Raw genomic sequence first — 71876 nt, 5'->3', positions numbered from 1 at the left:
TTAGTCCTCACATCTGAGGCACATTCCTGCTCTGTCTTCTGCATCTTTGCTTCTGTCACTGGTCAAAACCAACACTAGGCTTCCTTGCTACTTCTCTGTAAACATAAGGAAACTTATTCTGACCCTTCTTTCTCCACTTTAGTGGCTTTCTTGTTTGTTCTTAAGAAATCAATTTTCAAACTCCAAAATGGCCAGCTTTATTTGATATACTGTCAAAATCACTGAAATCAAAAGTCTTGGGGATCCAGAGTTCAGTCCTTTGTCCACCAGGCCACAGGCAAATGACAAGGTGCACACAGCTTCCTCCTCCTCACTTGCTGAACAAGGAGACTGTAAAGACACTTTCAGGTCCTCTGAGCCATGGAAGGCTGTGATTCTGAATGCTCCTTGCCACCTAGGAATGCAAGGCTGACACACTGGAGGCTCCAAGTTTGTGGGTGGCTCTCTACTCCTGGGGTCGCTTTCTTCCTTTGGATTCAGGGACGGAAGTTTATTTCTAAAGTCTCTTACTCCTGTTCTGATTGCTTGGTAAATCTCTCCCACCTCATCAGGGCTGCCTCTCTTCACTTTCCGTATTTCCTTCAGGGATTGGATCCACCCCATGACTTCAGCCTCCATTCCCACAAGCCAGTGCTCTCCTCCTGGAGGCTCTTCATGGACTTCCTGTCTACGGTAAGTCCAGCTCTTCGCCCACAGACTGTCCCCGCTGCACTCTTTGTGAGAATCTTCTCATCCTGAACTCTTCCTTCTCCCTCACACTCTTTCGTGCAGTTGCTGTTGTGATGGACCGAGTGTGTGTGCCCTCCAGAGTTGCTATGCTGAAGCCCTAACCACTCATTTGGAGACGTGGCCTTTGAAGAAGTAATGACAGTTAAATGAGGGGACAGCCGTGGGCCCTGGTTGGACGAGATTAGTGTCTTTGTAAGGAGAGAGGAGGGGTACGTGAAGGAACAGCTAGAAGGTGGCTGTAATTACACACCTATAATCCCGGAATTCTGGAGGCTGAGACAGAAGGGTGGAGAATTGGGGGCTGAGCTACACAGTAATACCTTGCTTAAAAAAGAAGAAAAAAGGCCAGGACACCCCTCAAAGCCCCCAAACAAAACAAAAACACAAGTGGACAAAAGAGAAGACACAAACAAATAAACCAAGAACACCTTCATTAGAAGCCAGTCTTGACAGCATCCTGGCCTTGGGCATCAGCCTCCACAGCTGTGAGAGCCATGTCTCTGCTGTTTAAGCCCCTGTCTGGAATTCGTCATGGCTAACCAGCCAATTAACTGTCACCTTCCCTCCATCTTCTACCCCTGCCCTAGAGCCGCCCACAGTAACTCCTTTCTCACTAGCCCATCACTGAGTTAGCGTAAAAGGGAGAACTAGGTTCTTGAGCTGCCAATGACTGGGAAACTTCAGCAAGCTGTTCCACCTCGGTCAGTAGGTTCCCTGTCAAGCAAGGCCAGCAACAGTAGGATTGTTTCAGCAAGGTAAAGTGTTTACAATAGTGTCTGGCCACTAGATGTATTTGATGAAGGTTAGCTGTTACTATCTTTAACTTTTTTTTTTTGAGATTTTATTTTTATGTGTAAGGGTATTTTTGCCTGCATGTATGTCTGTCTACTACAAATATGCAAAGTGTGAGGCCAGAAGATGATGTCAGAACCTCTGGAACTGGAGTTACAGATCATTGTGAACCACCATGGGAATGCTGGGAATTGAACCTTGGTCCTCTGGAAGAGCAGCCAGTACTCTTAACTGCTGAGCTAGTTCTCCAGCCCAGCTCTTTCTATCTGTTACATTATCAGAATAAGCTTAGAATGTTGCAAGGAGGAGGCTGCTTGTTTATCCTGGCTGCCCAGAACCAAAATAATCACACAGAAACTATATTAATTAAAACACTGCTTGGCCCATTAGCTCTAACTTCTTATTGGCTAACTCTTAAATCTTAGTTTAACCCATTTCTATTCATCTGTGTATCCTCTCATGGCAGTGGCTTACCGGCTAAATTTCGGGAGCATGTCTTACTCTGGTGGCGGATCCACGGTGTCTCCCCAACTCTGCTTTCTTCTTCCCAGAATTCAGTTTCCAGCTTCTCCACCTACCCAAGGTCTGCCCTATCAGGCCAAGGCAGTTTCTTTATTCATTAACCAATACAAGCAACACAAGGAAAGAAGGACCTCCTACACCGCTAGACCACTAAGCTGCTCATGCCATTCCCATGCTGAATACCCAAATGATCTCTCCACCATCAAAGGACAAACCCTTAGTATGACCTGGAGGCTCCATATGTACTGCAAACTGCACTACCGAACTCGGTGAACTCCCCACTTCCACACCAGTGTCCCTCCCCACTGCTCCCAATTCCCAGGCTTGCCTTCTATTTTAGTGTCCTTGCCTTCTGCTGCAGCCAGCTAACTGCTGCTTGTTCTCCCAGGATCCACTCGTGTATTCCCTTCCAAGGGGCTCTTTCTGATCCTCTTGGTTTGGGTTCATTGCTCTTTTCCTGCTGTGTGCAAACCTGGTTAACTCCGCCCACTACACTGCTTCTCTACTCCCACTAGACAGAGGCTTCTCAAGATCAAGATCCCATTCTTCGTTTGGTTTTGTTTTTCGAGACAGGGTCTCTCCATGGAACAGCTCTAGTTGTCCTGGAACTTGCTTTGTAGACCAGGCTGGCTTTGAACACACAGAAATACACCTGCCTCTGCCTCCCAAGTGCAGGGATTACAGGTGTGCACCACCACTGCCCAGTTCTTTTCTTTTTCTTTGGTCAGTATAAATCCAGTAAATATCAGAAAATGCATGTGAGATAGAATGGTCCTGAACTCTTGATATGGCTTGAATACGTATTGTCCACAAGCTCATATATTTACAACATGGAGCCTCACTGTAGGAGACTGCCGATGGGCCAGTAGGATGCAGTGTGGGTGGGCCTGCTTCTGGTCCGGTTCCCTTTTCTTGGTTGGTCAATCTGTGAGCAGGCTTGTCCATGCACAGAATCATGCCAGCCACTCTGTCTTCCCTGCCTGGTGATGCTCAGTTCTGTCTCCAACGTGTGTCAGTACAAACCTCCCCTCCCGGGAGCTGCTTTGTCTGCTATTCTCTCATAGTAACAAGAGAAGAAACCACCACAACTCTAGTACCTAGAGCATCTTCTCACTCCCCTCACTGGGTCTTACTTCCCGCAGGAAGCAATGCAAAGAATCTCCTGTCTCTAATCACCCTTTAATCAGCTGATGGAGGATGCCAGCTACATGACTTAGTGGATAAAGGCATCGCTGCTAAGGCTTAGATTTTGATTCCTGGGACTCACGTGGTGGAGGGAGAGAATCAACTCCCGTAAATTGTCTCTGATTTCCATATACATGCATGTGTACATGAGCATGGGTGTGCGTGCACATGCGCGTGTGCACGTGTGCACGCACACACAATTTAAAACATTAAAGAGCTGTCAGATCATCTTCCTAAAGCTGTTCCATCTTACACACCATTTAGGCTTTTCACTACCTAAGAAAGTTCATCCTGGGCCAAGGGAACTGTGTTATGAGTCTGATTTCTCCATATGTCCCTAAACTCTGGCCACACTTTTCAGTTTTTTGCTTCTCTGTATAGAGTTCCTTCTGCCAGGAATGCCTTCTCTCTTACCCTGAAAATTCTCATTCACTGTATATGACCCAGTTCCTGAGTCCCTCTGCTACCAAGCCCTTCTAGGTCATGCTCTGGGAGAACAATCTGCTTGCTCCTTTCTGCTGGCACACACTGTTTATTCCGACAGCACAGTGCCTACTAAAAGTTATTATCTTCTGTCTTACCGGTTTGAGTCCAAAAGCAAGGGCTGACTCTTTCTTAGCTTTGGGTCTAGTGAAACCGAGAACTATATGCAGGATTTAATAAGAACTCAATACTTCTGTACTTTTAAAATCAATTATATAGCCTACAAGGATGGCTGGAAAAAGAGAAAATAATCTGACTGTGTAGCACACTGCTATACTTAGAATACAAACCGAGTAGAATTAAATTTCTATACTCCCATCTATATGTCATGATCCATTGTTATTTTAAAAGAAGAACAAGAAAAAACACCAGAGGGCACAGTTTTTGTTTAAGTCACATATATGTGTGCACGTGTGTGCTTGGTTGAAATGTGAAATACATTACTCAGTATACTGTATGGGTTGGAAAATACAGCATATGTCATTTGTAGGTTGCTGTGGGATAATGTTCTTATACACTGTAAAGATCTGTCACTCATATTGGTTTAGTAAAATGCTGATTGGTCAGTAGCCAGGCAGGAAGTATAGGTGGGGAAACCAGACTAAGATAATTCTGGGAAGAGGAAAGGCAGAGTCAGTCACCAGCCAGACGCAGAGGAAGCAAGATGAGAATGCCTCACTGAGAAAAGGTACCAAGCCACGTGACTAAACATAGGCAACAATTATGGGTTAATTTAAGTCGTAAGAGCTAGTTAATAATAAATCTGATCTGATAGGCCAAACAGTTTCTTTGGGACTGAATGGCTGCGGGACCGGGCGGGACAGAAACTTCTGCCTACAGTGGGTTAGTTTATTACAGTTTATTAGTAGGGTCTTGATGTGTAGCCAGGCTTGTCTCCAGCTCTCCATCCTTTTGCCTCAGCTTTTCAAGTACTGGCTTAACAGGAATATGTACCTGCCTAAAATTAATAGTTATTTATAGTCACGTTAGTCTGGTACAAAAAAATGGAAGGAATCCACTGTAAAGAAGGAAAAAAAATCTTAAGTGAGAATGCCACCAAGTATACAATGAAAGAAATAAGACATCACTCTAGCTATTTGTTTCTCCAACAGAGATCATGTTTCTGATGTAAAGGCAGGGCCTTCCACAAAGAAATTCCTTCATTTCTCTTACTTTTTTTTTTTTAATTTTGAAAATAAAGAAGTACCATTTAAAAGTTTCCCATGGGAGAAGTCCTGTTCAGGGTTGCTGGACGCTTAGTAGGGCTCATAAAGGAAAAGGAGTCCTGCATGGTCAGACAGCAAACATCTGTCTGGTTCTAGCCCCCAATCAGCTTTTAGCCCTTTCCCCCTAAACAGATAAAGACATGAGAAAGGACAGTGTATTTCAGTGATCTTGTTAAACTCAATAGACATCACAGATGGTTTGGACTTGGGTTGGACACCAGTTTTGGCTTTTTTTTCTATCAGTTCGTCCACTGATTCATGTTTAACTCCATGAGTGTAATGAGCAAGCAACAGTATGAATTCACTTTAATAGATGATATTTATTTATTCAACATCTTCTACATGGCAGGGATGGGCGCTCTATGGTAGCAGAATTTAATTATTTCCATCAGACTATTCTTTTTCCTAGAATAACATGCTCGGGAGACAATGCTTTATGCACAGGAGACCTTTAATAGATGTGAGCCGGATAAAACTAGAGACTAGAATGGCATCCTGAAGGCAGGGAGCAAGGCTGAGCAGCCGGGAGCACTTCCAGCATGCTGTGCTGACAGGTGGTCTTTACCCATTGCCCGCACTGTCCCACGTGGTTAATCCTGCAGTCACAGAACCAACCCGCCTCTTCCCTGGAGATCACCATAGCACACCCTCAGACTCACCGCCTGGGAAGAAAAGCTTCACTTGTGGGGAGGGCTGGGACACACTTCAGTGGGTACAGCGACTTCCTAGCATTCACAATGCTCTAGGTTTGATGTCTTTTTTATTTTTCTGGTACTAAGAACTGAACTCAGAGCCCTGGGTATGGGAGGCAGGCTCTTTACCATCTGAGACATAGCCCTAGCCCTATGTTTGACCACTGCTCATTTTTTTTTCTTTTTAAACAGACAGAAGGGGGGGGGGAGGGCATCATCAAGGAAGTGGAATCTCATCTTTTACATTATTTTCAGCAACGGGTATATAGTGAATGGCTCCTAAACGCAGCCCACAGACAAGACTTTCCTTAGCCCAGCTTTCTGTGACAACTGAGCAGAATACTGTTCTGCCCCACACAGGGTTCACAAAGGTGAAGCGGTCTTTGCTCTACCAGCTGCTAGTTTTGCAGCCTCTCCAAAAGAAAGCCAGCCCAGACCACTTTCTGCGGCAGATGCGTAGATGCACCTCACACGACACCTGTGGACTAAGCAGCTGTGCCAGAGGCCACATGACTCCAGGGTTGAAAGGATTTCTCATCTGACCTTTTTAGAGAGTGTGCTCTTCGTGGAGAGTAAGACAGCAGTGCTCGGAGCACAGGTGAAATATACATACGAGAGGCGCAGGCCATCAGTGATGGACACTGAGGTTCCCTGGCAGGACCTTTGCTCTGATAGGTCATGGTAATCCAGTGAAGAGGGGGACACCTTCAGGCAAAATCAGGATTTTCTGCAACAAGTTCTTGAGTCCCTGTCAATGTCGTACCAAGTGCTCAGACATTTATATTTCTCTTTCTTGCTTGCTTGCTTGCTTGCTTTTCGTTTTCTTGAGACATGGCTGTACTGTGTAGTCCTGGCTGTCCTGGAACTCACTCTGTAGACCAGGCTGGTCTCGAGCTCACAGAGATCTACCTGCCTCTGTCTTCTGCGGGACTGAAAACTTTCACCACCACCATCTGGCATACATTTAAATTTCTTAATCACTTTCAAAGCCTGTGGGGAAATGAGAGTAAAAAGGTCTAGGACTTGGAGAGAGCAGAAACATAACAGCAATAAGAAAAGAGGACCGCCTCACAAGTAAGCACTCTTTTCTAAACTGGTGTCTCCATGTGCAAGGAGCTGGAGGCTTCAACAGGACATGGGGGAAACCACAGCGTCCAGACTTCACTTTTCTATTCACTGCATTTTACATGACATTAAAATGAAGATCAATTCTGACAAAATTTAGATGAAAAAAAAAAAGCTACCAAGCCTGAGAGATGGCTCCACAGTGAAGATCAGTAGCTACTCTTGCAGAGGACCTGGGTTTGATTCCCAGCATCCACATGGTAACTCACAACGAGATCTAACTCCAGTCCCAGGGCATCTGAAACCCTTTTCAGAACTCCATGGGCACTAGGCATGTTGTGCATATACGTACATGCAGGCTAAAGACCCATACATATTAAATAAAATAGTAAAACTTCTACGACATGGGAAAAAATGATAAAAACTTACTGTTCAAGAAGGATGGGATACGGCTGCTTGAGTCAATGTGTACACATACTCTCTACCACGGCAATGCCTACGGAGGTGCTTGACGTCCATTCCAGTTGAACCTGAGGCCTCCTTCTTTTCCATCCCAGAGTTGACCCTCCAGCATCCCAGCAGCATCGTCTCTTGAATATACGCAGGATCCAGCGGTCCCCGCCGCAGACCCCATTAAGTTCTCTAGCTACTTAACCTGTCTCTTGAGTGTAGGTGCTTCACCCTGAGCCAGCCTTACTGTCCCACGAGTATTCAGACCAATCTCTCTGGGTAGAAACCTAATAATGCTCCACCCTTGATTAAACCCTTCAGTAAATTCTCATCTTGAAAAGGCAAAACCTAAACAAATTCAAGATCCTTCCCCTTAACCACAGGCTTAGGAATAACCTGCCGACATGCTGTGACCTCCTCTTCACACTCGATTCCTGGACCACTGTCTGAGCCACACCGGCCTCTCTACTGTTGCACAGCCCTTTGCCTGGGGCCTTGCCCTTCAACCTTTCTCTAATTTGAACCCATCCAAGGCTGAGGGTCACCCCCAAGGACTTCCAGTGTTCATCCTGGCTTGAGTATACAGTTCATAGGACTTTTCAGTAACAAAAATGGCCTCACTGGGTGCTTGCAGCCTCCCTTTCAGTTCCTACACTGAACATTCCTTGAGGCAGAGCTGTCTGCACTTCTGCATCAGACCTCAGACCTCAGACAGTGCTTGGTGTAGCAGGTACTCAAGGAATGCATTTCCGACTAGTTATGCCATGTTTCAAGTTCCTACGGAATTAAGGATTGACGGTTTACAGGCATTTACTATTTAAATGAAATATTTCTATTTTGAAAAGTGTTTCAGCAATTGGATAGTTTGCAAAAATGTTCTCAGTAGCAACAATTAATAAATGGGAACTCCTGAAATTGAGAAGCTTCTGTAAAGCAAAGGACACGGTCAACAAGACAAAAGGACAGCCTACAGATGGGAAAATATCTTCACCAACCCCACATCAGACAGAGGGTTGATCTCCAAAATATACAAAGAACTCAAGAGACTTGACATCAAAAGAACAAATAATCCAATAAAAAAAAAATGGGGTACAGACCTAAACAGAGAACTCTCAATAGAGGAATCTAAAATGGCTGAAGCCGGGCGGTGGTGGTGCACGCCTTTAATCCCAGCACTTGGGAGGCAGAGGCAGGCGAATCTCTGTGAGTTCAAGGCCAGCCTGGTCTACAAGAGCTGGTTCAGGGACAGGCTTCAAAGCCACAGAGAAACCCTGTCTCGAAAAACCAAAAAAAATAAAAAAATAAATAAAATGGCTGAAAGACACATAAGTAAGTGCTCAACATCCTTAGCCATCAGAGAAAAGCAAATCAAAACAACTCTGAGATTTCATCTTACACCTGTCAGAATGGCCAAGATCAAAAACACTGACGACAGCTTATACTGGAGAGGATGTGAGGTAAAGGGAACACTACACCATTGCTGGTAGAAGTGTAAGCTGGTACAGCCACTTTGGAAAACAGTATGGCGATTTCTCAGAAAATTAGAAAACAACCTACCTCAAGACTCAGCAATACCACTTTTGGGTATATACCCAAAGGATGCTCAATCATACCACAAAGACATGTGCTCATCTATGTTCATAGCAGCATTATTCATAATAGCCAGAACCTGGAAACAACCTAAATGCCACTCAACTGAAGAATGGATAAAGAAAATGAGGTACATTTACACAATGGTGTACTGCACAGCAGAAAAAAACTAATGACGTCTTGAAATTTGTAGGCAAATGGATGGATCTAGAAAAAATCATATTGAGTGATATAACCCAGACCCAGAAAGACAGATATAGTATGTACTCACACACAAGTGGCTTTTAGACATAAAGCAAAGAAAAACCAGTCTACAATTCGCAATCCCAGAGAATCTAGACAACAAAGAGGACCATAAGAGAGCCATACATGGATGTATACAGGAAGGAGAAAAAGACAAGAACTCCTGAGTAAATTGAGAGAGTGTGTGTGGGGGGGCAGTCCATAGGAGAGGACAGAAGGGAAAGGGGGAAGAAAGGAGGAGAGCGGAGAAAAATGCTTAGTTCAATAAAAAAATAAAATAAAGAAAAAATGTTCTCAGTACACAAGTTTCTCTGGCAACATGTATCATTAAACAGAGACCTATCAACTCTTCCCACAAACAAAATGCAATGCATTGTTGGAAGTTTACATCCAGTGTAAAGGGAGGGTCCAGCTGATCCTGTAGCTAAAGTACAAATCTCTCTGTTAGCATCTTAAGCACACATCTCCAGTCTTCTGACTCCTGTTAGCTTTCTCATCTGAATGGGAACATGCCAGAAACTCCAGCCCCAGATGAACACCATCCTGTAGTGTCTCTCCAACCTGCCCACTCCTTCCCTTCCTCTACACAGCCGAGACTCTAGCTGTTGTCTCTTCCCCACCCACTGACCTTCAGAGCCAGCTCCAACCCAATGCCAGCTCTCAGCAACTCCCCACGAACACTGTTTAATGACGCTCAGCAGTGACATCGATGTTGCCAAATCGAGGTGCTATTTCCTGTCAACTCCCCCGGGTCACAGAAGCCATCCCGTGTGCTTGGTGGTTTTCTCCCAGAAATGTGCAACTTTTCAGACCCCCATTCTGCTACTCTCCCCTGTAGCCAGCTCTTCTGTTCCCTTGTGTTGATCTCCATGTGGTAAACAGGAGCTGAGTTCAGTTCCTCCCCATCCAGTAATACCCCTAGGGCAGGAACAGGATGCTCTGCTTGTTTTAAACTAGGGCTGCCCTGTGTGACCCACTTATGATTATTTCTTTGTAAAAACAATAAGCCAAATCAGTATTAGTCTCCAGGAAACCACAGCCCTGTAACCTTGATAATAAAATGATTAACAAGAGATTTTCCAGTCTTACATTATAGTAACATTTTTATCTGGGCCATGGCGCTGAGAGTCAATGTTTAATTGAGTCACTAAGTTCCGACTAAGGACATTAAAGGAAAATGACATGTGACACCTTCACAGTACCTACCCAAATGCACAGGATGGCATTTCCCCCCAAGCCTGTCTCTGTTCTAGTATCTGGAATGCAAATGTCATCATCTTTAGACAGGAGTGTGAGGCTAAGGACAACACAGCAGTAAGGCGGAAAGGTTTGGTTCCCTGACATTACAGGGTACTACCAGGCTTACATCACATCAAAGCCCAGGCTTGTGTGGTCTAAGGAACACATTTCCAGCTTGGTAAACCCATGCAAGTTATGGTTTTCTACCACGTAGAGCTAAATCCATTTCTCTCTCTCTCTCTCTTTTTTTTTTTTTTTTTTTTTTTTTTTTTTTTTTTTTTTGGTTTTTTGAGACAGGGTTTCTCTGTAGTTTTGGTGCCCGTCCCGGAACTAGCTCTTGTAGACCAGGCTGGCCTCGAACTCCCAGACATCCGCCTGCCTCTGCCTCCCGAGTGCTGGGATTAAAGGCATGCGCCACCACCGCCCGGCGAGTTAAATCCATTTCTAAAGAGTACTATCTATCTTCCATGCTCCCCTGTGATAGGCGTGTCAAAGATGCCTAGCAACCATCTCAAAGCAGATACACTTTCTTCATGGGACAAACCACTGCCCAGACAGACAGAGAAACAAGGTCGAGTGGCTCCAACAAGAGAAGAGTGGCTGGCATTTCGATTTTAAATAGTGCCCACGTCATTGTTATCTAGCCTCGACTCTGATTATCTTTTATTTTAAGTGCTGGAAACTGAACACATGAGCTCACAATACGGGCACATCTGTGCTCTTCCACTGAGCTACATCTCCAGTCCACTTTTAGTTGTACTGACCAGAGAGCTACACTCCAACTGGGGTTAAAGCCAAGTCTCTGTATTGCTATATTTCTACTACACACACCACACTGCCTTATACCTCAAGCAATCGCCACCACCTGGCATCACCTCACCCATCCCTCTTTCCTTGTTTTGTTGAAATAGGATACCACGCTATGCTGCACAAGCTGGCCTCCAACTCAGTATGCAACCCAAGGTGTCCTTGAACCCACCTTGCTTCAGCTTCCAGGCCAGCAAGTGGTGGATTACATAAATGTGCCATCACGCCCAGAGCCCTCCTTTTAATCCACACTCCAAGGCAGGGTGGGCAGAGTGTTCTTTTCACTCCTATAGTCCAACATATACCTCTAGACGGACTAAGGTGGCCATTGTTCTAGCCCCAGATAAAAATAACTTTTTTTTTTAACTTAAAATCCTTCTATTTAAGGTCAAGAGTCACAACTGAGAACCTGTTCTATCATTTGTGGCCTGTCAGGTTTCCCCATTTTTAAGATGGGGACACCAGTCTCAGTGTGAGGATTGGGTAAACCAGGGAGACCCATCTGCTTGGTAACAGTGTTTACCTTGCACACAACACAGTGCTTCAGTTAGCTACAAGCTCATCATCCAAGTCAAAATTGTGAATTAGAAACATTCAGCGTGCTGAATTTAATTATTTAATTAACTAATTATGACTGTGGGCACGTGGATGATGTGTGTGTCAGGGCGTGCACGTGCCCTGGCTTGTATGTGGAGATCAGAGAGCAGCTGTGTGGGTTCACTTCTTTTCCTTCTTTGTGTGCGCTCTAGGGATAGAAGTGGGGTCCCCAGGCTTGAGCGAGTACCTCTACCCAATGAGCCAGCCTGCTGGTCAGCCTTCCAATTCCTTGTCCATAGAAGACTGTTGGGATCCTTGAACAAATCCACACTATTCTTAGTCATTTATTAAATCAGTTGGACTTACAGCTCTCAGAATGTTCTTTGAGATGTAGGGATATATCTTTTACATGTCCTAATAGAGTTCATTATAATGTTGATACTAGGAAATGATGCCCGAATGCTATAAGCAGCCAAAAAAAATTTAACTATTTACTCATCTAGGGTTGTTAAAGCATCAGTTCTTACATCACTCTGTCATTATGAACACAATGCAAGGACTTCCTTTTATCTTGAAGAGTCTGGAAAAATACTAACAAAGATATTTCTGAGGAATAAACCGATAATGAGAGCTATCAAGAGCCCAGTACAACAGTCTTCCCAGAAGCACAGGAAGTATGACTAATCTCTCAAAAAGATGAGCGAGAGAATGGGAGGCTAGTCCCAAACCACGCAGAGCAAACAGACCAGCAGAGGATGTCAGTTACAAGCAAACAGAAGGCCACGAAAATCACCATCCTGTGCCATCATGCATGTCTGCCGTTCTAGCCATCATAGACAGTATCTAACAAACAAATGCTTATTAAAGATCTATCGAGTGCTCAGCACTGGCATGAAAAGAGGAAACCTTGCAAAATATCTATTATTACAAAATAATATTAATACAAATTAGAAACTAGAAAGTAAGACATACTTAAAATATACAGCAACACAAAGTATAACTGCATATACACACTCAAGAAAAGGCTTTATAGCTCAGAAATTATGACGGACAGAAAAGCTAGATTCTGAAAGCTAATATAGTCATGTAATTTATTTATCATCGTTGTTGTCATCATCATCATGGTTACTACTGTCTTTTCTTTAAGACAAGATCTCTTTATCACAGTGGCTCACTGCTGCCTAGGGTGACTGCCCAGTGAGCTCCCAGGATCTTCCTGTCTCTGCTTCCAGTACCATTTACAGGGTCACACTGCTATACCCAGTCTTTCTGTGGGTGCCTGGAATATGGGCTCAGATCCTCATTTTCTCAGAGCAAGCACTTTAGTGATGACTGAGTCTTCTCCTTAGCCCTGCACTTACAGCTTTGAAAATTATTGTTCTTTTGTAATTACATGAATGTGACCAATGACACATTAGAAAACCAAGACCTAACAGCACTAAAGCTGTTCAGAGTCACAAAGACGGTAAGGGGAGGGGCCAGAATCCAAAATATTCTTGGGTTCTTTTCATTTGCTTGTTCTTGAGACAGAGTCTCTCTATACAGCCCTGAATGGCCTGGAACTTGCTACGTAGACTAGGCTGGCTGTGAACTCCCAGAAAGCCACAGCCTCTGATTTTTAAGTGCTGGTACTGAAGCTAGCACGCCTTTATTTCTGGATCTTAAGTTTGTCCCATTTCTATTATATTTAGAGTGAAGTAGACGGAACAAAGTATTTAGAAAGTGACAAGAAGTATATTGTCTCAAAGTCTAACATATATCAACCTGTATTTTCACACAGGGCCAATAATGAAATTGCAAGCCAAGGCATTTAACCCAGAAAGTAGGAATGAGTAGGACTGTCTAGAATCAGTGCTTACATTAACCAACACCTGATATTCAAATCTCTAGGAATAAGCTGGTTTTTAAAGAGTAAGAAGGGAGAGAAAGGCATGGGGGATACAGAGAGGCAGCGGACTAAAGGCTCTCAGACAATAAATCTCTTTCCACGGTGATGGACATACTCCCGTGTACACTCCAAGACCTCTTACTACTAGTCACATCTGCCTTCTGAATACTTGAAATGGCTAGTACAACCCAGGGGTGAATGCCAAAGTAATTCTAGGCCCTAAAGGCAGCACAGGAGTGGAGATGGCACTCAGCATGCAGAAAGTCCTGAGTTCAGACACTAGCACAAAACAGAAACCAGGCCTTACTGGGAAGATCACACTAGGCTAGGACTCATGATCCTGCCTCCTCAGGCTTCTGAGTTCTGGGATTATTAGCAGTGGTGGCCCATGCCTTTAATCCCAGCACTTGGGAGGCAGAGACAGAGAGATCTCTGTGAGTTCGAGGCCAGCCTGGTCTATAGAACAAGTTCCAAGATAGCCAGGCTACACAGAGAGACTCTGTCTCAGAAAAGAAGAGAAAAGAAAAGAAACAATAAAAATTTAAACAAGGTTAAATAAATGGGAAGAAGTAAATTATAAACAATTCAGGATCGGGAGATGAAGTTCAGCCTGCTTTGGTTAGGGTGTTTGTGTTCCCCCAAGTTCACTCGCCAGAGGCCAGAGGGCACTGGCCGTCCTTTCTACTGTAGGGTTTGGTGGCATCAGAAGCACAGTGAACTCTCACAAGGCACCGAGTGCTGCTGTTTTGATTTTCCCAGTCTCCCAAACTGAGAGATAAATTTTTGTTGTTCCCAAGACACTGAGTATTTTGTTAGAGCATCTTACATGAACCAGCACAAAGGTGAAGGCAGTCAGCAGCCTGAAGAAGGGACTTCTTTTTGTTTTTAATTTTATTTTATGTGCATTGGTGTTTTGCCTGCCTGTATGTCTGTAAAGGTACCAGATCCCCTGGAATTGTAGTCACAGAGAGGTGTGAGCGGCCATATAAGTGCTGAATTTGAACCCAGGTCCTCTGGAGCAGCCAGGGCTCTTAACCACTGAGCCATCTCTCCAGTCCTGGAAGCAAAACCTCTCACAGAGAAGCTGAATCACACATTACTGCTGATATCTAACCAGGTACCTTAACAGAAGGTAAACTGTCAAAATCAGTTTGAGTGTTCTATCACAGAACTACTTTTATTGGAATACGCGTATTCTTTTTCTTTGTCAAGACAGAGTTTCTCTGTGTAGCCCCGGGCTGTCCTGAAACTCACAGAGACCTGCCTGTCTCTGTCTCCTTTGGATTAAAGGTATGGGCCACCATTACCCAGCTAGAATACATACATACGTATACACACACATACATACATTTTTTAAAAAAAAATAGTTCTCTTTGATAAGTATTCAATAAAAGAAAAAAGATTTATATCTAGTAACTTAACAAAACAGATAGTTCCTATTTTTGAATAAATTTATGATTCTTTTTAAACGCCTTTCAGGTACGTTAGTGCCTTTCAAAGTCGTATTTCTGAAAACATAAAAGCAGAGCTTCATACAGAACCTGCCTAGCATGTATAAAGCTCTGGGATAAATCTATAACACTGTTTTTTTTTTTTTTTAAATCAAAGCTGGCTTGGTTGTGTGCTGTATTTAAACTTAATTACTGTATTAAAAGAATAGCACATACCTTTAACCCCAACATTTAGAGGACAGAGGCAGGTGGGTCTCTGTGAGTTTGAGGCCACCTGGTACACATAGCAAGTTCCAGGCCCGGCAGGGCTACAGAGTGAGACCCTATGAAAATAAAAATTGAAAAGTAAAGAAAATAAAAGTAAAATATACAACATAAGATTTAGACAGGTAAATACTACATTTTCCTTATTCTTGTATTGAGAATGCCATGAAACTTACCAATCTTTCCAGGTAATACAATTTAACTTGAAGAACAATTAAATAGCACAACCATACTTATTTAGCAAAGCTACGTTTACAAGAACACTCAGTTTTTAGCAGTATGCTACTCAGCATATTATTTTAACTCCAGACTTAAATTTCAGCATTTTCAGTAGCCAATGATATTTCCCAATGGGAATCACGAAGTGACTGAGGATGCCTAAGGCCCTGCAGAATGGAAGAGTCTGGAATAAACCACATCACCACAGTATCACAAGTGCTAGACGGCAGGAGAGATGGCTCAGACCTTACGAGCTCTCGCTTCCTCTGCAGAGAACCTAGATTTGGTTCCCAGCACCCACACGGTAGCTTTATAACCATCTGTAACTCACTTCTCGGAGATCTAACACTCACTTTTGGCTCTGTGGGCACAGACTTGTGCCTATTGTATACTACATAAGTGCAGGCAAAACTCATTCACATAAAATAAACCAGTCTTCAAATTGAGCTTCTCTTTAAAAAGTTGCCTGGCACTCAGAGTAATTTTTTCTAGACCAGAGAGATGGCTCAGGGTCTGTAACCAAGCCTGACAACTTGAGTTTGATTCCCCAGGACCCATTTGGTGGAAGGAGAGGATCAACTCCTGCAAGCTGTCCTCTGACCTCTACACATGCACACACAAAATAAATCAAGATGTAAAATTTAAAACTGTTTCCCATTTTAAAACAATATTAACACATTCATCCACAATACTGTTGGGAAAGATGAATAAATAAATAGACAAACTCAAACTCAGTGTTGCTATTTTTCTTTAAAAAGTGAATCCCTGAGGCAGATCATACAGTACAAAACAACTTCAAAAGCTCAAAAATTGAAGAACTTTAAGAACTCCGTCTTATCATACCATCTCTGAAAAGGATTCCATACTAAAAAGTACTCAGTGTGGTTTAGTCATTTTTAATGCACCAGAACAGGGAAATGCCAAGTCCACATTTTCTTACAGATGGATGTTCCTCTTATAGCAACCACAGGGACAGCCTTCTCTGGCTGGAAAGGCATTTAGGCCATTTCCCCGGCAGCAGCGACAGCCATGCCCAGTGGGAGCGCCTGTTCTCCGTGCAGCCACCCTGATTGTCATTTAATGTGTACTGTGGAAGACAGAGTCTCTTATATTCTCCTCTGTATTCCCAGTGCCACCTCAGTGCTGGCACCTCAGTGCTGGGCAGATAATAAGAACTTAATAATGTTTGCTGAATACATTCAGCAGAAGTTGGAAGAAAACCTGCTGTTTTCTCAGAAAGGTACCAATGGATCCCTGGGAAGCAGAGTTCACAATGAAGCTAAATAAAACCACGTAAGGTCACTTAAAGGCCAAGATTTTTTTTGAATTTCTTTTTAAATTCAGGTGCTGAATCAAATGTCTATAATAACTATAAAGACTGAAAAAATCATTGCATTCTAAATATTTTCGTGGAAGTTGATCTACTGCACATTTTTATTTCCTATTTCAATTTCTACTAATTCTCTCAACTTTATGTGACCTGAATTTCATCTAAATTGTTCTTTAGGATAACATATTATTTTCACATTTTTAGATCATTTAGAAGAGTTTTTTTTTTCTCTCTCTTTTCAATTTTATTGACTTTTATTGAGCTCTACATTTTTCTCTGCTCCTCTGCTCTCCCAACCTCTCCCCTCCCCTTCAACCCTCTCCCAAGGTCCCCATGCTCCCAATTTACTCAGGAGATCTTGTCTTTTTCTACTTCCCATGTAGATTAGATCCATGTATGTCTCTCTTAGGGTCCTCATTGCTGTCTAGGTTCTCTGCGATTGTGATTTGTAAGCTGGTTTTCTTTGCTTTATCTTTAAAAACCACTTATGAGTGAGTACATGTGACAATTGTCTTTCTGGGTCTGGGTTACCTCACTCAATATGATATTTTCTGGCTCCACCCATTTGTCTGAAAAATTCAAAATGTCGTTATTTTTTTCTGCTGTGTAGTATTCTATTGTGTAAATGTACCACATTTTCCTTATCCATTTTTCAGTCAAAGGGCATTTAGGTTGTTTCCAGGTTCTGGCTATGACAAGCAAAGCTGCTATGAACATAGTTGAGTGCATGTCCTTGTGGCACAATAGAGCATTCTTTGGATATATACCCAAAAGTGGTATTACTGGGTCTTGAGGAAGGTTGTTTCCTAATTTTCTGAGAAATCGTAAAAGAGTTTTTTACTATACAATTCTAATCTAATCGCAAGGAAACCAACCCAAATTCTACTTAAGAGGGGTGGGGAAGAAGTATGTCCTTGTCCTTCTACAAAGAGAACATCAATGGGAGACACAGAGAGGTCCTGGACATAGAGAAGTGTGGGTAAGTGACCCCAAGCAGAGTCCGTGTGGTGGGGGAGGTCCTTCTGTCTGTGTTGCTTTTATTGGTAAATGAATAAAGAAACTCCTTGGCCTATAGCATGGGAGGAGGAAAGCGGAGTCAGAGAGACGCCATGGAGCTGCCACTGAAGGTTGACATGCTGAAACTTTGCTGGCAGGCCACAACCTCGTGGTGATATACAGATTAATAGAAATGGGTTAAATTAATATGTAAGAGTTAGCCAATAAGAAGCTGGAGCTAATGGGCCAAGCAGTGTTTTAAATAATACAGTTTCTGTGTTGTTATTTTGGTTCTGGGCAGCTGGGATGAACAAGCGGCCTCCATGCAACATCTGTGCTAGAAGGAAGACGGCACAAAGATCATTCTTGGATTTACTGGTAAAGTTGGATAACAAACAGTAAAGGTTTAATATTAAACACTGAAGTTTTCAAGCATAACTCATCTGAGTATTTGGAGGTACGATGGTATAATATATTGAAATGATGCTCAAATGACTTAGAAGAAGTCCTATATATGAACATGTATTTGCAAGCACACACGCGTGCACTGAAGGAGCAAGCAAGTGGCACGTGTACTCCCAAGCCTGAGTCATAAGGCATCTAGCACGGAATGTGAATGACTGGTGAGTCTCGGTAGAAGGCATACAGGGGTTCTTTTGAGTGTTCTTTCAAACGTCAAAGTTTTAAATAATATCTAAGTAAAACACAAAAGCAAGTAAAACTTGTTCAGTTTTTCCTGGTTCTACTTTACATCTTTGTTAAGACTAGTATAAATTTTTGTTTTACTTACATACTTCAAATATTCAAAATTATTTTTAATGGAACTCACTAAAACTACTGAGTTTCCTGGTTCTTGTAGTTGTGGCTGAAGGAACTAAGTTCTCTGGCCTCTATATGCGTGCGCAGCCATACACACACCAGAACATCTTAGGCTGTATGCGTCATATGAAGTCTTTTTATGGATGCTGCCATAGTTCTTTAAAAACACAAAGGGAGTCATGGAATTGTCCTGGCATAGAGACCTTCGGAGGCCTGCCTCACGTAGCTTTGTCAGATTAGAGTCCATGGTTCCTGGGGCACTGTGGGCCTTCCAGTTCCTGAAAGACTGGGGCACTCCCTCAGGCACTGAGGCATTCAAACTGAGTTGTGTTTCTTCTCTGTATGTTTCCTTGGAAGTTAAGGAAGCATGGAATCTTGAGAGGACAGTTAGTCTTGGACTTTAATCTCATGTGCCCTGTACAGCTTACAAACCTCATTACATCCTGGCAACTACAACTGTATTGATCCTGGTAATTGCCATTATATTCTGCTTCTAATAAAAGTATAAAAAGTCTGTTTGCTCTCAAAATAAAATAAAATAAAATAAAAACACAAAAGCCATTTGTAGTCCAAGGGACACATGAACACAGGCCTCCCTCCACATGTGACTCAGGGCGGACCCCTTGCTTGGTGGTTAACTAGCCCTCAGGCTCTTTCCTCAGCTTTCCAATCCAAGGTACTAACCTAAACAGGCTCTTAAAGGCCAGTCTAGCACCAGTCTCTAAGCCGCCTCCCCAGTTTTCCTTTAGACAGCTCCACTGAGAGGCATGTCTATGCAAATAACTCTCAGGAGCCCTAGCACCCCGTGCTGCTCCTAGACCTACTCCAACAGCCTTGCTTCTTTCATATCTCACAGGGTGATTAGCATCTAGAGATTTACTGCATCTACCAGGCACTGTTGCTCTAAATGGCAGGGCCCTGGCCAGACACAAAACTAAGGCAAGGCTGCAAGCCTGAGGGACCTGCTTTGTACAGAATCACCGTGAGGTTTACAGGAGTAACTATCATAACACAGTACAGCAGAACACAGCAGAGCTGGTGTGTCTCCACTCGATCCTAGGAGGTCTTGTAGCTTTTACCTTAGCCTTCCTGTAACATTCCTTCCTGCTGCCACATCTCAAAATCCTGGGGGTAGGGAGGCTGCGAATTTGGCCCAGAGGTAGAATGTCTGCCTGGCGCATGCATGAGGCCTTAGGTTTATTTTTGAGCACCACAGATACAACAGAGAACAAAACCCCACCCAGCCCAGGAAAGCGTGAATGAAGAGAATGCCTGGGAGGGGCAGAGCGAGGAGACCTGATGATGACACCCTTTGCCACAACCTCAGATGTGTCACTCTGGCTGGGGGGGCGGACGACTGGCTGAGACATGCCACAGCAGACAAGCTGCCAGTCTCCCGCAGGGTTGTGACAAAGCATTTTAGCCACAGAATTTTGGGGTGGTTTGTAGCACTACAGATGGCTCCTGCAGTCAGTTCATCCACACACAAGCCAAATGAAGAGCAAAGAATTAGGGAAAACACTTCCTAACCCTAAAGTTTTTCTCCAAGGACCACCAATTGTGAAAACTAATTTTTCTACAGCATAAAACCTAAAACAGTCATAGGACATAGCTGCGTAGCCATAGCCAGCAGCTTCATTTGTTGGGTATATTCAACAATCTAATAATCCCCAAGGAAGAACTGTTACTTAGCTTAAAACAGAAACTAGCATAATGAAGTCCTAAAGTACAGGTGACCGAGTGACTTCAGATCTTGTGATCTCTCTTTCTCTCTGTCTTTTAATTTTGTTTTTATCTTATGTGTACAAGTGTATTGCCTACATGTATGTATATGTGTGCCTGGTGCCCATGAAGGAGAGAAATGGGCATTGGATCCCCTGGAACTGGAGTTATACATGGTTGTGGGCCACCATGTAGGTACTGGGAAATGAACCCAGATAGACTGCAAGAGCAAGTGGTGATCCAAACTGCTGCGCCACCTCTCCAGGCCTCTTGTGATTTCTTGTCCTAGAGAAACATACCACCAGGTTCCCATCTTAAATTTTCTATATACTTCTCTCTTGTACCTGCTTAACAGATGGAATCTCAAGGCTTTTCTTTCAGTTCTGACATGCAGAGTGTTCTCTTATTTCTGCTTCTTAAATGGCTATTCTCAGATCTGTATTTGCTGTCCAGACGCCTGTCTCTCATAGCAACCCAACAGGAGACTTCCCTCTAGGACTCTCCAGTGAGTTCCAAATCTAACATCTGCTCTTCTCTGCCCTGTCTCTCCTTTCACGCTATCAGACTAATTGTGGCCAGGCATCCTTTCCTCTGGGAGATTCCTACAGAATTTCAGAGATGGGTGCTAAGCCTTTCTTGATGTTCTACACTGGGTTCAGAATCACCGTAAGTCACTTAGAAACTACATGTATCACCACGACTGTACTTCTCACCTCAACATTCAGTAACACTGTTCAACCTGAGAAGTGCGGAAAGATATACAGGGAGAGAAATAAAGCCCAGGATGGCTGGGCAGTGTCCACCTAGCGGGAGGGGATTTGCACAAAAATACAAGGCTGCTCTCTGACATGTGTGTGTGTTGTGCTGCATTTGTAGGCAGTATAGATTGATCCTAATGAGCTGTTAAGTCACAGGAATGTTCCAGACCTGCTTTGTTTTGCATGACGCACCCACTGCTGGACTACAAATGAAGGAAAGTACCACAGAGGCCATGAGGAGAGCGCTGTTTATAACTCAGCAGCTTGCCTTCAAAGAACACGTCGGCAGTGTCATAACTGTGGGGGTGAGCTGCCCCTTGCACCTAGTGGGTACTACTCAACATACTACCACACACTACACAGGACACGGCCTGCCCACACTGCTGGCCCCAATGCCAGCGCTGAAGCTGAAAATTTCTGCTCTAATCTGTGATGGCGTAGGCGGGACTAACAGCGGTGAGCCGGAGGACATGGCTACAGCTCAGAGGATGAGCTTGCCTAGCAGGAACAAGGCCCTGGCTGGGTTCAAGCTTCAGCAAAGGAAGAGGAGAAGGAAAGGCAAGAGGAGGGAGCTGTGATGACAGGGCAGATGTGTTTTGCTTTGGGATGTATTGTTAAAGGGCAAAGCACACTTGCTGAGGGGATGTCACGTGAGCAACAAGGCAGACAGAGGAGTCAAAGCTGCCCCAGAGGTTTTTCACTTGAGCAATTAGGAGAAAGAAGTCCATCATAACGGAGAGTACAGGAGCACTGGATAGGGAACAGGTGACTCGCTTGATGTGTATTTCAGACACATTAATTTTGAAATGTCAACTTAGCATTGAGTGAGACTGTCAGGCAGGTAGACAGATAAGAGAGTCTGAAGGCTATCAGTGGAGATATGAACTTGAGTCTTAGCATCTACATTTTTAAATTTTATTTATTATATTATTGTTTTGCTTTTCAAGACAGGGTTTCTCTCTGTATCCCTGGTTGTCCTGGAAGTCAATCTGTAGTCCAGGTTGGCCTCGAACTCAGAGATCCTGAGTCTCTGCCTCCCAAGTGCTGGACCACAGGCGTGTGCCACCCTGCCCAGGCCAATATATATTTAAAGCTTTAGGATAGGATAAGATTCTTCCTGGAAGCTCAGAATCCATCTCAGCCTGAGGCACGCCAATGTTTAAGAAGGACCAGCAAAAGACAGAAAGGAGAAGCTGAGTAGAAGGGGGTACACGAGGAATGGTCAGTTATGCTCAAGCTGCTCAGAGGCCAAGGGAGACGAGGGCAGAAACCACCACCAGACCTAACAAAGGGAGGCCAAGGCTGATGTGGAAATGGTTGTCTTGGCAAGGAGGCAGTGCTAAAAGCCTAGCTGAACGGATCCAAAACACATGACAGCAGAAGGGAAACACAGTGACCTAAGCAATGGCATATTTTCTTGAGGCTTTTCTTGTAAAGCCACAAAACAAGGCTATCTGTTGTCTCCCGTATTTTTAATCAATTCAATCATACAGAAAAGCTGAAAGAACAGCCTAACTGCCCTGGCATAGTCCAGGGTTTAAGGTCTAAGCCATACTGTCGTAGCTGTCTGCGCTTAGGCTCGTGTGTGCACTGTGGAACGTGTCCTTCCCTCAGGCACATTCTGGACATCCTCAATCTAGTCCCCTGCTACCCAACCGTCACTGGTACATCTAGGAAAGTTAAAACTGTATTCTGTGTTCTATCCCGTAACTGGGCATATTCAAGTTTTCCTAACATGTCTTGCAAGGGTATAATCAAAGTCCCCACAGTGCATTTGTCTGTTACGTTTCTTTCTTTGGTCTCTTTCTTCTAGAATGGAATTTGACTGATTCTTTGTTACACAGCTGAACTTATTCTACTCTGGAGGAGAGTTTTTGAAAACATTGAACAGATTTACTGTTTTCGGCACAATATTCTTTGTTTTCCCCCTTTTGGAAAAAGTCTTTTTCAGACAGAGTTTTTCTGTGTAACAGTCCTGGCTGTTCTGGAACTAGCTTGTAGCCCAGGCTGGCCTCAAACTCACAGAGACCCACCTGCCCCTGCCTCCTGGGTGCTGGGATTAAAGGACATGGGCACCACAGTTCAGCTACTGGTACAATATTCTGAAGTTACAATTCTCCAACTTTTCTGTATCAATTCACCCTTTCGTTTTCAGAAAACCTTAACTTACTCTGTTCTCTTTCTAAATTGTTTTTGTTTTTTAAAACACAGCCACTACCGAGTAGCTCAAAAGGCTACAGCGAGAAAATCCCAGAGCTCACATGCGCTGCAGTCACAAAACACGCGTTACTGCCTCACGCTCACGGTAAGAACTGGGATGTCATCTTAAAGCCAATCAGCACGAAACCAAGCACCAGGTTATTGATTAATCACATCAAGTCACACTTAGAAAGTAAAATGAATTGCCCCAAATTTCTTTTCTGATTAGCAAACTAGTCCCTCCTAATACTTGAGGGTGAACGCTGCTGTCAGAACTGCCTACGTGCTTGGAAATTACCATAACCGAATGGGCTATGACTGTGCTGCCATGCTCTGTGCGCTCGTGCGGCGAGCAGACTGCGTCCAGATGAAAACACGGACTACATCAATATCTGAGTTTCTCTATCGGCTCCTTCGCAGTCTTGGCCTTCAAGCCAAGCCTTGGTCTGGTGGTGCTCTGCTCAATCTGCAGAGTGCTGGGAGCAGGCCGGCACTCAGCCTCTGAAAGCAATTAAAAATGCCAACGGAATCAGCAATGCTATGGTCACTAGAACATTATGCCACTGTCAGTTGCTCTTAGGCTGGGAAAACGGAGGGTAAATAAGTGTTTCAAGTTTTCTCTCATGTTATAATTAGTTTTTTCGCTTTATTACAAACCTAAAAATTACTTAGTGTGCTATATGAAAGGAAGTTATATTCTTATCTATTTTATTTCATTTACTTGGACTTCTTTAATGGTCTGGCGTTTGTATTTTAATCAAACCACTGACCCTTCAAGAGATTGCTTCCAATTCCTTTGAGCCTAATGACACTTTGAATAAGGTAAAGGACCTCCATTAGTTAGTGAAATTCACCCACCTCATCCTTATCACTACTGAAAAAACAAAACAACAAAAAGACCCTCACCAGAATAAAGCAGAGCACAGAACTCAAACTTTATAAGGAACTTCTTAGGGGGACCAGAATTATTAATTTGCACTCAAATAAATATTGTAGTTATCCTCACCTTATAATAAGCCTGCCTACAGATCACCTGAATTTTCACACTTGTCTGGAAGACCATGCAGACTGAGTAGACCTTGACTGTGTATATGCTACAGGTTTAGACACAAAGCTAGACAGGAAGGGGGATGTCCTGTAGACAGCCACTGTCAACGTACTTCTCAGCTAGATTACTACATGCAATTATTTCAGGAAACTTCCTAATATTTTAATAACCTTATAAGGAGATATTAAGCAGTATTGAATTACTTGCTCTGTCAAGTACAAAACATGCAATATAATTGTGGCTACCAGACCACAGTGAATCCTGCCTCCTGGTAGTCCTACTTTTTCGGGGTCCTTTCACACTCTAGCAGGGGAGGGTGGTGCAACCTACAGAATACAGCAGGGGATGATATGCCATCTCTGAAGCGAGGTAGGCGACAGAAGGAGCTGTGGCTTCTGCCTGGCTCTCTAGAGGGAATCAAGGTGTCATGTTGAACAGACACAAAAGTAGCCTTCTGATGTCTAGACCCACATGAGACTGAACCAGAACCATCCAGCTAAACTACTTCCAGATGCCTAACTATCAGAAACTATGTAAATTAATCAATGTTTGTTTTAGGCTGAGAGGAAGTAATTCGCTACACGGCAGAGGATAATACTGTAATATGTTTCACTTAACTCAAGTCGTATAACTTAAACATTTTTTTTCTTTATGGATATGGGTGTTTTGTCTACATACATATCTGTGCATCATTTGCATGTAGTACCTGCAGAGACCTAGAAAAGGGTGTCGGATGCCCTGGAACTGGAGCTACAGGTGGTTGTGAGCAGTCACAAGTGCTGAGAACCGAATCCAGGTCCTCTGCAAGATCAGCTACTGCCCTTAACTACTGACACCAGCCCCAACTTGCTAACTTTTAATGTAGTAATGCCTTAAAAACAACAACAAACCACCTTCCCAGGAACAGTGAGGAGGGAGGCACGATTTCTCATGCTGTTTAGGATAACTATGACAAGTGAATATTGTAAAGGTTAGCAGGAAGGATGCTCAGAGTATGTCTGAGGTAACAGTTACGAGCTGCCTTAGTCTGATCTCTACATGTATTAGAAGGGGACACTGTACTGTGTAGATACACGCTGCCGAGGGCAGGAGAAGCCTTTCCTGCCGCACATGGCAATATTCCCGCTGACCTGACCTTTCTCACTAACTCCTTCCAGTGTAGAAGGGGAACTATATGATAGTCTGGGAGAAGGAATCAGACACTCAGCTCTTCACTATTTTTCTTGGATTTGGAAGACTAAGTGGTTTCATGACCAAGGCCTCTTGAAAGGTTGCCGTAAATACCCTCAAAAACTTACTTCACTCAACTGCTGACTGAGATGAACCTAGCACACAGGATACACCATAAAAGACCTGATTAACAGTGCCCCCATATAGCACAAAACAATTTGGAGAGAAAAAACTGTGCCCATATTCCCAAATATTGTTTATAAATGTTCTTTTACATTTAAAGGGAGATATGATAGAATTTACATTGGTATGCATCTTGGTTTATTGATATAAATTTAAGGTCAATCTTGTTTTATGTATATGTCTGCTCTTGATTGACGTGTTGTGATGCTGCAGTTCATTTAAAAATTAATGTATAATTAATAATGTAGGTTAATAATCTCTATAATAGTCAGGTTTTTAGTCATGTTAGATTTTCTAGATGTACAGAAGTATTTCAGATGAATAGGGATTCTTCAAATCTTTCAGAAACCTTCAGAATATGGCATTTAAATGTTTCAAAAATTTAGGACTTTCATGACAGTGAGACATATCTGCTCCTGGCAGCACCAAGCTAATTTGAGAGGAAGATGGGCATCAAAGAGGCTCCTTAACCATTTGGGCAAGAAACTGCTCTTGCCTGGACTGCTTCACTGGACATGCAGAACCCGCAGAGAGATGACTGCTAAACTTGTCTAAAGGTGAGATGATCCTTCGGGGTTCCTGCTTCATAAAAGAGTCTGCAAGCAGGGCGGTGGTGGCGCACACCTTTAATCCCAGCACTTGGGAGGCAGGCGGATCTCTGGGAGTTCGAGGCCAGCCTGGTCTACAAGAGCTAGTTCCAGGACAGGAACCAAAACCACAGAGAAACCCTGTCTCGAAAAACAAAAAGGAAAAAAAAAAAAAAAAAGAGTCTGCAAGATGTTATACAGGACACAGAAAAAAGTGACTAACGGTCTTTGAAATTTCCAGGCTTCATTGAAAAGTCTGCTGGAGACTATGGGCCTGTAGGCTGAAGATGGATGTCCCAACAGTACAGAAGAACTTTGGGTAAATATACAGGCAGCAAGATGTCTCTGTCAATTCTAGAGTTTTGGAAGTTGTTTATAATGCACTTCCTGTTTACTTAGGTAATATTATATCCTTCTGGAGTCTTTGATGGAGTTAAAGAATAGTTATAGTTTTCCTTAGTTATGATAAAATATAAAGTAGATATAAATATTGTAACTGTAATTCTTGCTTGATATCTGTTATATGTAATTTTACTATGTTAAAGCCTTCCTTTTTGTTTAAAAAGAAAAGGGGAAATGGTGCAGGAGGTCCTTCTGTTTATGTGTTGCTTTCATTGGTTAATGAATAAAGAAACTGCCTCGACCTTTTGATAGGGCAGAACTTAGGTAGGTGCAGGGGTGGGGAACAGAACTAAATGCTGGGAAGAAAAAGAGCAGAGTGAGAGAAGCCATAGATCTTCCGCAGGAGATGAACGCTGCCGGTTAGAATCTCTGGTAAGACACTGCCACGTGGCAATACATAGATTAATAGAAATGGGCTAAATCAAGATTGAAGTGTTAGCCAATAAGAAGTTAGAGCTAATAAGCCAGGCAGTGTTTAAATGAATACAGTTTCTGTGTGGTTATTTCGGGTGTAAGCTAGCCGGGCTTCCGGGACAAAGAAGGGGCCCACTCCTACAGCAACTAAGGGAGTCATTTGCTGAGGGCTGCTCCTAGCACCTGTAACTGTAGGGGATAAGCCATGTTCTTGGAACCCTCTTGAGAATGCCTGGATCCGCCTGTTTCTGAAGTGTGGTGCCAATCAACTCAGTGCTGCTACATTTTCCAAACGTTTTTTTCCCTGTGAGTGTGTGTGTGGGGTTTGGGGGTGTCGACTTACATTTCAGACTTCATCTTATCTAACACAATTGGATTCAAATGTATGCAGAGGAAGAAAGATGGGAAGTAGTCTTACCAGTTTCTAAATAAGCATTTTGTGCCCAATGGAGTTTCCAATATCTTTGAGGTAAGACTTAGAACACCTGAAGGGCTATACCATGAGAACCACACAACCAGCTGTAGGAACACATGTTTATTAACAGATAGGTGGGAGGCCATGGCTATTAGCAAGCATTAGAAAATGTGAGGAGGAAAAAATACAGATGCTCAGACCCCATCCAAACCCTGAGGTCAGGAGAGGACCATGCGATTAGTTTTCACAGGTCCCCAGTTACTTGAGGACCCATTCATTGTTCCTGGGCAAGTGCATCCACATGAGCAGAAGCCCGAGGAGACCTGGCAGAGGCCAGCAATGATGGAACTAGAGAAACTGGTACCTTAAAGGGCCATCAGGATGTGGAGGACAGGGCAAGACTGCCCTGTGCCCTGAGAGCTTACTGACTGCCAGACGCTAGTTTACGTATTACCTTATTTAAGACAGTTTTATTTCTTATAATGGGAAACTTGGGCTCAGAGATGTGAAATAATTTTTCTGAGGTCACAAAACTAGCTAAATGACAGAACTGGGATTAGCAGATATTTTCATTTTCTAGATGAAATTGAGCCTTGGAGAAGTTAAATATTTGAAATCAGGGCTGAGTCTGGAGCGTATGCATCCCTGGCTCGCTCTTATTCTAAGAGTGGGAGGAGGTCTCCATTGCTTAGGAGAACAGAGGTGTTACAGCACAAGTAAAGAAACTGGAGTGCACCACGGAATAGCCCTCCAGAGACAGGGTCTCTCTGTGTAGCCCTGGCTGCCCTAGAACTCTGTCTGCCTCATGAGTGCTGGGATTAAAGGTGTGTGCCAACACTGCGTGGCTAGCAGGCCAGATTTAACACTTAGATTTCTTTTTTTTGCCATCTTTCCAGTCACCAGAGTCCAGATTTTGACTTGTGATACAGTTCAGAGAATCACACAGTAAACATTACCAATGACTTAAAATTACCAATGCTTTCTAAGAAAACAAAAACAATTTCTTTCATTCCAGTTTTAATTCATTTATTAGATAATTACTAGGCAATTTTGCTACTTGTCTATTACCAACCTAGATAAAACAGTGAGTTTTAATTCTATTTATTCATTTACTTTCACTTATTTACTATTATTATTTGATGATTTCCTGTTTTAAATAACCCGGCTAAACCAAATGACATCATGAACTATTAGGAAGTAAAACTATCTACTTCTAAATAGGCCTAAATTCAGTCCAGTCCTCCTGACTGATAAATTCATCTTGAAGTGACAACTACGTCCCAATTAGGAAAGTGTTTCTCTATATGAGTTTAATTTTTTTTTTTAATGTGGAGGACTCTTGATTGCTAATCAGCGTGCTGCGTGATTACTTTCAGTAAGTGCTTGGAGAACGCTGTTTGTCGCTCACGTGTGCACAGCTCGTTGCTGAACCCCGGCCACTCTGGGCTAGGAAGAGCAGCGCTAGCTATCTACACTGGACGGCGTGCTCAGTCCAGCTATGGGGGTGGATAGTAGGCTGGAAAAGGCTGACAAAAAGCCCTGGATTAGAAATTAGAAGATGCAGGCAGTCTAATGCACAAGCTTGGGTAAACGGTTTCCCTTTTCTGGGCTTGAAGCGGGACGGCTCAGGAGAGGTGGTTCAACAGCTAAGAGCATGTACTGCTCTGGCTGAGGACAACAGTTTCAGTTCCTAGTACCCACATGAACTGGCTTACAGTCTCCTTTAACTCCTGCTCCCTGGAATCCAAACCCTTAAACCGCAGGCATCTGCACTCTCAGGCACCATGCCCCCCCCACCACCACATACACACAACACACATAATTTTAAAAACTAATAACAGATCCCAGCACTCGGGAGGCAGAGGCAGGCGGATCTCTGTGAGTTCAAGACCAGCCTGGTCTACAAGAGCTAGTTCCAGGACAGGCTCCAAAGCCACAGAAAAACCCTGTCTCGAAAAACCAAAAAAAAAAAAAAAAACTAATAACAGTAAATCTTTGTAGCGAGCTGCGTGAAGCCACACCTGATGGCAATGTAGAGAGCTGCGTGGAGTCGCACATGATAGTGCTGGCTCCCGCCCTCCGCAATCCCGAAAGCGAGTGCTCTCTGTGATAATCAACTCCTATAGCTAAGGCCTGACTTATGCTATTATCACGCAATGATTGTCAGCTGCTTGCATATGCATGGACCTATGGGCAGTGCCCACCTGGCAATCCGGGGTTGGTTGCCCATGCCTACTTAAGGGCTGGGAGAGGTTTGCCCTGGAAGAGAGGAAAAGAGAGAGAGGAAGAGAGTGAGTGAGTGAATGAAGGAGAGAGAGAGAGATATTTTACAATTGTCAAAAGGTCCTGAATAAAACTGCAGTGAGAAGAGCTCCGGTGGTCGCGTCACCCTTGCTGGACGAGGGGGGCCGCGACAGTTGGTGGCCCGTACAGGGAGGGTAACAGGGCTGCGACTATAGCAGACGGATCAAAGTGAGAGCCACGACCAAAGTGGACGGTTTAAAATGAAAATAAAAGAATGGGATTTTAGAATGGGCGCTTCAACATCACACCTGATTTTTCTGGCTCTTAAGGAGCTGTTAAGGAGCACATTGGAAAAGTTTTTGACTGAATGACACAATTGCTCCTTGGTTTGCCATCTCTGGCAATCTTAATGTGTCATCCTGGGACAAGCTTGGTAGAGATCTGAATTTTGCCGCTGAACAAGGTAGCTAAGGAAGGGAGTTAGATTCATGTGGTTTGAATTACCGAGACCTCCTGAGTTTGCAGTGGAGTGAGCAGCTGCGGCTCCAAGGCCAAGCAGCGCTGAGGGTCTGCGAAGCTGCAAACACCCAGGACCTGCCTTGAGGACCAACAAGGCCAGAACGCTAGGCCACTCCCAGCGTGTGCCTCAGGGCATAGAAGTGCAGCCCAACCAGGGCTGCGCTGCCACGCCTCCACCTTCCAGCACGGTGGGGAGGTAGAGTCTCCACCTCTCCCCAGTCGCTGCTGTGACCTGCATCCGAGCGCAGCTGAAAATGGCAGTAAGAATGCAACGTCTCCGCTCAGCAGGAAGTAGCCAGACAGATTGACAACGCCCAAATTTCCTAAAACGTGTAAGTGGGGACCCTTCAATGGTTGCAGAGCAGCAAGCCTGCTTTCCTGGGTTCTGCTCCACCCTTCAGTGGTTGCGGAGCAGCAAGCCTGCTTTCCTGAGTTCTGCTCCACTCTGTGCACCAGTCTGGACCCAGAACGAATGCAGCTGGGGCTAGAAGGCAGCTGGAGCAGAGCTTTGCTAGGTGGCTGTGGTGGAAGGCACATTGCCTCAGCAGTCGGTGCCTAGCCTGGCGGATGCCACAGCAGTGCTAAGAGTATCGGCAAACGCAACAAGTTCTGGAGCTGAGACAAGCTGGAGCACAGACCCCACAGGGCTGCCGAGAACGCAGCGTAGCTGCAGGGCAAAGAAAAGGCAATGGCAGTTTCAGGCTCTGCACACCGCTGAAGAGTCTGCAACAGAGCGAATTTAAATCAAGAGACTGCCTTATTGTAGGAGCAGGTACCTGTGTGTACTGTTTTAGCCAAAGGGTTGGTAGAATACCATAGCCCAAATGGGAGGTTGGGTCTAATGGTGATTAGGAACCCTACTGCTGGCAATCTCCACCTGTTGTCATGGGCATTTATCTTTAAATCCTGTGTAAGATCAGACAACCCATGAGAATGCAGCATATGGTCACTTAGCAGAAGCAGGATCAGCTGAGCTGCTAGGGAAGCCAAAGAGGTGCACGAGGGAGAAGGTGTCTTCCATGCACTCAGCTGACAATGAATGCCACAGGGGGTATGGCAGCTGGGGTATGTTAAGAGAGGCAAGTCCATACCCTAGTCTGTCAGACATTTCTATCCATCCAGGGCTGTGTGACCAGCATTCAGTATGAAAGATTAACCCATGCAGCTAATCTGTCTAAAGAATTGTCTAGATATCTTTTAGGTAATTGGTCTGGTGAATTCGAAAACAACTGGAAAAGCTTCGGATGACGATTGTGACTGTGAACTCCACACGCATGGATACCAGCCTGGCAGAAGGACTATCCTCCTGGATCACTCCATGGATCATCTGAAGGAGTGGGCGGGAGTAGGAGCCCTAGCAGGCTTAATGGTGCTTGCCTCCCTGGTATGCCTGTGGTGCGTCTGTCACATAAGGGTTTCACAGCATTGCAATGCAGTTATGATCATTCAGGCCTTCACGGCCATTGAAGCAGGACAGTCTCCCCAAGTTTGGCTATCTATCTTAAAAGAGAGAAGCGAGCACAGAATGCGAGGCTTGCGCACTGCCCTTGAGGTAAGCATACATCAACCTCAAGAAGAGCAAGTCTGATTGCATGCGGGTTGGTGTCTAGCTCCCACCTCTGTAAAAAGACACCGGACAGGTCTAGTGTTCTCTGGGTGGATGACACCTGGACGGACACTAGCACATGTTCCATTTTTAAAAGATCAGACCTCTACTCTTGCCTGCAGCTTTACAAAAAAGGGGGAACTGTAGCGAGCTGCGTGAAGCCACACCTGATGGCAATGTAGAGAGCACGTGGAGTCGCACCTGATGGTGCTGGCTCCCACCCTCCGTGATCCCGAAAGCGAGTGCTCTCTGTGATAATCAACTCCTATGGCTAAAGCCTGACTTATGCTATTATCACGCAATGACTGTCAGCTGCTTGCATATGTGTGAACCTATGGGCAGTGCCCACCTGGCAATCTGAGGTTGGCGGCCCAGGCCTACTTAAGGGCTGGGAGAGGTTTGCCCGGAGAGAGGGAGAGGGAGAGAGAGAGATTTTACAATTGTCAAAAGGTCCTGAATAAAACTGCAGTGAGAAGAGCTCCGGTGGTCGCGTCATCCTTGCTGGACGAGAGTGCCGCGACAAATCTTTAATGAAGTGGTAATACACAGAAGTTGCATTTTAAATCCAAATGCATATATGGAGCAAAACTGTTAAAAAGAAAAACTTAAGCATAACTAGGATTTGGTGTGCATAAGCACGAGTTTGAAAGCTGGTCTGCTGCTCACTCACAGGCCTCGCTGTCAGTCCTGCCATGCTGTGTGACTGCTTAAAGACAGGGAAGTCTGTCTGGTGGATCAAGGCCCCTAACCAGTCTACCCCTTTTTTTTCCACTAGTTTCAAATGAAGAAGTCACTCAGATGATGTGATTAATCTATTTTGTTCACTTTAGAATCAGGCAGGATGTTAGCACCACTAGCCAATCCCGTGACCCCAGCACAGATGCAAAAGCCAAAGCAGACAGAAGTCAGTTGTGCTACTATTTAGGGCAGAGATAGATTCACACATATGGAAGATGCTGACTATATGATAAAATTACAAGGCTTTAAAATTTTATCCCATTTTAATTTATTTAGTGTGTGTATACACGCAACAACAGCACATGGTGGAGGTCAGAGGGCAACTTTTGAGAGACAGTTTTCTCTTTCCACCATGTGGGTCCTATGAACTGAACTCAGGTCATCAGGATTGGCAGCAAGTGCCTTTACTCGATGAGCCATCTTGCTGACCCTACGCAGGAATGCCAACTTAATGAGACTTAAAATAGCTCTCTACTCCTTGACTACGCAGCCAATGTGACCTACAACTTCAAGTTCCTGCTGCAGTGGCTTCCCCACTAGCTACTAGCCTGAAACTGCGAGCCAAAATAAACCCTTTCTTCCTTAAGTTGCTATTATCAGGGCATTTTATTACAGCAACAAGAAAAGCAACCAAAACAGGATCTCAAAGAAACCTAAATATCCCAAAACAGAAGAGGTAGACACAATAGGAAACTACCTCTAAGACAAATAAACACATAAACAGGGGCATATTATGCAACGCATATATAGGGGGAGTGTTAAACATACCTTAATAGTTCTTGTTTATTTACATGTGCATACTACAGCCCCCCATAGCTTTTACTGATCCTAGGCAGGGAACTGGGTGACTGACAGCCAGATGTAGCATGAAGACTTTCACTGTATGACGTCTGAGCTGTGTACTAATTTAAACAATGAACTCTGAACCAGCAAAACAGCAGTGTGATATGAGACGGATGATGTCCTTCGTGGAAAACATTTTAAAACGTAGGTGGTAGTCCCAAGAGTAAGTATCTGCGGGTAATGCTTAGAACTGTAAGGGAATTTCCTTAAGCTATTTATCTGCTCCAAACTTCTCACTGTGTAAACTCAGGGCACCAAAATTAAACCACTTGCATGAAGTCCACAGCAAAGAAGACAGAGCTCAACATCAGATACTCCAGAACCTCCTCTGTGACTATTATCTGCTCATTTGGGGAAAGGAGAACCACGTGTGTGGACACATGAGCTATCACAGTCTACCTAAAAGTTTTAAGAGTATAAAGCAACACCTTGGGACAACTAACGCAATGACTGCACCATATATGACTACCCTGACAAAAGTTTTCCACATCCCAGAAACTGTACATGCCTCATTTTTTGAGACAGGGTACTCTAACTGAATCTGGTGCTCACAGATTCAGCTCAGCCGAATGGCCAGTCTGTCCCTTCCCAGCCTGGCCAAGCTTTTTACATAAGTGCTGGGGATCCAATTCAGGACCTCATTGTGGTAAGTCAAGTAATTTATTGGAGTCATTTCTCCAACTCAGTGATTTTTTTAATGAGACCAGAATAAACAATCACAGCAGGTAAGATTTTGCGTTTGATTTTAAGACAGGGTCTCAAATCTATTATGGGACTCATTTGTTAATATAGTCCAAGCTGGCCTCCAATCCAAGATTGTCCTGCCTTCATCTCCTGAGTGCTGGGATTACAGAGGTATTCACCCCATACCTGGCTCTGAGGTAGCATTTATATCCCAGGTTGGGGCTAAAGGTTTAAGAAATACAACATAGAAGAGTCCAGAGCCCACAAAATGATATATAGGGCACAAAAGCTTCCTTTTAGCAAATGTGAGTTTCTAAGTGGAAGTAGATAAACTTCCGGCCTTAACCTACTGGAGATGTAACTACACTCCCTTTGGGGCCAGTCTACGTAAAAATGGACACTCTAAATACACTGGGAAGAACTAGCATGGTATCTTCTCAGCTAGGGTCTACAAGCCTCTGGCATAAAGGGGATTTTCTTTTTAATCTCCACTTCCCACCTCCATTTCGTTGGTCACTGTTCTTTTTTCTAAATAACAACAAAAAAATTAAATAAAATTTACATTAATGACTGCAATCATCAATTTTTATTTGAATTATGATTATAATCACTAGGGGGATGTTGCTTTACATCTCAAAAGCTGAGTTACATTTTAACTGAACCAATTAGATTGTTCAATTTATAAGGTGACATTCAGCAAGTGTTTATGGAGTGTACCCCACTCTAAAAATGGAAATAAACATGATAAACAAGAAATATTTCTATTAATCTTGACTGCTATTTCATTAACAAATATTTCCTCAAAATTTCATAATCCATACAAAAAGAAATCTTGCTAGTTCGTTCTTAGAACAAATACACCGGTACCTTAATTATATAGTGAAACGCAAAAAAAAAAAAAAAAAAAAAAAAAAGCAAAACCTAACCACTTTATTTTTGTCTTGAGGGAGGGGGGAAAAAAAAACCTAACCCTAACAAAGTCTGTTGGGCCGCTCAGCGATCTGCATTCCTAAGTACAAGGTGAAATTCTTTTATTGGCTAATTTCTTCCTACAGCGGACTCGTTTCTCTCCACACAGCACGCTACCAAAGCCATCAGCACTCCGCCAGATCGCAGTCGTTTAAGGCAGCCTAGGCAACCCCACAGCACCGCAGTCCACAATGCCAGGCATGACTCCCAAGTGTTCGTCCCAGGCCACGGAAACACTCGACCCAGAGAACGCAGTCAGGCACGACGTCCTAAGCACCACATGACCTCCCTACGAAGGCAGTTCGGAAAACTTGGCCACTCGAGAACGGCCCTCCTCGGAAGTCGGAGGCAGGGCTGCCGAGCTGCGCGGGTCGAGGCTCACCACGTCCCTGGGCTTGTCTCTCGCTACTCCCCTTACCGTGAGCAGATCTGAGAGGGAAGAAAGGAAAAGCCCCTGGCCTCCAAGGAGGGGTTTAGGGAAGGGAGGGACAGCTCCGTGTGTAGTGACCCTTTGTGAACACGTACGGCGGCGCCCCGGCCGGGAGGAAGCACTGGGGAAGCCACGGTCCCCGCTCACGCCGGCCGCCATGATGGCCAGGCCGGGGAAGACCACACGCAGGTCACTAGGCCTGCGCGTCGCGGCCGCTTCTTCGGCCGCGTAATCCCTCCGCGCACTAATTTTAATCAGGCCCCTCCCTCTGGCCGCTGGCGTCACCTCCGTCGCTCAAGCGCTTTTCAGCAGCTTCCAGAACCGTCCCCTCCCCCTCATCTCCTCGCAGGCTCTGCAGCTGCGGGCCCCGCCCCTACGGGCGCCGCAGTCCCGAGTGCGCCTGCGCCTGCCGGGAGGCCAAGCCACGCCTCTGCGGAGCCTTGCCGGAAGTGCTCTCGTCTTCCCCTTCCCCCCCGCCGTGCCCCAGGGCTTTCAAACCGGGCGCTCTTCAGGAAGGTGTTGTGGGGGGGGACTCTTTGGCTGCGGACTCCCGAGCGGAAGTTGCTTTCCTAGCGGAGACGGCGGTGGGGGAGGAGCCATCCGAGGGGAACGTGGGTTGAACGTTACGGGTTGATGGTGTGGAGCTCAAGCTGGAACAGGAGTTCGGACCGATTCTACACGAAGAAAGGGTTTGCAACGGGCCGGTAAGGGAGAGAGAGTTAATTTCCTCGGGAAGTAGAAATTGGGACGGCTGCAGTGCCCCGGGTGGGTCGTTGACACGGTGAAAGGATGGGTTGGGAACGAGGTTCTGGTGGGAAATACGGAGATGCGGACTGGGATCAGGGTTCGTTTGGGCTTAAAGAGGTAAACACTGAACAGAAACCAGAGTTTGTATCCGCTCCACGAAGAATGTGGAAAATGGGCAGACGGAACGCCGCACCTCTTGGGCTTCCCTGATTGGCTTTTGAAACTCATCTCGTGTGGCCCTATCCGTCCCAAATTCGGGAAGCTGGGTTGGGTACCAAGCAGAACTGGGTTCCGAAAGTCGACCCCTTGCTTCGGATTTAAGTGTTGGCCCTGCCTTTGACCCCTCATATGCCTAGCTGGGAGGTAAATCACCGACGGGTACAAAGCTCTTAGAAGTTTCTACACGGCACATGCAGTGAATTAAATTTAATTAATCGCGTCCCTCTCGTGATTGTTTGCTAACTGGATTCATTCTAGGCTGATAACTCCCTTTAGGGTCTCTGCAGTGTTTCCCGACATTGACGGGGGCGGGGTGTGAGAGGAAAGTGCTGGGGATGAGGACCGGAGAACTTGGTTGGTCTCCCCCTTGTAACAAGCTCGTGTCATAACCTTTCGGTTGTTCTGCGCTGTTCGGGTGGATTAAGTAGGTGATTGGAAGCTGAGCTGTCATTTTGACAGTGATAGTAATGGAAAGAGAGAATGGGTTCAAAATATTTCCAAAGCTCTGTCCACAACAGATGGCGTTTACGGGGCATGCGTGAAAAGATGAGAGTAAAAGAGTCAGACTTTTCTAGTGTGTTTGCAAGCTCAAAGATGGCAAATTTTAGGCACCGTACAGGGAGGAGCAGGTTACTTTTGGAGAAAAGATAATGAAGCTAGTTGTTACGGGATGAATTGAAATTTAAGAACCACCCCAGAATTTCGTATATAAGACAGAGTGAAAGACCTGGAGAGTCTACTTTTGGTATTTTAAACATGCATGTTCTTTGGGGGAGGGGAGTGTCTTAATATTGTTTGGTGTTTTCTACCACTTTCTTGCTGAGTAGGTCTTCCTCCTTTCCCCCTTCTCCCTTCCTTTCCCCTTCCTTCCATCATTTCTTCCTTTCTTACATTCTTTTTTATTTTAGACAAGGTCTCACTATGTAGACTGCCTAGTCTGGGTGGGATCACAGAGATCCATGCTCTGGAATTAAAGGCTTAAAGGTGTGTACCAACCATGCTTGGATATGCCTTGTCCTCCTATTGAAATAGTGGGTGATACTAGCATCAGGAGAGCAGATTGGAGGATTCTCATTTTTACTTCCACATTGAGAAAGAATCATTCCAGACAGTTTCCTAGATCCTCAGGTAGATAAAAGTTTCATCGATGACTTTACTCAGGAGCCTGCACGTTTCTCTTTGATAGTGAATGCAGACTGACAGAAGGTGCACCATTTCCATCATCGGGAAGTAGCTCGGATGGTAACTGTAACTTAGGTGTTACAGTACGGCTTCATTTACTTTCTGACCCTTCCTTTTCCTTCTCTTTTCTTCCTCATTTCCTTCCTCTCCCTTCCCCTCCTTTCTTTTCTTTTGTCAGGTTCTCATGTAGCCCAGGAAGACTGAATTCATTTATAGCTGAGGCTGGCTTTAGATTTTACATACTTTCTCCTCCCAAGTGCTGTGCTTACAGGTGTGGGCACACCCTATGTATGTATATGTTTTTGTTTTGTTTCTGAGACAAGGTTTCTCTGTGTAACTCTGTGACTATCCTGGAACTTGCTCTGTAGATCAGGCCGGCCACCGTAGGTTTCAGCAAGATTTATGCTTAACAACTCCCTGGCTAAGTACTAGTTTATCTCTGAGACCTAAAAGGACTTTTTGATATGGTTTTGTTGTATTTTAAGTACATACTTAAAGTGTTTTTAGGCACTTTCCCCCTCTTGTATTGAGCCGTGTCTAAGAATTTTCTGTCTCCTAAATCTTCTGAATGGGGTCAGCTCTGTATATACTGAATACCTGCTTATCCCATGTAATTTGTACTATAGACATACTTATGTTTTTGTTCTGATACAGATCATTTACAAAGAGCATACTATTTTGTTGCTAACTTTTTAAATGCAGTGTTCTGCTGGTTTAGGTGCATCCTTTTAATCCCAGCTCTTGGGAGACAGCCGCAAACAGAGTTCAAGGTCTGCCTGGTCCACATTTGTAGCAAGTTCCAGGCCAGGCAGGGCTATTTAGTGAGAACCTGTCTTCAAACATTAAAGTATTCCCAACTGGTGAAGAATTAGTGGTTGAAAACTGTAGGAAGGTATAAAATGTGTTGTTCATTCTGTTATTTTCTTTCTGTGGTAGAACAATCGGCCTAAAAGATTCAGGCAGGTTCTTTATAATGCTGACAGGGTTGCTTCAAACTGCACACACACTGAAAAGCTTAGGGCCTTACACTTAGTTGACTCGCTTGTTTTAACCAGTAGCCATCTCTATGAAAAGTTTTAATTTTCTGTGTGTTAGAAAAATGCATCCTACGCCGGGCGGTGGTGGCGCATGTCTTTAATCCCAGCACTTGGGAAGCAGAGGCAGGCAGATCTCTGTGAGTTCGAGACCAACCTGGTCTACAAGAGCTAGTTCCAGGACAGGTTCCAAAACCACAGAGAAACCCTGTCTCGAAAAACCAAAAAAAAAAAAAAAGAAAGAAAGAAAAAGAAAAAAGAAAAATGCATCCTGTCCGGGCGGTGGTGGCGCACGCCTTTAATCCCAGCACTTGGGAGGCAGAGGCAGGCGGATCTCTGAGTTCGAGACCAGCCTGGTCTACAAGAGCTAGTTCCAGGCTCCAAAAACCACAGAGAAACCCTGTCTCGAAAAACCAAAAAAAAAAAAAAAAAAAAAAAAAAAGGAAAGAAAGAAAAAGAAAAGAAAAATGCATCCTATGATCACTCTCCTCAACCATTTGCAAATATCTAAATGCATTTAGGTATTTTCAGGACCATAGTTTTATAATGTTTATCCAAGGATTTGTAGCTTACAAATATTCATAATATCTCTCATAAAATAGCAAAGCTCTCTTTTTAGAGTAAATAGGGTTTTTATTTAATTGTTGACTTTTTTTTGCAGGATTCATTGAAAAATCATTAGTGCTATTGGCATGTTCCAAGTGACATAAATTAGCCAATGACTCGGATTGATGGATTCTCTGAAGATTGGAAATGGTTTGCCACGGGTTGGACCGGGGACTGATATAGGGATATCTTCACTCCCCACGCTGGGGTACTTGGGAAAAGTTAGTGAACTTATTTTTGGCCTCAGTGAAAAATTGGTTTTTTCCCCTCTTCTATTTGAAATTTAAATTATAAATGAAACTTAAAATTTTTAAATTTCATTTTATGAAGTCCTAAAAAATTCTGTCTTCCACGGAAATCTTACAGCAATGGCGAAAGATTATTATAATTTGTTTACCTCTCTGTTATTGATGTGTGAATGTAGAAATGATGCCTAGATGTTAATGGTTTTCTATTCTTTGAAAATATGTACATTATGTATTTTCCTTGGCAGTTGATGTTACTTTTTTCTTGTAAACTAAACGATGGTATTTTTCACTCAAAATTTAATAGTTAAAGTTATAAACATCTTACTTGGAAATAACTGTTTAAGACTGTACAAGATTTCATTTGTTTGCTGTGTTTAATCTTACCAGAATCCTTCTAGTGGGAAATTGTGCTTTTTTTTTTTTTTTTTTTTTTGATTACCCTTCCATTTAACTCTTTTCTAAATTAATATAATTTAGGAATGTCTCTTTTAATTTGCTTTATTTCTCTTTTAGAATTATGGTTCAGCTAAAGTTACAACAGATGGGTATTGCCCTGCTTGTAGAGCGAAAGGAAAGCTAAACGCCTTAAAAACTTACCAAATTAACTTCCAAGAATCTGTGTTTTTGTGTGAGGATCTTCAGGTAAAGTACTAATGTTACATAGTATATAGCTTTCAGCATTTTACTTTTCTTCATTGTTTAAATTTTTACTAATTTTGTCTTTTTCAGAGTTTAGACTTTGAATGCATAGGTAATGTCAATTTCTAAATATCTCTGACAAATAATTTTAAATCATTTACTGTTTTCCAACTGAATTCCTAAGTTATTGTTACTTGCTATTAACCTTGTAGGGATCCTTATAAGTTTTTAGCATATAGTAGTTATTTCTTCTTTCTCCCCCTCCCCCCCTCCAGCCTTCACAGGGTCTCACTTGTGTAGCTTTGGCTATCTTGGAACTTATTATGTAGGCCAGGCTGGCCTCAGCTCATAGTAATCCGCCTTCCTCTGCCTCCTAGCACTGGGATTAAAGGTGTGCACCACTATACCTGGGCATATAGTATTTAATAATCTCCATTTTACCTGGAAGGGTATTTTGGTAATTGGTTATATCAAAACAGTGATTAGCCAAGCAGTGGTGGTACATGCCTATAATCCCAGCAGTTGGGAGGCAGAGGTAGAAGGTTCTCTGTGAGTTGAAGGCCAACCTGGTCTACAGAGTGAGTTCCAGGATAGCCAGAACTGTTTCCCAGGGAAACCCTGTCTCAAAAAAACAAAAACAAACAAACAGAAGTTTGTGGTGTTAAAGAGATCCACAAACTAATTTGGCATTTTAGAAAATCATCTACACAGCCCTTCCCCTATCAATGATAACACTCTCAGATCCATTTACATTTTTTCCTCATATACAGAACTTTACACATCATATTTCTTGCCTATATAAAGCTGTCGTCTTATTTCTAAAATATTGTCAAATAAAAGATAGGGAGAGGTGGCTCAGCATTTAATAATGTTGCAGAGGACCCGGGTTCTGTGCCCAGCACTCATATGGTGGCTCAAGGCACCTGTAATTCCAGTTCCTGGGTGCATGGACATATGTGCAGGCAAAACACTCAGATACAAACAATCTAAAAAGAAAAAATTTAACCAGTGTTAATCCCACAAAATATTTATTTTAAGTTTATAATGATATATGATATTTAGACATCAACGAAACCACATAAAGAGGACAAGGCCATCATTTTACATGCTTGCTGTTGGGTCTATGAGTCCCTGTAGGAACTGCCCTAGGACAGCAGAGCCATTAGGCAGTGACTGTAGAGGACACTGAACACAGTGTTGTGTGCCACACCACTTTTTCCAAGGTGAGGCCCATAATTGTAGGATAGCTTTGTGTGATGTTGGCTTTTGGTTTGTGGTACTTGGGATTGAGGGTCTTGTTCGGGAACAGTTTATACATGCTTAATTATCAAAATGGTTATTTTGCAAAATAGATACTCTCTTTTTTTAAACTAACAAGCAGATTCACATGTTCTAGAAACAGGACGTTTCATAGATCTGCAGAGTTGTGATTGCAGGCTTCTAATTCCAGCTCTGTCTGTCCCAGATAAACCAAGCAGATTTCTGGTCTCACTTGCAGAAACTGACTTAGTAGAGTTTGCCCAGAATTCTGTAATTTTGTCATTTGAGGTCTGATGACCAACTGAGTTAGGAGAATAGTAGACTAAATCTAAAATAGTAGACTAAATCGAAAACCCAAAAGAAAAAAAAAAGAGAAAGAAAGTAAAATTCAAGCAAAGGCCTAAGGGGAAGAGGAGGATAGTCTTGTGGTCATGGGGAGAAGTAGGCACAGCTAAGACTCTGGGAGGCCTGAAACTTCCAGTCATGTTTGTGCCTCTACATTGAGAGCACGGGAACTGTACTTGAGTGCGAGGCAGGCAGATAGATCAGAAGAGTGATCGGGAAACCGAAAGGAATAGTCTAACTGTCCATAGTAAGGAAGGGTGGGTGAGGCATCTGGAGGAACTGGTGCAGGGGCGTACAGTCTCCTGTCTCTGAGATCACCTGCCTCTGGATTGACAGGCTAGGTAAATGGGTGGGGCTCTAGTTGTCTCTGTCTCCGATTTCTGCCAGAGTTAACAACTCTGGTTTCTCTGTGATAGCACTGTCTTGTCATTCATAATGAACCCCTTTGACTTCCCGGTGGGTGACTTATGGTCGTGCCTGTAGGTAGCTTCAGGATGCCCCAGAAAGACCACGTGGGCAGATTGTTGGCACTTTGAGCTCATCCACTGACCCATAGGAAAGGGGAGGGCTAAACACCAAGTGCTGCAGAAACAGGAGTAGTCTAAGTTTTCAGGCTGTTTTTTCCCCTCTGCTAGTTGAAAGGCAAGTGCAGTATTCCAGGGAGAAATGGTAGATGTGGAGATGATGGGCCATGGCTGGATTGCTTCAGGCTGCCTTTCCTTTACACAAGGGACACTCAAGTTCCTTCTGTAAAATGGCAGAGTATATTTGCATATGACCAATCTGCATCCTCCTGCATCACTTGAAAACATTTCTAGGTAATTCATGACACCTACTACAATGTAAATGGAATGTTGAGCTGTATTGTTTGGGAATCTGACAAGGAAGCTATACATGTTCAGTACAGACACAGCCATCATAGGCCTAACTACATAGCTGTGGAGCCTGTGGATACAGAGGCCCAGCTGTTCTCAAAGGCAAAACCAACAGGATTTGCTGGAGGTTTGGGAAACAGCATGGAGCAGAGCAGGAGCAAGAATGACTCCCAGTTGTTCCTTCTGATCACTTGGATGAATTGAGTTGACAGTTGGTGAGCTAGGAAAGATGTCTGAAAAGCAAGATTTGGAGGAAGACTAAGATAAACGAGGTAGGTGGAATAAGCAGTTGAAGCCATACGTCCGACAATTGATGGAGAATTTGAGATTGGGGTAAAGATTTGGTAGTCATGAACACAAAACATGTAGCTAACTGAATTAGACATGTGAATGGTTAGTTCAGCTAGGACTGGGGTTGAGTCTTGAGCCAATATTAAGAGGTTGAAGACATTAAAAAAAACTCCAAGAATCAGAGACAGTTTGGTAAGAAGAAAGCCAACGAGACAGGCATTGTCAAGTCACAGAAAAGGAGCTTAAGGGGAGGGCCCCCTCAGCCCAGTGTGGGTAAAGGAGTGGTGAAGAAAGTGAACCGGATGAGAAGGAAGAGCTTTGTTCTTGTCTTCCTTCCCTCCCTCCCTCCCTCCCTCCTTTCCTTCCAAAAAATACCTAGACATTTATATGCTGAGCCTATCAATTAGAGAGGGGTAAATGGCTCAGGCTACCCTGTGGAGCAGAGGTGCCCAACGGAAGGGTTGGGTTGATCTTGCAGTTTGACAACACATTGAGAACAGTGGATATTAGACACAGTACCACCCACCCTTGAACGACACACTGACATTTAGCCTTTAGTCAAGATCTTTCAATCCCAGCCCTCAGGAGGGAGGCTTTGCTGTGCTGTGGATTCACTTATTAACACTTTGAGTCTGTAAGTGGTAAGGAGTACTCTGGTACTCAGTTACACACAGTGATTTGCTTTCTTGGTTTCTTTGTATTTTGAGATAGATTTGGTTTTTGAGGCAAGCAGTATAGTCCACACTGATTTAGAATTTATAGTCTTCCCACTTGAGCCGCTGAAGTGCTAGGATTACAGGCGTATGTTGCCACTCCTGGCTCACTGCGTACTTTTAAGTGTTGTTCTCAGGCAAAGCAGGATTTAGAAACTCTGGGGGCATGAGGTTTAGGGTCAGGTTAGTACTGACTTCACTGTACAGCTAACAGTACAGAGCTGGTCTGCATGCTGAAAAATGCAAGTGCTCACATGGAGTTCGTGTGTGAAAGGAAAGGAAATTTAGTGTGCACCTCATACTTGTAGCTATGAGGTAAATTACCTGAGAACGTCCTAGCTTCCTGGGTAATGACATGATTTAGTATTGTTATTCTGTGGGTTGACCAGGCAAAGCTTCTGATGGATATAGTAGTGTCTGCTGGAACAGCCAAGTGTTAGCCATAGTGCTTGCTGCTGTTGAGCTCCGGGTAGGCAGTCAGTTGGGAATCTCAGTTCTTCCTGAGGCTCCAGCGTGATGAGACAGAACTTAGCAGGCTTTCTGTGCCTCATGTATCCTGCTGTCCCCACAAAGCTGTAAACAGCTAAGCACAGTCTGGAGGACTGACTGAGGAAGGAGTGACTCTTCAGTTCCCAGGAGGACACCAGTGTGCCATACCAGTGTTGAATGTCCTTTTAAAACAGGCTTTCTCTGTGTTACAGCCCTGGCTGTCCTGAAGCTAGGTTTGTCAACCAGGCTGACCCCAAACTCCAACCCAGAGATCCTCTTGCCTCTGCCTCCTGGATGCTGGGATTAAAGGCGTGTGCTCCCATACCTGGCATGTTTTAAATGAGATATTTACAAGCCCTTGGACTTGTTTCAAATGTAGGACACAGGGACCGGAGCACTGGCTCAGAGGTTAAGAGTAAGTACTACTCTTGCAGAGTACTGAAGTTCAGTCTCAGAACTCACCTTACGTAGTTCTTTGTTGCCTGTGACTTCCACCTCCTAGGGATCCAAAACCCTCTTCTGCCCTCTGGGCATCCACATACACCACATTCACTCAGACGTAGATACACATAAGTAAGAATAATAAAAATGGATCTCACAACATAGAAGGTACATACAAAGTACTTGGCAAATTTTTTTTTTTTTTTTTTTTTTTTGGTTTTTTCGAGACAGGGTTCCTCTGTGGTTTTGGAACCTGTCCTGGAACTAGCTCTTGTAGACCAGGCTGGTCTCGAACTCACAGAGATCCGCCTGCCTCTGCCTCCTGAGTGCTGGGATTAAAGGCGTGCGCCACCACCGCCCGGCTACTTGGCAAAATTTTTATGTAAAAAATACTTATCTGTCAGGCATGGTGGCGCACGCCTTTAATCCCAGCGCTTGGGAGACAGAGGCAGGTGGATCTCTGAGTTCAAGGCCAGCCTACTCTACATAGCAAATTCCAGGACAGCCATGAATGACTATTACACAGAGAAACCCTGTATTGAAAAAACAAAAAACCCCAAACTTTCCCAGTTTTTAATGACATAGGTTACTTCTCTCTCTCCAAAGTAGCACACATAGTCTTTCTTTACGTTGTTGATATTTTTATTTACTTGACATTTATTTATGTATTTTTACTTAAAGCCAAAGTAATGTTTTCTTTTAGCTTAATCTACTGTAAGTCCGTCCGTCGTCCCCCCCCCCCCCCACACACACACACAGGATTTCTCTATGTGGTTCTAGCTATTCTGGAATTCACTATATAGACCAGGCTGGCCTCATTCAGAGAAACCCACATACTCTACTTTCCAAGTGCTAGAATTAAAGGCATGTGTCATTGTGTCAGGCTTCATGATCTGATGATGCAAATTAACTAGGGAAATTTTCCTTGGGGAGGGCACACTTTGATTACCTCTAGTTCTCTGAAATTTGGGTTGTTAGAGATACTCTCACAACACATGAATGGTAAAATTGTGTTTTTCATGACAGGAATCTAAGGTAAAACTTACCTGATTTGGATTATCATTGAGGTCTGTTTGCCTTTTTTTGTTGTTTTTTTTTTTAAAAAAACAATTTTATGTTTTCTTTTTAGTGCATTTATCCTTTGGGCTCTCAATCACTTACTAATTTAATTTCTCCTGATTTGGAAGACTGTCACACTCAAAATAAGCCTCAAAAAAGAAAGAGATTGGAAACCACCTGTAAGAATTCACTTCTTCCAGTGCATTCTAAGAAGGCTAGAAGTCACGTTGTCACTGGTGGTGAGCAGAGTTTGAGTGGTAAATACAATGGAAAGGTGTGTGGTGACACCACATCAGACTCACCAGAAAACACTGGTCACCAGAATCCTGCCAGGACTGTTGCTTCCTCGGAGCAGATTGAGACTTTGGAAGCTGCTAACATGGACGTGGTTCCTACAAAAGATCCTGCCACAGTTAGTGCCTCTGGAATGCTCCTCCAAAGTGAAGACTTTGAGCTGGAAATGTCAACTGAGAGCAGATGTTTATCACTTTGCCAGACTCTCTGTGTCCAGTGGAAAAACTCTCAGGCGCTCTGCTGGCTAGACTGTATCCTTTCGGCCCTGGTGCACCTGGAGGCACTGAGGAACACTGTGGCGGAGGTGTGCTCCAGAGAGGAGTGTGTATTTGGGAGACTGTTTGGAAAATACGACCAAGCAGATAAACTTGGGTACACACATCACTTGCATGGTGTCACAGGTTTGTGCTAATGTATTCTTCTTAAGTTGGAAGATGTCAATGTCGAGTTTTGTCTCACAGCATGTGGAAAAGGAGCTATGGGCAGTCATTGTTCTCTGTAGAGACCTAGGCAGGGACCCTGGGGATAGTGTCAGCATGTGACTGCCCCAGAGCTGCAACTGAGGAAGAAAGGGGCAGTGCTATTCAGTCAGATCTGAAGTTTGTAAGGTGGAACAACCAGAGTGTCGTAGTAAATGGGAGGCACCTGTAATTCCCAGCACTCTGCCCTTGACGACACTATTGGATTTTGGTGTCTGTGTGTGTGTATATATGTATATACACATACATTTGTACAGGTTGTGTGTTTGTTTGGATTTTGAGACAGTGTCTTTCTACATTGCCTGGAACTTGCATTTCTCCTACCTTAGCCTCCGGCATGCTCAATTATAAGCATGCATCATTGCACCCTATTTTAATTCCTTCTTAACTTCCAGCCCAAAAAGCATTAAAACGTTCTCAGGCCCATAAGATAGCTCAGTGGGTAAAGGTGCTTGCCACTAAGCTTGATGATCTGGTATAAATCCCCAGAAGCCATACAGTGAAAGGAGAAGACAGACTCCTGACAAAAGCATCCAACACACCCTTCAGGCACACATGAATGAATGAATGAATGAATGAATGAATGAATGAATGAATGAATAGTAGAAACACATCAATACAGTCATCCTTTGGTGTCTATGGAAGCTTAGCTCTAGGACATCTTGCAGCTACCAGGGTCCTCTGTCAGAAATGGCAATATGCTTATATAATGCAATTGCTTATTGTCCCATATACTTTACATTTTAATGAACTTAGGGTTGATCTGCTTAGGCCTGTTGCCCATGTTGAAATCATGTTCAAAATTATTTTACTTTGTGATGCTGAGTCAGTCCTACCTTGCACATGCTAAGATGGAACTCTACCCTAAGCCCATCCCATGCATTTAAAATCATCTCTAGATTACATATTCCTAATGCAATGTGAATGCTATGCAAATACTGATTATAGTGTGTAGACAATACTGATAAGGAGGTCTGCTTGATTAGTGCAGATGCTGTTTTTCTCTCCCAAGTATTTAAGTCTGGTTGCTTGGGAATGGGATAGTGGGACCTCCTGGTATGAAGTCCAGTTGTGTGTTTACTCAGCTGCCAGTGGGCAGTGTCACTCCTCCTGCAATCCCTTCCCAATCCATGTATTCTCTGCAATGTTTTTACACTCAGAGTTTGCTATTAGTGCATAAAATGGTCTTCAGACTGGCTTTGACTCTCTCAGAATTGGAAAATATTGATCTGTTGCCTCTTGTTTTTTTCATTCCCTCCAACTTTCTGTGAAACATCAGTTCTGTTGATTGTCATGTTCTTATTTGGATGCATTTTTTATATCTTTGTTGCTATGTTATGTCAAATATATGTTGCTGATTCCTCTCCTAGTTTACAACTTGTATTTTACTTAAAAAGTACTTTATACCAGGTGATGATGGTACAGTTTTTTAATCCCAGCACTCTGGAGGCAGAAGCAGGCAGATCTCTGAGTTTGAGGCCAGCCTGGTCTACAGAGTGAGTTGTTCCAGGACAGCATGGGCTACACAGACAAGCCCTGTTTCAGAAAATAACAACAAAAAATTAAATTTGGTGTGGTGTGAGAAACCCTGTCTCAAAAAAAGGACAGCGGTAACAAAAAACATTACATTTGGTGGGTGTGTGCGTGCCAGAAATTAACTCTCAGGAGTCAGTCTCTCCTTTCATCATGTGGGCCTAGGAATTGAGCTCAGGTGTCAGCCTTGCAATGAGTGCCTTCACCTGCTAAGACAGCTTGCTGGCCCTGATATTGAAATGATTAATTGTGTATGGCATGAGGTCAAGTCCATTTTCTCTTCATTTTCAGACACCTTTTCTGGTGTCACCTTTGTCGCACACCAGCATTGCATATCTCTGATCCTTTTTTGGTTGTTGTGATCACCTGGCCTCTCCCTGCATCCACACTGAGATTGTGACTCTTCAAGTCTCATATTTGGAAATTTTTCTGAAGTCTCTTTGTGTGTGTTTATCTGATTTTGCTTGCACATAGGTTGTTCGTTTGTTTTTATTCTTTGACAGACTTGCCGCTGTTGCAAGCTTTTTTTCCTGAGCACTGTAGGTGTTTCTTTGTTAAAATCCTAAAAGGTGTGATGGGGATTGCTAGGTCATTGGTGGGTGCTGTGCATTGCTTCCCTGTTGTGTTTGCTATTATGAGTTCACATCATGACCCTAGCCATGGAACTCTTGAATACTTTGCAGATTAGTATCCTAGAAGGTTATTGAATGTGCCTATTAAAGTTTTTGTGAGTGGCTTCCCAAAAGAATTATTAAAATGGCTTCTCAGGGCTGTAGAGACACACAGCAGTTAAGAGCACTGGCTGCTCTTGCAGGGTTCAGTTCCCAGCACTCTTCAGCCTGTAATTCTAGTTCCAGGGGATCTAACACCCTCTTCTGGTCTCCACAGTTACATACCCACAAGCCGTAAACATATATACAATCAAGAACACACACATATAGATAAAATAAATCTTCAAGAAAAATTAAAAAGAATATGCTGCTCCTTTTATTACATGGAAAAATTTATCTCAGATTCCTTAACCAATTTTGGGCATAAATATTTAGAAGTTATGATTTATTAAGTAAGACTTTTTTTTTTGGTTTTTTTTTTTTTTGGTTTTTTTTTTTTTTGGTTTTTTTTTTTTTTTGGTTTTTTTTTTTTTTTTGGTTTTTTGAGACAGGGTTTCTCTGTGGCTTTGGAGCCTGTCCTGGAACTAGCTCTGTAGACCAGGCTGGCCTCGAACTCACAGATATCCGCCTGCCTTGCCTCCCGAGTGCTGGGATTAAAGGCGTGCGCCACCATCGCCCGGCAAGACTTTGTTTTAATTTGATTTTGAGACTCTTTTCATGCATCAGTCATGTGGGGTTTTACAGTTCTTCACAGGCATTATCGCCTGTAGCGCACCGGCTTTTTAATAAATAGTTACAAGAACCTTGGTGCTGAGTAAGTGACAGTTCACTGATGATTTGAGAAGAGCAAAATTTGATACTGGAATTTTAATTTTTTGCTTTTAGTTTATATTAGCCACATACAGAATAATTAGTTTTCTTAATCTTGTTAACTGTGTGTGGGCTTCATTGTTCTGTATTCTCTATTTTCCTTTCTTCCTTTTACTTTCCAGGAACAGATAGCACAAGTCTTGCCTAATGCTCATTTCATTGAGAATGTAAGCTTTTCCGAGTGTGATGAAGCTGTAGGAATGGTTTCCAAGTCAGACTGGAGCGTCAAGCACTCGTCGTTCTGACGTGCATATTACTGCATCTGTTGTTTTTGAGAAAGACTTTCCTTGAGATTTCATCCAGGTAGTAAGGGCAAATGGCACCTGATGACAGGTGTCAATGGAATCTATGGCATATCGCAGGGGAGGCATAATAAGAAATGTGTTTTGCTGGGCAGTGAGGGAATCTGCCTTTAATCCCAGCCCTCGGAGGCAGAGGCAGGTGGTCTCTGAGTTTGAAGTTAGCCTGCTCTTCAAAGTGAGTTTCAGATCAGCCAAGATTACACAGAGAAACCCTATCTTGAAAAAAAAAATTTAAAAAAAAAGTGTTTTGCTTTTTGTCTCTGCAGAACGGACTGATAAACTTTCATTCTTATTACTATCTTGGTTTTTCTTTTCTTCTGGAAAGATGCATTAATGAGATGATAACGTTCTGACTTTCTTTTTTAAGGTGAAGATTGTAAAAAACTGACATCAGAAATACTTGCAGAGATAGAGAGCTGTCTGAATGAAGTTAGAGATGAAATTTTCATTAAACTTCAGCCTAAGCTTAGATGTACATTAGGTAAGTAATTGTATAGAAATAAGTATGGCATAAGGAAATGCATTATTTTAGTACTTGGTATAGGATTCTTTTGGGCGAGTCTGGGTAGTGGTGGTTTGCTTAGGAACCTACCACGGCTTACATCGCTGTTGTCCTCTCCTGATCTGTGAATGTCTGCAGGCTGTTCACCTCTTGAGTTTTCAAAGCCAGGTGAACACTTAGGGCTAACACTCCTGGTTACTTTTCTCTGGCAACCTAATCCAGACCCCTGTAAAGTGTGCTAAAGAGTTGGTATATAGTTGGCTCTTCTAAGCTTTTAAACCAAATCTCCACCTGCACAACCCAAGATTAAATTGTGGTACCGTTTTGGTCATGAATACGTTAGTATAACATGCACATGTAACTAGAATTGTTAGGGTCCTGGGAGCTCTAACTGACTCAGCCACTGGTGCTCAGTAGGCCATTTTTACAGGAAATAATGAAAAGCCAAGAAAAGAGGTTTGTTTAATATTGCCCACATCTAGAAGCAGAACAAGTGGGCCAGTGACCGTCAGGGTCCCATGGTGAATTTCAGGTTTTATTTGAGGGCAGGAGGTGAGGTGCATAACTAAGCAGTCTTACGCAGGATGTGATGCTGCCCATCATTGGTCCATCCTTGTGTGGGCTTGAGTTTCTCCTGCAGGGTGGACTAGCAAGTTGTCAGGGGGTGTGAATCTCTTCAGGGGAGACAGGCTTCTACGTGTCAGGCACCAGAGCCTCAGCCTTTCCCTCCCCCCAGCACAAGATTCCTGACCGTGCTTTCAGTGTTCCGACTGCAGAAAGGGAGAGTGCAAGTGCCTCTTAAGATGCCTCCATTCTACTGTCCTGGATCTCTTTCTCACTAGTAGAGGAGCACGGGGTGGACTTGCTCTGTCCTTTGTGACTCTGGGAACAGAGTGAAGCCAGAGCTAAAGTCTCTGTGCAGATCTTTCCAGGCTTTGTAATGTTCTGAAAAGGAAAGCTATTGTTTTTAATCTTAGTTTTGTTTTTATTGTCTTACTAATTAATTGCCCAGGCTCTCACTGAACTCCTGACTCTTTTTGCCTAGGCCTCTGAAGTAGCTGGACTTGAAAGTGTGCACTACCACACACTATCTGTTAGTTTTTTGAGAGAAACTTCTTTTTTTACTCTTCCATATTTGTATTAGCTCTGTGTGCATGTGTATACACTCGTGCATGCGTGCCTGTGTACACATACCTAGATGACAGAAATTGACCTCAAATATTTCTCCACATTTTAAGTATGTATCAGAAGCCACGTGTAGTGTCACGTGGGAGGCAGAGGCAAGTGGATCTCTGTGAGTTCGAGGCCAGCCTGGTCCACATAATGAGTTCAGGACAGCTAGAACGACACAGTGAGACCCTGCCTCAAAATTAGAATAAAACATATATCTATGTTAGAACATATGTTAAATGTGAAGGTTTTTGTTGTTGTTTGTTTGTTTTTAGAGACAGGGTTTCTCTGTATCTCTGACTGTCCTGGAACTCAGAGATCCGCCTGCCTCTGCCTCCCTGTGTGCTGAGATTAAAGGCATGTGCCACCACTGCCAGGCTAGATGTGAAGATTCAATGCTGTTGTGAATTGTAAATTGTTTGCCTTCTTAGTTAATGTTTAGTTACGGCAGAGTTGAAATTTAAAACCTGTGACTTAATCACAAATGTGTACTAAATATCCACAGCTCATACAGTTGTCTTTCTAGGAGGCTGATTTCTATTTTTCTTTATAAGAAATATATTATTTTGATTTGTATTTTTATATAAAAATAACTGTGGCTGGATATGGTGGCACATGCTTTTAATCCCAGCATCTGGGAAGCAGAGGCAGGCAGATCTGTGACTTCAAGGCCATCCTCATTTACATAGTGAGTTTCAGGATATCCACTACTGCATACTGAGACCCTATCTCAAAAAAAAAAAATGGGATTATATCACAAAATCAACTATTAAAATAGCAAAATAGCATTTGTAATTGCAGGTGCTTGCAGCACATGCTAGGGTAATGCAACCTGTTCATGGTAATGCTTCTGGTCCTTCCATCACAACAGTTGCTGGCTATGTTTTGGGCACCTGTAGTTCCAGGCTAGGGAAGAACAGGACCCTGAGAACAGGCTTGGTCTAGGGAAGAGGTAGGAAGCATCTGCAGTCCGTCTCCTGGGCCTTGTAAGCCCTGAGGATGAGAAGGCAAGAAACCAGCTGGAGTGGGGCTGTAAGAATGGGATCAGTTGTTAAATAGCCTTCTTGATCTCAAAGCTGGCACGTATGGTTCCATTTTTGTTTAAGGACAGCAGAATCCCCACCATCTCTAGTCTTAAAGTGGCAGGAATTTAATTATTCAAGAATTGGATTAAAGGTTAAGATAAGTGGGGAGATTCAGAATTGATCCTTGTATATTAAACCTCTTCCACTGTAGAGATGGTGGATCCGAATAGAAGTGAAATGGTAATTTAATGGTTATGACCAATTCTGATGCGATTCTCTAATGTTTTCACTAACTTTCACTATTTGTAGCAAACCATTTCCATAGTTTTTATTTTAATGGACAGGGTTATAGTTCTGCGGGCTTTCCCCTTTGAGAAGGAAAGCAGAGTGGGTCCCATATGTTCTTGTCCTATGTTTTCATGACATTTAAAAATGAAGAGACTAGCATGGGAGCTGAGTTCATGCTGGTTGTGTTTGGCGAGGTGCTCAGCCTTCCTCCAGTTCCACCTTGACCGACTGACTGCCCAGCTGTGTTCACACATAGGCGCTGTATACTTTCGGGAGTTGACTAGTGATTGGGTTTTTTTTTCCACTTGCCATTTCCGCCTTCTAATCTTTCCTTTTCTCTTATCTCTTCTGCAGGTGAGATGGAAAGTCCCGTGTTTGCACTCCCCGCACTGTTGAAACTAGAACCCCATGTTGAAAAGCTCTTTACATACTCTTTTTCTTGGAATTTTGAATGTTCCCATTGTGGGTACCAGTATCAAAACAGGTCAGTTTTGGGTTTTTTAATGGATCCTTTCTCCTGAAATTGTTCGTAATAGCATAATTTAAATTTTGTACCTATAGTATACTCTGTCTTGGCACTTCCACCCTCAATACACCTTCACCCCCCACCCCCACCCCAAGACAAGGTAACAGACCCGAGGTTTTCTGCCTTGGAATCCAGAATGGTAGAGGCAGAAGCATGTGTCGCCATGTCTTAGACCCCAACACATTTTTTTATTTTTCTAAGATAGGGTCTTGCTAAGTAGCTCACGCTGACCTCAGACTTGGCCACTTTCTTCCTCTTTTTTTTTTTTTTAAAGATTTATTTATTGTGTTACAATATTCTACCAGCATATATGCCTACATGCCAGAAGATGGAGCTAGATCTCATTGTAGATGGTTGTGAGCCGCTATGTAGTTGCTAGGAATTGAACCTTAACCTCTGAGCCATTTCTCCGGCCCACATTTGCCACTTTCTTGCCTGAGCCTTCTCAGTTCTGAAAATGGAGGCACAGATCACAGCTGGCTTCCACATCTTAAACTCTCTCTCCACTAAAGCTAAAGGAACGGTTTGCAACACAAGAGACTATAGGTGGTGGGCTTCTGTAATTAGCTCAAAAAAATTCACAGCTTGAAGGATAGCTAAAATGCATTTTCTTATTTCCTTATTGGGAAGTTAGAAACAAATGAGAATTGCACCCTTCACATCTAGAACATTCTTAGCTATGCTTCTGCTTAGAAGTCCTTGAAGCTGTGTTTTGTTTACCCTTCTGTTAGAGACAAGGCTTTTGTTTGCTTTAGGCCTCTATCTTGGAGATGCTCCTAGTGTACAGTAGCATCCACCATAGGTTGCCTCTGTTTTCCAGTTCAGGAGAGCAGAGAGGGTAGGTACTTGTCTGACAGGCCCCCGCTTGAGCAGACCAGGGAAGCTGTTAACTGGCTATTAATAGATGACCTGCTAGCTGGGTGGTGGTGGTGCCTGCTTTTAAACCCAGCACTCAGGAGGCAGAAGCAGGAGGATCTCTGTGAGTTCGAGGCCAGCCTGGTCTACAGAGCAAGTTCCAGGACAGCCAGGGTTGTAAAAAGACAACCGGCCTTGCAGGTCATTCAGAATATTGTAGAAGTCAGTCAGTCAATCTTTCCCGCCGCAGCTCACCTACAAGCAAGCTTCAAAAGTTAGAAGGTAAAGTGACGTGAGGAAATGGTTGTATGGATAGCCGTGTCTCACAAGGCTGTTCTGGACAGTAGGAAATGCTGTAGAGAATGACGGCAACAAAGTTTGCTTTTTAGTCAGGTGTTTTAAAACTGCTAGGAAGGGGTAAGAATTCACACTAGGACTTGAAATATTTGTGGAAGCAAGTGAATATTCCATTCCTAGGTCTCCATTGATTTGTACAAATGCTCTGGTTTTCTCTTCATAGTATCTGAGTGAGGAACTCACTAGTCAGTAGCAGAATCAGGTGACCTCTAGCGTTGTTTCTTGCCTCCGTGGCTCCTGTGCTCACCGTGCTAAACTCTGTAATCACTACCTGTTTTTAATAATATAAACAGAGCTGATGATTAAAATCAGCTTAATTACAGCTTTTCTAGAATTCACAGGCTAGCGCTTTGACAGATTCTCATTTAGTGTGTTCTGTGTGCCAGGAGCTCACCTAGGCAGTGGGAGTGATTTCCTGTTGTGGCCAGTTCAGCTGACTAGATGCTTAGGAAAGTAGTTATGAGCTCACGAGAGAGGGTTAGTGGCTCATCAATTAGTGCAATCTTTTGTCAGCTCTGCATCTTTATCTATAAGGTGGTAAGTGGGCTTGAGCAGCGCTCACACTGAGCTCAAAGAGGGCTCCAAGGGAAGCCACCAACCACTTTGGTATCTTGTTTTTATGTCTTTTCTTGTTTTGTTTTTCTTAAATCAACTATTTTTATTTTATGTATATTGGTGTTTTGCCTGCATGCATGTCGTATGAGGGCATCGGATACCCTGGAACAGAAGTTAGAGAAAGTTGTGAGCTGCCCATGTGAGAATCGAACCCAGGTCCTCTGGAAGAGCAGCAGTGCTCTTAACCACTGAGCCATCTCTCCAGTCCCTTGTTTTTATTTCTTTAAAAGTAGTTGTTAGCTGGGAGTGGTGGCAAACCTCATTAATCCCAGCACTCAGGAGGCAGAGGCAGGCAGATCTCTGTGAGTTCCAGGACATCCTGATCTACATCCAGGACTGTTACACAGAGAAACCACATGCACAAAAAAGTAATTGTTAAAGTTTCTTTAGAGTAATCTTTACTTTGAAAAGTAAAAAGCAGTTACGGAGTCAAAGCCAAGATGAGGTGGCATTTAATCAGTGTACATCGAGGTCACAAATACTCACTTCTACTTGCTACAGAAACTGCCCAGCTAATCCTTTCATTTTAGTGCCTCTGATTTGTGTGCTATTGTAAAGGCTTTTATTTGATTGCATAGTTATTTTCTGGAGAGGATAAACACCTGCTCTGTAGTGCCTGGTGGTCTTGAGTCAGACCCCATTTTGTCTGCCACTCGTTGTCTTACAAAGACTGGAGCACTAGGGGAGTGCCAAGTTCTGTGCCTAATGGTACGTATATTGGGTGATCAGAAATGTCACTCTTCACGTGGAACATGAGCACTAATTGAGACAAAATCCTTGTTACTATCTAAAAGCTAGGAGTCTTTACTTAATAGTATCTTAAAGAATGAGGCATGTGGAGTACAGTCTGGGCACACAGAACAACCTGTCTGTTGCTTTGCATTTAAAAGGTTAGCTTTTCTGCAAACTGATCAGTTTTAACTGCCAATGCTTTCTTTGCTCAGGTACCATATGCCAATATTATTTGTTATTTAGAAGGGAAAAGCTTGTGTGTTTCTTTGGCAATATACTTGTTTTAATTAAAACATTTTTGTTAGAGTTGATGCAACTAAGATTCAGTGTACACCATTGAAGATCATCTTGACTCTTGCTTTTGGGTATTCAAACTAAAGTGAATTCAGTACTTGAACAGCATGTGTAAAAGTAGAAGTGTTTTACAAGGGAATTCTTTTTTTCTAACAGATAAGAAAGTTAAGTTGTATATAACTTGAAAATACCACCCTTTTTGTTGTCAGTGATGGTTAGCCAATTTGCACTACATCCACTGAGCTGTAAATTTAACAACCTTCTAGAAGTGATGCTCACCAAGAGCCTCGATGCTGCTGCTTTGGGTAGCTGGCGGTATCTAGAGACACTGTTGCTGCAGCTGGAAACTGGTCCCGGAATGTGATAAGTAGAGACCAGGAGTGCCCCTAAACCTCCAGTGTGCACAATGGGGACCTCACAGATAATTCTCTGGAGTAAAGTGTCAGTGGCATTCGTGCTGGAAGGTTGTTGTTTGTGCTCTAGATGAAAAGCCAGTCCATGTGCAGTCTCCACAGTCCAGCTTGGCGGGAGAGGGTACCACGGTACTAATACATGATTGAGATCAAAGCTCCAGTAAGTAGTTGGATTTGTTAAAGGAATACAAATGATTTTAGCAAATGGGTTCAAGTTTTGCCTGTTTTTGTAGGTGTTTGAAGAGTCTAGTCACCTTTACAAATGTTGTTCCTGAGTGGCATCCACTCAACGCCGCCCATTTTGGTCCATGTAACAGTTGCAACAGTAAATCACAGATAAGAAAAATGGTGTTGGAGAGGTGAGTTTAAATTTACTTAAAATTTACATTTTTAGGATACAATGAAGATGGGTTTACATTTCTCATGTGTTGAGAAAGAAAATAGTATCTACAACATACCTGTTAGAAGTTTGAGTGAACACACACATATGAACTGCCAAATGCTTATCATTTAAAGAACTGACTGGTAGGCAAGCTGTACCAGATGAAACACTGCAGTAGGGTTGCTGTGGGCTTGGCCCCTCTCTCATAGTGTGTGTGTGTGTGTATTTTTATTTTATGTGCATTGGTGTTTTGCCTATATGTATGTGGTGTGAGGGTGTGAGAAACCCAGGAATTGGAGTTACAGACAGGTGTGAGCTGCCCTGTATTCCTGTGCTAAGAATTAAATTCAGTTCCTCTGCAAGAGCAGCCATTGCTCTTAACTGCTGAGCTGTCTCTCCAGTCCCATCTCCTAGGTATCATCCTGCTGATTCTTTATCATCTTATAGGCTTTTTGCTGCTGTTGAGCAAGTATTTCTGTTGTATTTGTGAGCTATTGGCTTTGATCTGTGTGGTTGCTGCTTCTGGTGGGTAGAGGCTAGGGAAGTGTTAGGCATCAACAGTGAACAACCCCATCCATTCAGGCATGTGTGTTCTGGAGCCTTCCAGCTCAGGCTGACTGCACTAATGGGATGAGCTGTAATCTTATGGAGGAAGCAACCCAGTGACATTAACTAATCTCTGGTACTGTCTAATCTGCAGAAGTTCCTCAGAATATTTCTAAAGAGTTATTCTCATTAAATTATTGGATTCTCCTTTAATAGTACTGTAGCCTTAATTGAAATCAGGCACTCGCCTGTTTCCCTTCCCTTTCTAGGCTTCCCCTTCATACGTTCCACAGTCTGCACCCCCCCCCCCCAGTCAGTTTTGTTTAATTGTGCTCTTTTTGATTTGCTTTGCTTCGTTTTTAGTCCTTGCTATTGGCCTAGGGTAGGCTCAGAGTTGCCATCCCTCTGCCTCCCTTGACAAGTGCTAGAACTACAGTCAGCTGGTTCTGCTCTCTGGCTGTAGTGCTGTAGGACTGGGGCTCCTGTGTCTGCTATGACCCGACCTTTGCTCAGGTGTTCGTGTCCTTCCTCTGTAAGTAGAACTGCATTAATATGCCCATGTCATTCCCTCTCTGGTGAGTCTGTTGACAATAGCACTCTTCATCACTGTACCTGCTGTGTGGCACTCATGTCACTGTTTCCTCCTTTCTGCTAGATAATGTTCCTTTCCCCTGTCCCGTGTCATTTCCCCTCCCCCCATCCACGTCCTCTGTTCTGGAACTTGCTTTGTAGACAGGGGCCTTAAACTCAGAAATCCACCTACTACTGTCTCCTGAGCACTAGGGATAAAGGCGTGCACCACCACTGCCTGGCTTCCTGTCTGTCTTTTAAATGCTTATTATTGGCCTTAGGATTGTTCCTATCTTTGTCCTTATTGGCTCTTAGCTTGTTTTGTCCCTTGCTTCCTGACACTCAGTAGTGTCTGAGTGAGGCTGAGTGGGAAGGAGCAAGCTGCCTTACCCTGAAGTCAGTAGTCTGGCCTGACCGCCTGGGGACCAAGCAGTAAAAGGCAGCAGTGCATGACTGGTGTTTTCCTACACAGCCGTGGGATTGCCTAAGCATCTTGGTGTTCATAAACGCAGCTGATGATCTTTCTGGCTTGGGGCTTGAGGATTTACTCCTTTGTATTATGTTGCTTGATCTGCTAATTGATTGCCTTGTGACATATTTTTTAATTATATAAATATGTTGCTTTTACATAAAAGATTCATTCTCTGATCAGCAAATGTTTTCATTAGATACACTCATGTTTATATTTAAAATTGTTTTAAATTCCAGTGGACCAGTTAGTAAGCCAAATTTATAATTTGGACATTTCCTATTTTCTTCAAAGGTAAATTAAATTTATCTAAAATTATACTTTAATTTTAAATGACAAGATATTTGTATAAGGTTGTTTTGCTCTGAAATTAGTACAACTTGACTTGCTGGTATTTAGTAGACTTAGAAGCAAATTTAACACGGATTTTACGAATAATATAAGTGAAAATTCATCAGCTGGATGTGGTGGCTCACGTCTTTTACCCCAGCACCTGGGAGGTAGAGGCAGGTGGAGCTTGTGAGTTCAAAACTAGTTTGGTCTACAGAGTGAGTTCCAGACCAGCCAGCATAGATAGGTAGGTGGGTGGATAGACAGATCCATCTGTCATGAGACCCTAAACAATAAATTCATCATGAGACCATAATTTGGCCATATATCATTCTAAGGTCCACAGTGTAAGCCCCCTCCACCACACACACACCCCAGCACCTGGTCTCAGATCACCCACGTTTAATACGTACCCTTTGAGGAGAATCCATAGTAAATCATGGCTGCTGGGTCCGGCTCCACTGGTCTCTGTGAGCGAGCTGTTGAGGAATTGAACTGAGTATGATGGTGTGGGCACTGGGTGCCTGGGCTCAGGCTTGACTTCCTAAATTGCTGAAATGAGCCTGTAGCTCTTGCCACAATCTCAGGAGATTGTGCACTCTTGGACATACATGGTCCAGCCAGCCTGCTGTTTGAATAGATGATTATAGTTTAACTTCTGTTTTACCAGCTTTTATTATTCTTATTTGATTGTTTCGCTTTCCTATTGTCTGTTTTTGGTTGTGTTTCAACATAGTTTCATTGTGTAGTCTATGCTAGTCTTGGAACTTAGAATCCTCTTGGCCCCAAACTCTTGAGTGCTGAGATAATAGGTGAGTGCCATCTTATCAGGCTCTTGCTGGTAGTTGCTTTTTGGTTTTGGTTTTGTTTGGAGACAGGGTATAGGGTCTTTATGCCATCTGAGATGACGAAACGGGGTTTTGCTTTGTAGCTTAGACTGACCTGGAATTGTGTATGTAACTCAGGCTGGCTCCAGACTCAAGATCCATTCACCCTGCCTCCAGAATTCTGGAACTGCTAACACAACCATCCATGACCTAAGATTCTGTTTCTTAATTGAAATCTTTATTGCTTGATAGAAAATGCTTTCAAGCTCCTGAACTATCTCCAGAGGACAGTTGTACCCCTTTGTGGAGCAGTTGGACTTTCTGAAGATGCATCTCTTTATTGTAGCTCATGATTGTGTTCTTTGAATTATATCTGATTTGACTCAGGCTTTTCTGCTTGTCTGTAAGATTGGAAATGATACAAAGTGGACAATGACTTAAAAATAGGCTTTATATACCTTTTTTTTTTTTTTGCCTGAAACTGATGTTACTGCAGTACAGATATGGAATTATTAAATTTGCCTTGTCTGAGATTTGAGTTATTAGAGAAGTTTTGATAGAAATTGACTTTGTGATCTTACTCTTAGTATAAGATGTGGCTGTTCTGGTGGGTAAAGATTGGTAGTCCTGCTGTCTTGAGGTGGCCAGGGGAGTCAAATTCTTTATTTTCCTTAGGTTCATCCTTTTAAGAGAGGTAAACCCAGGTGACAGGCACTCTTAGCTCTGAATTTTTGTTGACTCTAGTTTCAGGTCTGTTTCCCATGGTTGCGGTAAAGTCTAAACTGGCTCTCCTCAGATCTGAGCATCCTTCATGGCTGACATTCCTGCATAGGGTCATGGGTAGGAAGAAGCCTGGAAACAAAACAGGGCTTAGTTCCTGAGACGCTGGGTTGAACAAGCTAAGGTTTGGAGTTGTAGGAGATACTAGAGTCTAGAGACCCAGAAACAGCAAGGAGTGGAGGACACTCATGCCACCGTTTGAAACTTGTGCCGTCTTTAATGGTGAACTGCTCCGGCAGTGGAGGCCATTGTGACCTTGAGTGTGGTAAAGCACGGGGGTTAGGACTTGTGTTTGAGAACTCCCCAGATATAGCAAGAAGAACCAGAGCTGCAGCCATTCTGCCCCTGGGAGGCCTGGTAGTGAGGAGGACATTCTGAGGGTTGGGTTCGCTTGCCTGTGAGGCTGAAAGGAAAGAACCATGTAAAGAACTGTGAGGTTGTTCAGCCTGCCCTCTCCGTTAGTCCCCAGAGAACTGAGCTGTATGGTCAACCTTTTGTTCATTCTCTTCTCCCCCTTTCTGGGTAATGACATTTCTGTCCTGTCATGGTTTCAGAGCAGCTTCTGGGACATCTGCTTGCACTCAGCTAGAATGTGAGTGTCACTGCAGTTCGAGCTGCAGGTGGGGCTCATCTTGGTTCTTCGCTTTGACTCATTACCAGCTACTGCTTTAGAAGCCTTAGACTGTAAAAAGCATGCAATCTGGCAGGTGCTCTTACATGTATTGTATAATTTACTCTTCTTAGTGTGTGTGTGTGTGTGTGTGTGTGCATGTGCATGTCCTAAAATGCTCATGTGCAGACTCACAGATTTTTCAGTATAGACTCACGAGGTTTTAGGTAGCCTCAGAAGGTACTTGTAGTGTTAGGTGTCACATGTGTGAGGCCCAAGGAACTAAATACAAGACTTTACTACTCAAAGATTTTATTAATAGCAGAGAGTCCAAGTCTACGGCCTGCCTGTCCAACTGTGAGAACCTCTGCCTCACTGTTGCGTCACTGGAAGGCACACTTCATATCCCAGTTGACAGTCTGTCTATGTTATGGGCACATTCTATGGTCAGTGATGCCTTGGAATTGGTAAATTAAGTCCGATTTTTAAAACGAGGACCAGCTCCAAAGCTACAGAGAAACCCTGTCTCGAAAAACAAACAAACAAAATAATAATAATAATAATAAAATAAAAAAATAAAATAAAACCAGGACCAGCTGGGCAGTGGTGGCACACCCCTTTAATCCCAGCACTCAGGAAGCAGAGGCAGGTGGATCTGTGCGTTCGAGGCCAGCCTGGTCCACAGAGTTTCAGCAAAGCCAGGGCTATGCAAAGAAACCTTGTCTTGAAAACCAAACCAAAAAGAAAGAAGAAAGAAAAAAATAGGACAAAGAATGTGGTGATATAGATGGTTTACAGGACTTCCAGGCTTTTCAGTTCTGAGGACCTACTGTCCAACAAGATAATTGACGGAGTAATTTACATATCTTTCCTTGTCAGTCTGGATGATCTTACAGTTTGGAGAGTGATTCAAGTTCATTTCCAGCTGAATAAAATTTGATAAGCTAAGTAAATTTGACATCTGTTTAAATATTAGGATTAACTCTTAGGGGTATTCACCATTTCTTAAACCCCAAGAGTTTTATTACATTTAGTTATTTGAGGCCCATCTGTAGGCTCGTTTCTGTAATAGTCAAATGTATTTTTGAAATTATGAGCATCCTGTAGTTTATAATAAATCTAGTATATTTCATTTTCTTCTACTTAAGCACAAATTAAGTTCTTAGGTGCAAATTTGAATTTAATGGCTCTTCTTACTTCCTGAGATGAGGGAGAAATTGGCCAACTCAGTGTCTGAGTGTCTTAGGCATAAGATTTTCACTAACTACTTTTTCTACTTAACAGAAGTGATTGATTTGGGCACCTTATACCAAAGAAAACCCTAAAGGAGCTTGACTTTTGCTTCCAGAGCTCTGCGGCATAGTGCGCTGAGCTTTGAGCTGTAGGTAGAGCAAGTGTTGTTTCAGGGTCTTTGTCAATCTTGCTTTATGGTGACTCCCAGCTGCTGGTGGTGCCGTTCCAACGGGCTTAGTGTCAAATGCTTCTTAGAGCCTCTTCTCCCTTTCTAGTTAAGGCAGACATCTGGAGGTGCTGGAGCAAAGGTAGCGCAGCTAGCCTTGTCAGTGACTGGATGGTCTTATGAATGGCAGACACGTGCCATGAAATTGGTTTAACTCGTGCCTCTTTTCCACAGAGCATCGCCCATAATCATGCTGCACTTTGTGGAAGGCTTACCTCGGAAGGATCTGCAGCACTATGCATTTCATTTTGAAGGCAGTCTTTACCAAGTCACCTCTGTAATACAGTACCAAGCAAATAACCATTTTATAACATGGATTTTAGATGCTGATGGTAAGTGTTGAAAGGGTTTATGTTACTGAGTGTGGGAAATAGAGCCTCGTGGGTTTTGTTTTGTTATAAAGACAGACTTCACCTAAATTTCTTTTTTTCTGTGTTCTTTATTAAAAGTTCTCTGCCCTTCCTTTTTTTTTTTTTTTAAAGATTTTCTTATTTATTATATATACACAGTGTTCTGTCTGCCTGCATGCTAGAATAGGACACCAGATCTCATAGGTGGTTGTGAGCCACCATGTGGGTGCAGGACTTGAACTCAGAACCTCTGGAAGAGCAGCCAGTGATCTTAACCTCTGAGCCATCTTCTCCAGCCCCTCTGCTCTTCCTCTTAAAAATGTGTTTTAGAGTATCCTTGCAAAATATCTATTATTACAAAATAATATTAATACAAATTTTTTTTGATAAATAAAAATTTTTTTTTGATAATAAAATTTTTTTTTACTTTGACGTGCATCCATGTGTGCCCACACTATGCTAATTCTGCAGAAGAGCGAGTTTCTTTGTGATAGTTTGCTTTAACTGTGTTTCTCCCTACCCATATAACCTCACACTCACCTCTCTCTCCAGCTCTGCTGGTCATAGTCCACTTCGCTGGTAGTATTTAAAACTTGTTTTATTTTTTCTCTTTAAGGGATTAAAAGGGGGAAAATCTATTGGGCTTTAGACTTCTATTTGTTCTTAGTCACTAATGAGACACCTTAGAAATTAGCCAGTACATAAGCATCTCAATTAGTCTGAAGCTCAGTGGCAGAAAGGACTTTCTTCTTTCTTAACCTCCCTGTTTCTTGTTTCTCAAAATAGTTCTTTTTGTTTATTTTTATTTATTTATTTATTTATTTTTGTTTTTTGAGACAGGGTTTTTCTGTGTAACAGCCCTAGCTGTCTGAGAGCTCAGTATGTAGACCAGGCTGGCCTTAAGCTCACAGGGATCCAACTGCCTCTACCCCTCAAGTGCTGGGATTAAAGGCGTGTGCCACCACATCTGACTCTTCAAAATCAGTTCTTAACAGGACCTTTCAGCTTTAGGGGCCATGTGTTTTCTGTGTGTGCTGTTCTGAAAATGTCTCTGAGCATACTGCCATACTGTAAGAGAGTGCTGTGGGTAGTGACATCTCTACTGCCTCAGCCACAGTGTCTAAAATGACGTCACCACTGTAATCCAAGGGACAGAAAGTGTGTCAGAGTGCACATGATATTTCGCTCAGTGCTTTCTTAATTTACCACCTCTGTGTGTTTGCTTTGTTAAAACCCATGTTAATTATTGAAAAGCTATTATTTATCCGGACTTAAAGTTGTTAGCTTTTCTCAAATTATCATGTGGCAAAACTAAAATGCAAATGAACATGAATGGTTCAGTCTCCCTTTAACACCTCCTGCCCCCACTATCTTTCATCCGTTTTCTTTCCATTTTAGCCATGGCTTCTGTTTGCTTAATTTTTTTATTGTAGCAAAATGGACATAATCTAAAGTTCTCCATTTCAATATTTTAAGCTTATAAAGTTGACTGGCGTTGGCTTCATTTACAGTCCTGTAAATCCATCACCAGCATCCCGGTCTGCAGCTCTCTCCTCTCTAAAACAAGCTGTGTTCAGCAGACGCCAGCTCCCGATCCCATCTTCCCTGGCTGTTGGAGCCACTGTTCTCCCTTGTGTCTCTGAATGTGACAGCTCTGGCACCTCATGCGGGTGGAACCGGAAGATTTGCCCTTTTGTGTCTGGCTTGTTTCATTTAGCACATTTTCTGGGTTTATCAGTGTCACAGTGTGCCGAGTTTCCTTCCTTTTCCAAAACTGAGTAATGATCCCATTCATCTGTTTGGGAGCGCTGGTGTGCTTCTCTGGGGGTGTGCTCAGAGTGTCTTCCCTAATGACTAGATTCTTCCTGCGCCCTTTATAAGGCTGTGCTTCACGGTGCTCCTTCTGCGGGTGTAGGATGATAGAGCAGCCCCCCAACAACACACAGGGACCCAGTTTTTCCATAGCCTTGCCAGCATTCAGTATTTCCTTTCCTTTTTTTTTTTAAGTAGCTATCTTTCTAAGGTGTTTTTTTTTTAGGAATAAACTAGTTGTTTCGTTACTCCTGTTCTGTGTCTTAGTCTGCTTCATATGTTCTCTCCCTTACCACACCTCCCACACCCTGAAATTGTGACTGCAGTAACCAGGCTGCCATTGATGGCCCCTGAGCCCATTCCCTGTAGTGCTGCTGTGTTTGCGCTGTAGCCTTTTCAGTCCTTAAATGTGTCTTTGCCATCCATATACATGGAACAACTTACTCGTTTCTGATGTTGAGTATATTAGGATTCCATTGCGATTTAGTGTGTATAATAAAGGATGTGAACTATCCAGCAGATCTCCCTGCATTTTCAGATTTCTGCATTTCATAGCCTGTACCTTCTGTGATCCAATGAAAACTAGCACTGACAGTGGAGCCATGGAGAAGACTGCTTCACTGTGCTCCTTCTGTGGGTGCGGAGAGAGAGCAGCGGGAAGGGAGAATAGTGTTGGGAAGGTCTCACCTGTGACTTTGTTTCTTATTTCCCAGGGAGCTGGCTGGAGTGTGATGACTTAAAGGGCCCATGGGCTAAAAGGCACGGGACATGTGAGGTGCCAGCATCAGAGATCCATATTGTTGTTTGGGAAAGAAAGTTGCAGGTACCAACTGAAGAAGCCACCTGCTTTCCGTGTACAAAGCCATGTGCGCAGCCTGCGTCAGGTGAGGAGCAGCCAGCTTCGCCAGCACTGGATTCTGTGGGTGGGCCTGCCACCTCAGAACCCTCAGCCGCCCACCCCGCACATATGCCAGCCACTCCTCAGACTCTGCCAGAAGTACAAGGTGTAGCCCACGGAGATAGTGTACTTTCAGGAACAGAGGGCTCGGTCGAAACGACCTCTGCTTCTCAGATGGACTCCAAAGATTGCCAGTTGGAAGGCAGACCCGTGGCAGAAAGTGCAGAGCTCGTCAGAGCACTTGCTGTGCGACCCCAGGACTCACTGACGACCTCCTTATCGTCTAACCCATGTGAAGGAAAGCTAGTTGTCCCATCAGGGGTGAGCACACACCCACAGGCAGTACTGTCACAGGCAGGAGACACTGCAGTTCCTAAACCTGTGCCTGACGCCCCTCTTCCTGTTCCTCCTGTTCAGGAAGTGAAGTCCATGGTAGCTGAGGACACTCAGATACAGTTGCTGCCACTTACAACTGAGAGGCTAAAACCCGCACAGCCTGCTAAATCTCAGACAAATTTAAGAAAAAGAGAAACCATAGCGTCTTCTAAAATGGTAACAACCAGTTCCCCACAGAATCAGCCTCGGAAAGATGATCAGAAGAAAGCTTTTGTGGGAAGCTGGGTGAAAGGGCTGTTGAGCAGGGGTGGTGCGTTTATGCCACCCTGTGTGTTGGCTCAGAACAGAGCAGTAACTGACCTGCAGCCCTCTGTTAAAGGAGCCAGCCATTTTGATGGCTTTAAGACGAAAAATACAAACCGGAAGGCTAACAGGATGTCTAGGAAGGCTTCTCAGCGTGTGGACAAGCTGTCCCCAGGCAGCAGCTCTCCACCTTCAGGCAGTACTGCTGCTCTGCCCCATGCTGGTGGGAAGGCCTCGGCGGCCCTGTTGAAGGGGCAGGAAAGCTCACATGCGGCTCTCCTCGGCCACAGTTCCCATGACAATAAAAGTGCCTCCTCCCCAGCAGTCCCTGGAGATGCCGCTGAAGATGGGGTTCATAAGCTTCGGCTCAAACTTCTTAAAAAGTTAAAGGCAAAGAAGAAGAAACTAGCTGCTCTCATGTCTTCCCCGAACCGTGGGACATCTGTAAGTGACCAGTCAGATTCTGTGTCCCATTGTGGGTCTCCAAATGACAGTGAGTCCATAGAAGATCTGTTAAGTGAGCTGCAGCATCAAATTGACCTTGCAGACAACAAATCCGGGTGCAGCCCTGCTCCTGGAGGTACCTCTTATAACAGCCAGAATCATGAAGAGATTTTAGCAGAATTGCTTTCGCCTGCAGCCCTGTCAGAGCCCTCAGCAAGTGTGGAGCCTGAGTTGAGGTACTTGGAGATGGGGGACAGCACGCCAGCACCTAGTGAGTTTAGTGTTGTTCTTCAGAACACGTCTCTGAGTCAGGACCATAATTACTGCAGCCCCAAGAAAAACCAGTCTGAAGTCGAGCAATGTTCACTCACAGACAGTACCTCTATAAGAACCTTGAACTTGGGAAGCCCCATGAAGACTGATATTTTTGATGAATTTTTTCCTGCTTCAACATTGAATTCTTTAACAAATGACACATTAGATATACCTCATTTTGATGAATATCTGTTTGAGAATTGCTGAGTGTTGTTAACGTTTTAGTTTAACACTGACCACTGCTGCAAGACGATGTGACTTGTGGGTAGTGCTGGCTGAAATGCATGACCTTGTGTTCTAGCCACGGGGAAGGCTGTAAGCTACTGGGGTCTCCCTTTGGTTCTGCTTGTGAAGCATGGCACCTACTGGCAAATTAAAGTCCTCAGCCTTTTTTAAAATCAGTTTTGTGATTATAGAGTGACTACATTAAATTTCAAGATTTTAAGATTGATGTTGGGGTCTGGGGAGGCATGACACCCTTGGGTCAGTTCCCAGAACCACTGTAAAAAGCCAGATGTGGCAGTGCACACCTGGAGTCGCAGGTCTGAGGATCCCAGGAGCTTGCTGGGCAGCCAGTTGAGCTAAATTGGTGCGCTGCAGTTGCAGTGGAAGCCCCATCGCAAGGAATGAGGTGGAGTGGACTGAGGAAGACACCTGCCATTGACCTCTGACCTCTAAACCATGCACATGTATCCACACAAACATGTACACACAGAAATAAAATACCCTTTGAAAACATGGACGTTTGGTTCAGGAAAGTCCTAGTTTACACAAACAAGTTGTTGAATGTAGCGTGTGAGTGCCTTGACAGTTGGTTGTGCTTCTGGTGGGTCCCGAGCCCTTCATTGCCACCCCTCTCTGTTCTCACAAAAGATGACAGGAAGGCCCATCATTAGAACTCCACGCGATGTTAGGTGATCAGTATGATGGGTTACAGGAAATAGTCTGTGACGAAGTGCTTAAGGTTTGTGTCATCATAAATGCTGCCCAGTGCAGTTTCTGCACCTCCTGGGCACCCGCTAATCCTGCTGCTCTGCGGAGAGCAGAAGTGCTTGCAAGGCCAGTTCTGTTGTGTGTAAGGTGTTGGTTCATTTAACACCCGTGAGTGAGAAACAGTTTACATTTAAGCAGAGCATGGCTGGTGAGTTAAATGGATTGAGTCAGAAGTATTGGACTAGTTGGTCTCAGGTTCCAGATAGAGTTGGTTGTTCAGAAGCAGCTGTAGTTGGGTGGTGGTGGTGCACGCCTTTAATCCCAGCACCTGGGAGGCAAAGGCAGGTGGATCTCTGTGTTCGAGGCCAGCCTGATCTACACAGAGAGTTCCAGGACAGCCCAAGATAACACAGAGAAACCCTGTCTCCAGAAAAAAAACAAAAACAAAGAACAGCTCACGCCTTTAAGCACTCAGAGGCAGAGGTAGGCAGAGGCCAGCCTGGTCTACAAGAGCTAGTTCCAGGACAGCTAGGGCTGTTACACAGAGAAACTCTGTCTCAAAAAACTTTTTTTTTTTTTTTTTTAAAAAAAGGGGCATCTCTAGTGATTGGCGTTAGACTTGAGTTTTATGGTGACTGGCAGATGGTGGTAAAACATTTTCCATGATTATATAAACAATGTGTATTCTAAGGAAAATGTTCTTTGTATTTTGTTTGTGTTAGGGCAGGGTACACCTCTGGGTAATGTTGGTGTGTGTGTGTGTCCCCAAAGTTGATTTTTTTTTTTTTTTTTTCCAAGACAGGGTTTCTCTGTGGCTTTGGAGCCTGTCCTGGAACTAGCTCTTGTAGACCAGGCTGGTCTCGAACTCACAGAGATCCGCCTGCCTCTGCCTCCCGAGTGCTGGGATTAAAGGCGTGCGCCACCATCGCCCGGCCAAAGTTGACTTTTGAGTCTTGCTCTATCATTGTCCACTTTCTTCATTGAGGCAAGGTCTCTCTCACTGAACTTGCTACTTGCTGTTTCTGACTGTGCTAGCTACTTAACCTCTGTGTGTGTGTGTGTGTGCACGCACGCGCGCGCACGCTCGCACCTGTTAGGAATATTTCTTAATATAAGCTCCCTGCTGACGCAAAATTCCCAATCAAGCCAAATCAAAACAGGCCAAATTAAGAAATATCCGGGTTTAATGGGAGATCTGCGCTTTCGGGTGGCCCTGAGGGAACCGGGAAGCCACAGGAACGCCAGGAACGTGTTCCTCTTTTGGGAGATCACTTAAGAACCCTGGGGAGTGGTCAGGTCCTGGTCTGCTGGGGTTTGGAGTCCAGACCAGGCCTGGGGGCTGGGACAGATGAGAGGGACTGGGGCCTATGCTCCCAACTTGACAGCGCCGAGCAGGCAGCCACCATCCTGTCCATCTTTCTGAGATTCGAACTCTGATCTTCATGCTTGCACAGCAAGCACTTTAGCTATTGAGCTGTCTCCCCTGGTCTGGAAAAACTTGTTTGCCTTTTGAAATGGCATCTCCTATAGCCCAGGTAGGCCTAGAACTCACTGTAGCCAAAACTGACCTCATCCTTCTACATTCTGAGTCGGGGTTACAGACTGGAGCCACCATGCCTGGCTAAGTGACTTTTAAATAACTATTATATTGTGTCCGTAACTATCGCACTAATCAAAATAGTCTTGATGTATGTAGTTTTGCTCCTGTTAATTTGCTACCACAGTTATCCTTGGCAGATTTTACACAGGTCCAAGTTTTTATTTGGGGGGAACTGTATAAAGATTAGTGTTTTTGTGGTCAAAAGATACACATGTTGAAAGGCATGCTGGTCACACCATCAACTTCTAATTCTTGCCGGCACTAAGTAGTCTTGGCTGGTTTTGTCTATATTTCCATGATTGCTATAAGGTTAGGCACTTGCTCTGCCCAGTGCGAGTTGAATTTCTGTATAGGGCAGCTCTTGATTGTTCCTTCCTATTCATAGCTTTTACTGCTGAGTCCTGAGCACTTGTGTGTGCGTGAGTCTGAGCTGAGGGAGTAAAATGAGAGAAAGGATATACTCAGAGATTGTAGCTGGGATCGTCACGGTCTGTCAGCTTGTTAAAGAGTACTTTATCGCCGGGCGGTGGTGGCACACGCCTTTAATCCCAGCACTCGGGAGGCAGAGGCAGGCGGATCTCTGTGAGTTCAAGGCCAGCCTGGTCTAGTAGAGCTAGTTCCAGGGCAGGAACCAAAAAGCCATGGAGAAACCCTGTCTCGAAAAAATCAAAAAAAATATATATATATACTTTATCAATGCTTTTAGAGAAAATTCAAGGTTGTGCTCTTTCAAGCCTTACTCTTTTTTTGTTTTTTGTTTTTTGTTTTGTTTTGTTTTTGTTTTTTTGAGACAGGGTTTCTCTGTAGCTTTGCAACCTGTCCTGGAACTAACTCTGTAGACCAGGCTGACCTTGAACTCAGAGACCTGTCTGCCTCTGCCTCCCAAGTGCTGGAATTAAAGGCAAGTGTCACCACCACCTGGTGCCTTATCCATTCTTAATATTGATTCTGTGTTAACACTGGACTCAGTGGCCAGTGGTACTGTAACTCAGGCCTTAACAAAACTTCTGGGACATCAGTTTTTTTAATATAAGGCACATCATACTGGCCAGTGTTGGCAACACTATATGGCACTCAGCACTGTGTTTGGGGCCAAAACACTAATGATGCTATGATAAAAAAAAAACAAAACAAACAAACAAAACCCAAAACACTTGGTTTCAGTGTGAAGCTGAAATGGGCACGGAAGATGCTGATTTCTGACCTCGGCAGGGGATGTGTGTCTGTAGCCCATGACCGTGGGAAGCCTTTCAAGTATTGATTCTTAGGGTTGCCCTTTGGGATTCATGTTTTCCAGCACTTGGTCCCTAGCTGAGAGCATCGGGGAAGGTTGTGTGACTTCAGGAGGTAGAGCCGTGATGGAGGAAGTGGCTCACTGCGCTGGACCTTGGACTTTTAGAGCCTGGCAGCGTTTCTGGCCCAGTCTTCTTCCTAACCAGATGCCAAGTGACCACTGCCTCAAGCCCCTGTGTCTGTGCCTGCCATGTTGGACTGTGTACCCTCCCACAGGGAGCCAGACCAATATGCCTTTAAGTTGCTATTTATCAGTTATTTTTGAGTATATGCACACAGTTACCTGTAACTCCAGCTTCGAGGGACCCAGCATCCTCTTGGGGCCTCCCTGGGTACTACGCTCACTTACACACACCCATCTCTCCACCTTTAGGGGGTCTGGAGGTCCTTGTGCTAACAGATAAGCACCAGGAAAGCCAGGAATGTTAAACTCATCTCCTCAAAGGGAAATATGTATGACCTCTTGGACCAGAAGGCTGGGGTAGAGGTGGAGCACTGTCTATAGCCCCCCCACACACACCAGTCCCCCAGACCCTTGTCTGCAGCCTGTTTATCTACAGCACTGTTCCTGCCCAGACTCTCATCGGCATTCTTTGCCTTAGCCTGCTTGCTTAATTGGTAGACCTATCTTTATGGAAGACGGTCACTTGTACCTGCAGTGCTGTCTTCAGCTTTGTTGTGCACAAGGAATTGAGTTCATTATCATTAGGAAATTTTTTCCAAATTGTGCTGTGCTTAAATGAGCCTTAAAATGTAAACTCCCCAGCGTCAGACTAACCCTGGCTACTGAGTCATGTTGGACTGAGTCTCCTTGACCTCCTGGATCAGCCCTCTCCCGGCTTTGGGGTTTGCAGAGACCCCCTCCTCACCCACCCCAAACAGTGAAAACTGGCGCGATTCCAGTGTCACTGAAGGAAGCCAGAGAGCAAGGAATGCAAATCAGTGCTGGCTGATGTAAATCTCCAGGGAAGTCACTCTGAAAGGGTCACTGTTAAAGTTCAGTCACTCCATAGTGTAACAAGGACACATTGTGTTAAACTCTCGAGTCAGCTGTTTCTGTCTCAAATCTTTTATGAACAGTTAAAAAAAAAATAGATCAAACTGGCTGCTTATTCTATTCAGATTTTTTGTGTTGCCGTAAAAACCT

General features: G+C 43.7%; 1 protein-coding gene across 2 annotated transcripts; it reads left to right on the top strand.

The window, feature by feature from the left end:
• Positions 1–35978: 35978 nt before the first annotated feature.
• On the top strand, positions 35979–67625 carry Uspl1 (ubiquitin specific peptidase like 1). 2 transcript variants are annotated; one of them, XM_057765895.1, is made up of 9 exons: positions 35979–36162; positions 39302–39467; positions 40008–40136; positions 45677–46301; positions 50063–50176; positions 53035–53164; positions 56706–56831; positions 62620–62777; positions 65321–67625. In XM_057765895.1, the coding sequence occupies exons 2-9, from the start codon at positions 39372–39374 to the stop codon at positions 67108–67110; spliced, it is 3168 nt and encodes a 1055-aa protein (XP_057621878.1). In that variant the 5' UTR covers positions 35979–36162; positions 39302–39371; the 3' UTR covers positions 67111–67625. The 2 variants fall into 2 exon arrangements, with proteins under 2 accessions (XP_057621878.1, XP_057621879.1); XM_057765896.1 differs by lacking the exon at positions 56706–56831.
• Positions 67626–71876: the final 4251 nt, after the last annotated feature.

Source organism: Chionomys nivalis, chromosome 3, assembly GCF_950005125.1.
Source record: "Chionomys nivalis chromosome 3, mChiNiv1.1, whole genome shotgun sequence".
Lineage (NCBI taxonomy): Eukaryota > Metazoa > Chordata > Mammalia > Rodentia > Cricetidae > Chionomys > Chionomys nivalis.
Note: the sequence above shows the minus strand (reverse complement) of the source record. Positions and strands in the feature narration are given on the sequence as shown.

Excerpts from the sequence above, each read along its gene's own strand:
- Uspl1 (XM_057765895.1), top strand. The coding sequence starts at position 39,372 with ATGGATTCTCTGAAGATTGGAAATGGTTTGCCACGGGTTGGACCGGGG. Across the intron at positions 40,137-45,676 it reads TTTTGTGTGAGGATCTTCAG|TGCATTTATCCTTTGGGCTC; the intron begins GTAAAGTACTAA and ends TTTTCTTTTTAG. Across the intron at positions 62,778-65,320 it reads ATGGATTTTAGATGCTGATG|GGAGCTGGCTGGAGTGTGAT; the intron begins GTAAGTGTTGAA and ends CTTATTTCCCAG.